Source organism: Ursus maritimus, unplaced genomic scaffold (genome assembly GCF_017311325.1).
Source record: "Ursus maritimus isolate PB19 unplaced genomic scaffold, ASM1731132v1 scaffold_24, whole genome shotgun sequence".
NCBI lineage: Eukaryota > Metazoa > Chordata > Mammalia > Carnivora > Ursidae > Ursus > Ursus maritimus.
Window position 1 is genome coordinate 13,098,639 of NW_024424897.1, and position 71,104 is coordinate 13,169,742.

The 71,104-nt window shown below is 51.0% G+C and overlaps 1 protein-coding gene across 1 annotated transcript; it reads left to right on the forward strand.

Annotated features, from left to right (window-relative positions):
* Positions 1-16,898: 16,898 nt before the first annotated feature.
* On the forward strand, positions 16,899-28,766 carry CACNG5 (calcium voltage-gated channel auxiliary subunit gamma 5). Its single transcript, XM_008693645.2, has 6 exons — positions 16,899-17,044; positions 21,056-21,295; positions 22,735-22,821; positions 24,564-24,704; positions 27,868-28,013; positions 28,322-28,766. Exons 1-6 carry the CDS (start codon positions 16,921-16,923, stop codon positions 28,577-28,579), a joined length of 996 nt encoding a protein of 331 aa, XP_008691867.2. The 5' UTR covers positions 16,899-16,920; the 3' UTR covers positions 28,580-28,766.
* Positions 28,767-71,104: the final 42,338 nt, after the last annotated feature.

The following is a 71,104-nucleotide window of genomic DNA, read 5'->3' on the forward strand; positions in this document are numbered from 1 at the left end:
GGCCCCAAGGTGGGGGCCCCCACTTGGCCCTCTGTGTCCTTGGCTGCCATGCGCTGCCCCCTCTCTGAAACCTTCTATGGGACATTGCTCCAGATTTCCAGGCAGCCCCCCGTGCCTGTCCCTCATCCTACTCCCACAGGAAACTTCCAGAAGCTTGAGGGGGGAGCACTTGCCGAATGCCAGGACCTGTGCCCAGCCCCACATACCATATTGTGTTTCATCCTCTTAGCACCTGTATCAGGAAGTATCATCTTACATTCCTAGTTGAGAAGACGGAGGGCCTAAGAGGTTAACCAAACTGTCCAGACGAGAGTGTACAGTGCACCACACAAGTTGGGGGGCTGGAGGCTCACAGCCAGAGCTTGGCTGATGACCGTGCCAGGTGCAGGCTGGGCCCTGGGTGTGAGTCACTTCATGCACTCCTCACTATGTCCCTAAAATAGGCACTGTGACTGCCTCTGTTAAGAACAAGTCTCTGCAAATTCAGACTAAAGTGTTACTGGCTGATAATGCTATTTGCACCAGTTGGATTTCAGCTCAGCTTTGAAGGTATTTGAGCCCAAGGCAGGTAGGAATTTTTCTCTGCAAGAGAGATGGGGTTGGGGCTATGGTAGAGGCCCCGCTTCCCTCCTTAAACCTCCCTTACCGCCCCACCCAGCTGGTGACCTATGTTCAGACCCTGCTGCGAGCAAAAAGGAGCCTGCGACATCCAAATCAAATAAGTAGGTGGCCCTTGTGCATTGATTGAGAACTCGTTGTCAACCCAAGTGCCAGCAGGCGATGGCTGGCCATTAAGGGAGCACGGCTGGGTTCACCCGGCTTCAGGATCAATTCATATCAGAACCACAGCCAACATTTGTTTTCCGTTGTGCTTCTGTGGAGGAAATAAAGCATGGGAGGCACAATATAGAGCCATCATTCTGCACTATTGATTTCTTCCACTCCCTCCCCCTTCCCTCCGGATCGGAGCGTCTGTCTCCCTCCTGACGAATGTGTTGTTGTGGGAAGGATGAGGAACACTCATCACGTGAGGGGCCCGGAGTCACCACACGGGGCAGGGGGAGCTGTGAAGGGGAGAGAAGTCAGCCAGGGGAAGGAGGCAGAAACAGCCCACCGTGCCTGGTTCCTGCCCTGCGGAGGGCCAGATCCAGCACGGGTCAGCTCAGGGCCCCGGAAGCCCAAGTCCTGGGGGTTGCCCTTCCTAAGCTCTGTCCTGGGTCTACCTGGGAAAGCACCCAAAAGCCTCTTTGTGGGGAGCATGGGGTGAACACAGGCAGAGGACTGTACCCCAGAGGATGCAACTTCACGTCCTCCCTGGGCGGGACACCTCTCTCAGCCGTGGTTTTCTTGCCCGCAGAATGATTCCTGCCGCCTGTAACACCATCTTCCCAGACTTGACAGGAGGGTCGAGGGAGGTCACAAACATGTTTGAAAGTATTTGGTAAAACATCATTGACGCGGAGCGTCAAGGTCAATGCGGTAGATCAACAAACCCTTCTGTGCAGGGTGGTTTCTCCCTGTTTGCCTGATGACTGACCCCAGGTCCCTGTGTGTATAACCTTCGTGGTCAGACCACACGGTGTAGAGCGCTGTGAGGGTGTAGAACTCAATAACCGAGAAAGAAGATGAGGTAGAGGAATTAAAACCCCTTCTTGCTCCAGGAGGTGGGTCCCAGGGCAGCTCCCTGCCCGTCTGGCTGGGAGCCGAGCTCAATCAATCATCCATAAGCCAGTGGAGGTGAGAAAGCAAGTCAGTAGTCATCCCGCCTCCAGCTCCATGAGCTGCTCGGCTCCTGAGAGCAGGCTGCGAGCAAACACCGTCCACAGGTCTGCGTGACTCCCCAGCACGCCCTTGCTGGTGTGAGCTGCTTGCTTCATTCCCTCCTTGGATGCCCCTTCCTTCCCCGTGGCAGCCGCATGCCCACGCTCTCAGCCAGGGACTGAAATTGACAGGGGGAGGGGGCCCGAGGACCCCATTAATGGCCTGCGGAGTTCCATGTGACTCGGGCATCGCAGACGGAGGTCAGTTGTCCATTAAGCTATGGAACTGAACACTCCACTTAGCAGTGTATATGGGACACAGTTAAATAATGAAAATAAAAATAGAACGTTGCAGGAGCCTGGGGCAGCCTGGCTTATGCCCCAGGAAGAAGCAGAGAAGGCCATTCCAGGGAGAGGGGAGGGAATTCACTGTCAGCCTCCCTCTGCCATGAAACTGCTGTGGTTTAAAATATGTATTTTTCTTTATATATAGGTCATCTTTTGTTAATTTTTATCTTACAGTTCACATATATACGGATACGAGCATGCGCCCCAAGTAGAGAAAATCACATTGGGAAACTCAGAAAAGTAGAGAGAGGCAGTCTTCCCTCCTCTCCCCTACTCCCTATTTTTGAGATCTCTGGTACTACCCCAGGAAAGAAAGGCAATGAAAACGGCACCCTTGGGCTCCAGGCTGCACCACCACCATCAGCCAGCAGGGGGCAAGGCAGACACCTGCCTTCTTACCTAGTCTGGCATTGCCTCAGCTTCAGGAAGACAACTAATTAAAAAAAGGGGGGGAAAAGATCATTATGTCACTTTAAAACTGTGGTGCATTTTTATTAAACAAAATCGGAGGAAATAAATAGTAAAGTAGGAAGAATAAACAAATTCACCCGTAATCTTACTATCAAAGCACCACTCTTAATTAAATTTTTCTATTCATCATCCCAGGATCTTGATTTACAAATCAGCAAACAAATTATCGATATTTTGCATCCCACTTTTTTTTTTCATTTAACATTGTCTTACCAGCATTTCCTTCGATGACAACATTGTCATTGAGGACAGGAACTGCCCAGGAACTGTCCACTGAGTGGATAAAGCTGTAGTTCATATAACCCTTCCCTTTCAGAAGGGCATTGTGGTGGTTCTGAGCATTTCGCGCCCACAAACAATAGTGAATAGACACCTTTGTGTATTTTTGTCCTTATATCTATTTCCGTATCAGCAATTCCCCAAAGTTGAACTTTGGGGACTAAGAGTAACGAATGTACATAAGGCTGGATGCATGTTGCCAAGTGACTTTCCAAAAGGGATACCCCACTTTACGGAGAGTTACTGTTTCAGAGGTGAGGTTGTTGTTTCTGAATTGGGCTTTTTCTTTTGAGATCATTGTCGATTCACATGCAATTTTAAGAAATCACACAGAGAGATGCCATGTGCCCTTTACCCGGTTCCCCCAGTGGTAACATCCGCAACATTCCAGGACAAAGCAGCATAACCAGAATCTTGATGTGAATTCAGTTGAGATGCAGCCCATCTCCACACCCATGGGGACCCCTCCTGTTGACACTGGCCTCCCCCCCCCCACTCTGGTCTCTGATCCCAGCAACCACTAATCTGTTCTCCATTTCTTCATTTTTGTCATGTCAAGAATCTTACATAAAGGGAATCATGAGGCAAAGTGTGAAAGATAGTTATTGTCAAAAAACAGATGAAACAAGATTACAAATAGAAGAACCAGAGAAAACACATTTTTGAATTGGCTGGTCTCCAGGCCAGCACTGTCCAACAGAAATAGAACGCGAGCCATGTGATGTCATTTAAAATTTTCTACAGCCATATTAAAAGAATATAAAGATATAGTAAAATTAATGTATTTTATGTAGCTCAACATGCCATTTCAACATGTAATCGATGTTCTAAAAACCACCAATGAGATTTTTTACATTCTTTCTCTGTAGTAAGTCTTAGAAACCTCGTGTGTATTTTGTGCTGACAGCATGTCTCATTTTGGACTGGCCACATTTCAAAGCATTCCAGAGGCACATGTGGCTAGTGGCTGCCATATTGGATAGCTCTGTTTTAGTCCAAATTGAACTGAAAACAAACCATGAGTGTGGGGTCTGTACATCTCCAGGCTCGTGAGGGTCCCCATGTTGGCTCATGGCTCTCAACCTTGGCCACACCTTGGAATCATCTGGAATTTTTTTTAGTCTTGATGCCTCACCCCACCCCCACCCAACCAGAGAGTCAGATATAATTGGTCTTGAAACAACCCAGCATTGGGATTTCGTTTAACACTAACAGGGAGCAGGGATTGAGCGTGACTGGTATAAGGGCTTGAGGTTGTGTCCTGTCTGATCCTGTCTGGCTGTGGGATTCTGAGAGAGGCCCTGGGGGTGCCGTTCTCTTTTCTCGCCTCAGTTCCTGACCTGACTTCTTAGAGAACAGGCGCTTTCCTCTGAAGCAGTTCCTGAAGGTTTCTGTGCCTCCCAGCCTGCCGAGTCCCACCCCGGTCTCTGCCTTTTTCAGGTGGAGACAGTTATCAAGGCCACTTTTCAAGGGAGATGCACACAAGCTTCCTCCCCCATTGCGCCCGCCCCACCGGCGCCATCTTGTTACCCCGAGTATTTTCCTCACTGGGATCAGCCTCCTTGGTGGCCAGTCTTGCTTCCTTTCTGGATCAAGGAATAAAGACGGACACTGGCTGAGAGCCCATGACCTACTTTATGTCACGGAATCCTTTATGTCACAGGCACTCTGTAAAGAAACGATCATCCCTGTATTATTGATGAGACTCGGAGAGGCTCAGTGAGTTGCCTGAGGCTCCAGGGCCCCCACTGCGCTTCTGGGCTGGCCTTGACCAAATGGGCCAATGGCATTATGACCTGAGCAGCCAGAACCAGGCTGAGGTCCATGCTCATCCTGCCTGGCACCTCTTTTTCCAGACCAGGGCGCCTCCATGCCTGATGGCTCTCGGGCCTGTGAGGTATGCTGCTGGCTGAAAATGAGGGAGAGCAGCAGCCCTTGCCTCCCCCACCTTGTCGCCAACCGTCCCAGGCCCGGTGAAAGGTGAGACCCGCCTACTTCTTTGCCCTCCGTTCCTCCCCAGGCTTTCACTTTGTCATCAAGTCAGGAAATAGTAGGATCTGCGTAAAAACTCTGTTGGCACTCTGACATCATCTCTTGAGACATCTGCTGGGACACAGACTCCCAGGGACCCTCCAGGGATGACTGGCCCACCTCCTGGGACTGGGAGAGCCCATGGACTTCCACTCCACATCCCACAAGGCCATGGGCCTCCTGACTCTCAGGGAGGGCCGTGCTCCCAACCAGGCCATCAGACGACCTCAGGTTGGCCTAGACATTGTTTAACCTCAAGCCACAGGGAGGGGAGCAGAAAGCATCACGGTGAGCACTAACTCGTCAGAGAGGCACATCACCCCTTCTATGCTCGCTCTCCTCACCCGTCTTGTTCCAGCCTATCACCCTGATGTGGTCGGTGTATCATCTTGCTTTCTACACTAACCTTCAGGAGTGCTGGAAATCCGGGCTTGGGGCTGTCGTTCCTGGGCCCACAGCAACCTGGCTGGCTCTCTATCTGACGTAGGACTTGGGACTCAGTGGGGCAGGGCTGGGCCATGCGGACAGGGGCAGGAGATGGGCCGGTGGAGCGAGGGGAGGCATGACTGTGCACGCCACATACCATTAGAATCCTGAGTGACGGTAGAATATGCTGGAGGCTGGGAAATGGTGCTTTGTAACCTGGCCCGGCCACATGGATTGTCATGCGAGAGTCCTCGAGCAGCAGCATGCCCCTCGGGGGGAGGCATGCCCTCTGCCAGGCTCCCAGCTGGCCTCTGGGCCCCAGTGCGGTCCAGGCAGCTTCTCCAAAGCCAGACCGGTTTTCTTCCCCAGGCTGCCCCCACCCCTCCTTTCTCCCTTCTCTCAGAAGGAAGAATCCGCAGCAGAAGAAATATCTCCCCCGAAACATAAATATTCTAAGCAGGGAGGGGGGCTGGACGTGACCAAGAATAGCTCCCAAGTGTCCAGCAGGAAACACTCAGTTGTTTTTTCTGCTCTTCCTCCTCTCTCTCTCCCCCTCCTCCGTAATCACTGTTTATAGCACTACTTTTTATAAGGAATATCTCTGGCTTATCCATCCACCTCAGTGACGCAAAGATCAAGGACCAAAGGACTTGAAACCTTCAGCCCTTTTATCTCTGGCAAGAGGCTGATCGTGTTGAGAAAAATCAGAGCAAAGTTTGCTCCTGACGGTCAGTCAGGAGTCTCCACTCTGCGGAAGCGAGTTTCCAAGGTGGTGAGCTAAGGCCTCTGTGGAAACCTAACCAGGGCACCCCTACGAGAAGCCGTCCGAGAGGCGAACAAGAGGCGGTCCGGCAGAGCAGATGCTAAGGCCAGGTGGCTCAGCTCAAGTCCCAGCTCCCCCGCCCTCTGGCAGGGGGACCCCTGGCAAAATGGCTTAACCACCAACCTCCCAACTATAAAGTGGGGAGAAGGACCAGGGTTAAGATGAGCTGTGTGTACTGACTTACCGTTCTTATCTAAACTAGATGCATTTAAACTAGCTCATTGAATCCTCATTACCCTCTGAAGAAGTTCCTACTAGCATTATCCTTGTTTTAATAACCGTGCCTCTCGCAAGGGGTGGGTGCAAGGATGACGTGACTTAATCTGTGTAAATTGCGTAGAGCCCTGTCTGGGTTGGTCTGCAGGAATCCGGGAGGCAGAAGCGTGCACAGGTGAGAGAAGCAAGCAGACCCCAAATCAGGATGCTGAGGACAGGAGAAAACTCCGGACCCAGCTCCTTCTGCAAGCTTTTGCAGACTGGATCTGATAGATGGCCAGTGTCACCAAAATTAGATCAAGCCGGAACATTTTCCCTGTCTACACATATTAAGACACGGGGTACGGCGTTGTTTTTCATTTCTGGCTGGCTTTTATTGCACCCGATAGCGGTGGGGGCAGCGATGTCCAGCGGGGCCGGTGCTGCCGGCGGTGTGAATGGGAGGAGGTGGCCACACGAGTGGGCTTCTAATTGTCCGCAGTTGAGACTTCGTGCCACGGAACGATGTAGTTTGCAACCCTCGCCGCCGCTCTGTTTAGGTGGAATCTGAAAGAAGAAGGAAGTGTGCAGCCCTCTCTTTTCTAAAGAGGCTTTGGGTTTCCTGCAAAGTAAGAATTCATTCCTGCTGGGGTGGACCTTCGGGGGGGTGGCTCCTTTCACGAGGGGCGGGTGTGGGGGCTGGCCAGGACATCTGCTGGTGGGCTGTTGTGTCCTCTGCTGCCAGGGTCCCTCATGTGCCACCCAGTGAGGGTGTGACTGGCCAGGGAGGAAGGGCAGGTGTGCCCGTGGTTCGTGGCTAGTGGCAGTGCTGGGAGCTCCACGGCACCCACACCTTTACTCGAGACCCCACCTCTGTGCTGTTGAAGAGAGTAGCATTCTTTACATTTGTGGGCTGAACGGAGAGGAGGCTGGTCTCCATCACTGGCTGGGGGAGAAATGCCCAGAGCATGGGCGTGGGGCCGGACCCACCAAAGTTTGAATCTCATCTCTGTCACTGAACGAGCTGAGTGACCACGATGTCTTCAACCTCAGATTCTTCTACGGAAAGAAAGCATAGCGATGCGACTTGGCAAGGTGGGTCTCAGGACGAGATTACGGATGCTCAGGGGCTACATGGGCCCCTCGAGTGGCAAACTGTCATCACCCTCTTCATTGTTGTGGTCATTGTCTGTCCTGTTCTGACGCTCACGTTCCACGGCCTTCAGTGCATGTTTGCGCCTGGCGTGCACGTGCGGGTCCGTGAACTAAAAATAATCGTCTCCAGTACCTGCAAAGCTCTTAAATCAGCCATGGTGGTGAGTGCCCGACACACCTCTCCCTTTATTGAGATCCTCCATTCTAAGTGCCCTAATAGGTATCAATTCACTAGTCCCCCCCCCCCATGAGGACACGTGACCTAATCCCATTCTACAGGCGAGGAAGCCATTCAAGTAGGTCTTTATGGGACTCATTCAATGAAATCCTCAGCCCACCAGAGTGGGTATCCCTCCAGCCAGGAACCGAATCTGAAACTTGGATTCATTGAGCCACAGAAGGGATGGATGGCTAGAAAAGGGGGATGGAGGAAATGGAGCTCTTGTCCCACCCAGGTCCCCGCGGGGGGTGGGGAACTCAGCAAATGGGCAGAGGTGGGGAGCCGCCAAGAGGGAGTGGTGACGCCATGACTTAGAGGAGAGTCAGAGCCCACCCATTTGCCCCCCACCCCGGCACCTCTGCTGGGCCCCTTGCTGACGCAGGCACGACGTCCCCTCCCAGCTGCTCAGTCTGGCCCTTCTTCTCTTCAGGCTGCACTGAAGGTAGGACCTCAGCCTTCACACTTCTCACATGGGGAGGCCATTGTCATGTTCTCAGTTCTGCCCCATCAGGTGGTAGCTCAACATGGGGGAGCCTGCCTGCAAAGAGGGAGAGGAAGGGGCAATGATCTCTTTCTCTTCCTCCTCAGAACATTGTCTTCAATGGGAGTTGCTTGTTTTTAACCCAAAGGCCCTGCACAAGTTCCTGTGGGATGTAATTGCGAGGCAGCCCTCCTCCCCTTTTTTACACTGATTCGGGGGCTGGTTCTTCCCTTGGCTCCAGATGAATGCTGAGGCACCCTGTGTGGCTCTTCTGGTCTCTCAGGAATGCACAGTTCCCCAGCCAGTAACTGGACTGTCCAGTCCCGAATGACAGCAAAACCTTCCCACTTTAGGCAAAATGACAACAACTGACCACCCTCTGCTCAGCTGTGTTGTGGTGGGAAGCCTTTCAAAGCCCTGCAGCGGGGTACAGCTGGCCTCTTTTCTTCTTTGCTGCACCCCTCCCTCATGCTGCAGGCTTGGAGGGGGGATAGGAAGAGGAGGCAGGAGGGGTAGAATTCTTACCTGACAGGTATAGTCATGACATGGCATAGACTCTCTGGGTTTGGGAGTGTTCAAGGCTGGGTCTTTTTACCACTGTCCTTTCCTTGGGTTCTTCAGAGAGACACACACACCCTACCATCCCCAGTGCCTTCTAATTTGTACTTCCCTTCATGTGGATTTTGTATGCTTTCATGGTTCCTTCCTCAGACTCTTGGGAATCCAGTGGTTTCCCCCCTGCCACCAGCTTCTCCCTGCTGAAGCTCCTTCCCCCTTCCTGGCAGCCATCTCGGATGGCCGCCATCTTGGGTGGGACCCTAGTCACTTCCATGCTAGTGCTGTGCTCCCAGGTTTGGCCCACTGGTCTATGGAAATGCTTCTACATCCCTTGCCCCAACAAATTTGGGCAGTACAAACCAACAACAGCAGTGGTGAACTCTCCTTCCCTCCTACCACCACAGCAAGTAGCCAACATCTCTCTCCTTTTAGATTTTCTAGGTCAGAGTCACACACCAGTCCACTGGACTCCCAGCATATGTTGAATCCTTTCACTAAACTTCAAGTTTAGGGCAGGGATTTCCCATCCTCCTGCCCTCTGTGGGATAAGGTGTGTTTAACAATGAGGGGCACTTCTGTAACCCTTTCACACATTCTTCTTCACAAATTTCTCACTATCTTCAGTTCAGTTAACGGTTTCACCATCAGTGTGGGTGAGCACTTGAAGAGTCATGAATTTACCCAAGAGTATCATACCATACACAATTTCCTGGATTTTTTGCATTTATCACTTAATAATTAATCTTGGAGAGCTCTCCATATGGAACACACAGAGCTTTCTCATCCTTAATAGCTACCGAGCTTTCATTCTATTATATGGCTGAATCCTAGTTTATTTAAACTAATGCTAGTTTATTTAATCCTCCCCCATTGGTCATGTAAGTTGCTTGCTGTTCATGTGGAGCTGCAGAGATATCCTTCCACATACATCTTTGTACAGTGTTGTGAATATATCTGTACATTCCAGGCAGAATTAGTAAGTCATGCAGTAATTGCATTTTTAATTTTCATAGGTGTCCTCGAATAGATCTGCATATTCACTTTCAACAAGTGTATATGAGAGTGCCTGTGTCTTGCAGCCTTGCTAGCCCTGGTCGTTCGTTCGTTCATTCATTCATTCATTCATTCATTCATTCTCCCTTTCTCTTTGTCTCTGTCTTGGTGGGGGTTTGCCAGTTATGCTAGGGCATTTTTTTTTTTTTTTAGAGGCTTGGGCTTGTTTTCTTTTCATTCATTTCTGCTGTCTTACTGTTTTCTTCCTCCTATTTGGAGAGGGGATTTATTTGCATTTTTTCCTATCTTGAGATAGATAATTAAATAATTTACTTTCAGTTATTCTCTTTTTCTAATACATGCTCTTTAGGCTATAATTTTCCTTCTAGCCTAACTTTGCTTTACACAAGTTTTGATAAGTCATGTTTTCATCATCATTCAGTTCAACAAAGAGAAAATCTTAAAATTAGAGTGAGAAAAAAGGCACATTAGCTTCAGAGTAATTCTACATACATTTTAAACCCACAAGATAGTATTATTTTTCCTTTTTACACTCACTATTTTATTTAGATTTACCTACATAATTTTCATTTTTTCTTCTTTCCTTTATTTCTGTGCTTCAGTACAAGATCATTCTGCCTGAAGAATCTCTTGAGTATTTTTTAAAAGATTTATTTATTTATTTGAGAGAGAGAGAACGCATGAGCAGACGGAGGGGGAGAGGGAGAGAGAGAGGGGAGGCAGACTCCCCACTGAGCAGCCAGACATGGGGCTCAATCCCAGGACCCTGCGATCACAATCTGAGCCAAAACCAAGAGTCAGACACTTAACCAACTGAGCCACCCAGGTGCCGCAAGTATTTATTTATTTATTTTTTAAGATTTTATTTATTTATTTGACAGAGATAGAGACAGCCAGCGAGAGAGGGAACACAAGCAGGGGGAGTGGGAGAGGAAGAAGCAGGCTCACAGCAGAGGAGCCTGATGTGGGGCTCGATCCCATAACGCCGGGATCACACCCTGAGCTGAAGGCAGATGCTTAACCGCTGTGCCACCCAGGAGCCCCTAACCGCTGTGCCACCCAGGAGCCCCCCAAGTATTTATTTTGATGCAACTTTGCTGATGACAGGTTTCCTTGGTTTTCACTTTTCTGAAAATATTTTTTTTTTATTTCGTCTTCAATGTTAAAGGATATTTTTGCTGGGTATGAAATTCTAGGTTGATGATTGCTTTCTTAAAGCACTTTTAAAAGTGTCATCATGTTATATCGTGACTTTCATCATTCTTTTTTCCGATGTCTTTTTTGTTTTGTCATAGTTTTGCCTCTTGATGTGTCTTATAATTTTTGATTGAATGCTACACATTTTAGTGGAAAATTCTGGAAGTTCTTAATGGTGTTATCTTCCCCCAAATAGGATTTACTTTTTTTTTTTTTTTGGCAGTCTGTTAGATCAGAGAATATTGCCTGCATCCAGTCATGAATTGAGCTGATTTGAAATAGGTTTCAATCTTGTGGAAGCTGATCTCTTGTTCACCATCTCGTGGAAGCAGATCTCTTGTTCACCTGCAGCGTAAGCCTTCCCAGGTCCTCTGTTTGAAAGATTGGGCTACTTATCAGACCTGCCTTTCTTGATGAGGCCTGAACACTGATTACCAACTTTGTATCATCATGAGTCTGCTCTAAGATCCTCATAGCCTTTTTCCCAGCTTCTGAGACCCACACTCTGTATGAACTGACACGTGCTTCAAGTGGAAAAGTTGCGCAACATATTGGGCTTATGTCAAATGCATTTCCTTTATCTTCAGGTCTTGACCTCTACAATCTTGGTTTCTTTGATTCCTCTACAATGTGTTCAAAGAGATATGTTTCATTTTATAAAGCTGTTCTAGTTATTTTTACAGGACGGTTGGTCTAATACAAGCTAGTTGATCATAACCAGAAATGGAAGTCTAAAATATCTTTTTAGTTTCATTTAATGATTTGTTTTAGTTTATTTTTTCATCGACATCAATCTGTTTTAATTGTTGTAGCTACATAGTAAGCATAGATATCTGGTAGGTTCCACTCATCTATCTTTATTTTTAAAGGCATTTTTCAGGGGTACTTGGATGGCTCAGTCAGCTAAGCATCCAACTCTTGATTTTGGCTCAGGTCATGACCTCAGGGTTTTGAGATCAAGCCCTGCATCAGGCTCTGCACTGGGCATGGAGCCTCCGCAGTGGGCATGGAGCCTTTTAAGATTTCTCTCTCTCTCTCTCTTCCGCTCTCTCTCTCCCTACTCCCTCCCTCCCTCTCTCCTTCTCTAAACAAAACAAAATGAAAGAACAAAACCAAAAACAAAAAACCTTAAAAGGATTTCTCAGGTGCTTCTCAAATGTTGCTTTTTATTATTCTAATCCCAGACTCATATATCATTTTTCTAAAGAGAACTGCTTGCATTGAATTCATAGATTAATTTAGAGAGAGTTGACATTTTTATGACATTGCCTCCCTACCTAAAAACATAATATTTTATTTATGAGTCTTATTTTATGCTTATTGATAATTTGAAGGTTTTCTTTATATAGCACTAACACATACCTTGTTAAGTTTATTTCCCTATATTTACCATTTTGTTGCTACATAGACAGCATTATTTTTTCCAACGGTATTATAGCTATTGGTTTTTATATGTTATTTATGTGTCTACCAGTTTATTTCAACAATTGTACTATTTCTTTTTTTTTATTATGATATGTTAGTCACCATACAGTACATCATTAGTTTTTGCTGTAGTGTTCCATGATTCCAACAATTGTATTATTTCTAATGGTTTTTTCAGCTGATCTTGATGGCGGCATCGATGTGCCTACCATCTTCCACTGGTGATGATAACAGTGCACCTCAAAAAGTCTCAAATCTCTGATATGGGACATTTTGCTTTATATAGGAGCCTCTAACATTTCCTGGGGCATCACCAATAGTAGAGAAGACGTCGTCTTGAAAATCATTTTGATGCAGTAAGGATATCAATCGGGGCTGAGTAGAGCCCAGGTTCCAAATCTTCCTTTATTCTTGGCAGAAATAGGGGAGGAATTCTTAACCAGGGGCAGTTTGGAATTCTCTGTGTCCATATAGGGGGACCTTTGTCATACTTCAGGTAACACGCATAAAAATACCATTGTGACCTTTCAAAGAAAGCCTGACAATACTTCTAAAAGTATAAAATGTTTCATATCCTTTAACCCAGAAATTCCACTTGCAGGAATACATCCTGAGAAAATACTTGCAAATGGCCACAGGTACTTAGCTATAAGGATGTTTGCGTATCGTTCGCAGTAAGGAAATGTTTGAAACAACCTAGTTGTTCCACAGTAGGGAAATGGTTGTGTCAGTGTTGGTATATCCAAACCAGATGCTCTATATTCTGCAGCTACAAAAAATAGTGCAGAAATTATTGATGATATTAGGTAAAATGAAATCAGGCTCTCCTCTGGTACATGCAGTACGCTCACATTTGTAATGCGTAGAAACAGTATAATTTACGTAGAATAATTCTGCAAAGAAAATACTATTGGCGACACAATTGCTGTCATCCTAGCTTGGTTAGTACTGCCTGGTTAAACCCCCTCCCGCCTGACTCGGTGTCTGTGGCCATGCCTTAGGAGAAACATTGTGGAGACTCCGTAGGGCATGTCATTGGACCTTCAGCAGAGTCTTGGTCAGCAGTCCCCCCAGCTGGACTTCTTTCTCTGGCAAAAGCAGCAGTGCTCAGTCCACGCCCGTATTGCTTGTTGGATTCCTATGGAAACTGGTCCATGAGTAACCTTGTGCTACTGGACGCTGACCTCTGTTGTGGGAGGTTTGGGCACACAGTGTCACAGACTTGTGCCAGAGCTCTGCGTCCTCGGCTCTACAGCCTGGACTCCTGGCAGACAGACCGACTCCGGCTTTTGCTCTTAGCCTCAGGGCCGGGAGTGCTTGGAAGGCAGAGAGCATATTCCTTGGGTCTTGCTTTTGTCCAAGGACAGCGAATTCTCGCCTGGCAATGTCCACTTCCTCCAGAGGACGCCTGCGTTGTGGCAGAAAGAGTTTGTTGGGGCCAGCGTGGAAAACAGACCACGCGTCAGCCCCCGGCCGGCTGCTTCGTGGTCACTTGGAAGGAGAGATGGGTCCCAAACTGGGGGAGCAGGAGAGTGATGGCGCCTAGAGGTCCCAAGTCTTCAGGTGATACACTTCTTCTGATGCTGAGCCTCTAATGGGCTTAACACTTAGGTATTCAATACACGTTCGCTGATGTTGTATTATTATCTATATCTACGGAAACACCACTGTGCCCACCGGGAAGACACCTTTCACATGAGCTTGCGGAGCCTTCTAGCTCCTCGCACGTAAAGAACCTAAAATCTCTCCAATCCAAATGCCTTAGATGATAGGGAGGTAAGAGAGGTCGGCATTTGGCAGAGAGAGAGATGAAGGCGATTCTGCAAGGCAGCAATTGCCATGAAAAATGGGAAATTAGAGAACTGGATGGAGATGAGAAAGTCTGGGGCATTTTGCTCCTTGAAGGGACGACGTCCCCTATTAATTCTGCCTTGTTGTTCACTGCTCTGTGGGCATCAAGCGGTGGTACTTTCTGACCGTAGCATTGTACGGAGAGGGCCCGAGGTGGCCCAGCCTTATTCGATTACACTTGTATAAATCCTCACAACAATCCTTATGAAGCTTTCCCTGTTTTACAGATGAAGATACCGAGGTTCAGAGTGGTCATGCGACTTGCCCAGGATGTGACATGGGAGAACTGGCATTCCAGCTCACATTTACCTGATCCCAAAGCCCATGTGCCACTCACTCCCCAACATAGCTGTAAATTCTAGGATTAAACGATGACCCTCAAGCCACCTGGGATCTATGTCATACTTAGGCAGGGAGAAGAAGGTGCTAATTAAATGAGTAAGAGTTATTTTGGTAACTTCTGCTGTAGAACAAATTAGCTCAGAACCCAATGGCATAAAACAGCTACCAGGGGCACGTGGGTGGCTCAGCTGGTTAAGCATCCGGCTCTTGATCTCAGCTCGGATCTTGGTCTCAGGGTCGTGAGTTCAGTCCCCTGAAAAATAAAATGAACAAACTAAAAAACAACTACCATATTTTGCTCCTGATTTTGTGGGTCAGGAATTTGGGAAGTGCTCAGCTGGGCTGTTCTTGTTTGGAGTTTGTCCAGTGGATGCAGTCAGACCATTGGCTGGGGCTGCCATGACCGGAAAGTTCCACCGGGCTGGGTGTGTCCCGGCTGGCCCAATCCCGTGGCTGGGAGCTCAGCTGGGCTGTCAGTCAGAACTCCTATTTATGGTCTCCAAGGCGGTGGTTCTCACCCAGGGGTGATTTTGCCACCCAGGGGTATTTGTGTCTATTACAACAGGGGTGCTCACCATCTTGTGGGGCACGTCACAGCTCCCCACAACAAGCATGTGTCCAGCCCAAAACGCCAATAGGGCCAAGGTTGAGAAATCCTGTCCAAAGCCTGTTGATCTCAGGCGAGTCAGACTTCTTGCCTGGGGACTGGCTTCCCCCTGCAGGGGCTCCCCAGAGAACCAGGCGGAAACTGCATCCCCTCCTGGGACCCAGCCTCAGAAGTCACATGACGTCACTTCCCTAGACTCTGTTGGTCAAAGTCATTACAAACCTGCCTAGACTCAAGGAGGGGTGAGCTGTGTGGATCCCACCTCTCAACGGGAGGAGTGTCAGAGAATTTGTGGTCACTTTTTAACACCATAGAATGTGATGGGGATCAGCACGAGGGGAAGCAGGCAGGGCACAGGGCCACTGGGGGCTGTGCTCTGGTCACCAGCTCATTCTTGCTGGGTGTTGGCCAAGCTGACACTGAGTCACTTAGACCAGCTCACAGGAGCAGCTGCTATAACGCTCGGAAGCCCTGTCAAGAACCCCCACACTCCAAACCGTTCATCATGTGCTAGGGTTTTCTCTGGGTTAGTGGGAAACTGAGATCAGGATATCTGCGTTGGACTGTCCTTCCACTTCTTTTCTCCTCCCCAGTGAAACCCTGCCCACCGTGCCACACACACTCCCAGTTCCCCAGCTGGGCTCTCACTCGTGCCCGGAAGCTTACCTGTCTCTGAGCACCTAAGCACTTCATTATTGGCTTGGGCAGAGAAATCTGCCATTAGTGATTTAATCTCCGCAAGACATTTCTCCCTAATTGCTAGTCACAGATGATAATTAGCCACTGTTAATTCCTGATCGTTAACAAGCTGATTCTTAGAGGTAATGGCAACAGGGCAATCATCTTAAAAGGCTCGAAGCTGGGGGCGCCTGGGTGGCTCGGTCGTTGGGCGTCTGCCTTCGGCTCAGGGCATGATCCTAGGGTCCTGGGATCAAGCCCCACGTCAGGCTCCCTGCTCTGCTGGGAAGCCTGCTTCTTCCTCTCCCACTCCCCCTGCTTGTGTTCCCTCTCTCGCTGGCTGTGTCTCTCTCTGTCACATAAATAAGTTAAACCTTTAAAAATAATAAATAAAAGGCTCGAAGCTGCCATGCTTCCGGGCCCCAAGCTCCAAGAGATGACACTGCATTTTGGCATCTCTAGCCCAGAAATCAACTGGGGCCCTTCCGTTTTTGTTTACAAGGGCAGCTATTGGACAGTTGATGACTCTATTCTTTCGTTTTCTTCTCTGGATATACGGTGGGGTTTTTTAGAAGCTTTGTCGATCACAGAACAGTATAAAGAAAATCAAATACACATAACCTTATGACCTGGAAGTTTCCACCATCACCGTTTTGGTTTATGTCTTCCCAGTCTATGAATTTTTTTCATAGTTGAGCTCCTGGCAAACATGGGGTTTTACCTCCAGCTTTATTCACTTACTATTCCAGCGTAAACGTCTTGTCTGGTGGTAGCAACTTATTTAAAAAAGGTCTGCCTCCCCTATGAGAAGAATCAACTGGATGTTATAGCCGAGGGAGAGGATTCGTGAGAAGAAGAAGCAACCGTGGGGAAGCAGAGACCTGATTGTGTGGGAACTGGGAATTCATTCCCGGCCAGAGCGTCTTCAGGGAACTGCTGTCCCTGCCCCCCTCCCAAGACACTGGCTGGAAGAATTTGTGCGCACGCGCACGGTCACGCGGGAGAACGGCTGGGAACTAAGATGTTAACGGTGCTGTTGCTTTCTGAGTGGGCAAGTGCATGAATTTTCCTCCTCTGCCTTATGATTTCCCGTATAGCACAGAGGAAAGAGCACTGGATCAGCATTCAGAAGATTTCCAGTCCACGTTCTTGTCCCTCCACGGAACTGGGCGCGCAATCTCAGGTAAGTCTCTCCTCTGGACCCTGGTTTTCTTAAATGTGCTTTGAGGGAAGCGTTAGTCTTCCCGCCCTGAAAGGTGGTTTTGGGAATCGGAAATACGGGGTTAGAGTTCGCCTCTCAGTATGAGAGTATATGCCGGCCGACTCCCCCAAGGTAAACCCAGTAGGGTCAGGAGACAGATGTTATGTAACACTTGGCTATTTCCAAAGACAGTCTTCGAAATACGGTGTCGCATGCATTTCTAGATTCCCCAGTGACCCGCTCTGGGTGTGCCTCTTCACTCCAAGTTTCTTGAACCTGTTTATTCCTTCAGCAGGGACAGGATGCAGCCAGAGCTTGGACTTGGGAATTAGACCTAACTTTACATCATTTACCGGCCACAGGTGTCTCCCACCTGTAGGCTACGTAACATGTCTGAGCCTCAGTTTCCCCATCCATGAAATGGGGGCATATGCCACCTACTACTTACGGGGTTGTCGTGAGGTCCCGATGAGGTGCTGTGCACCAAGGGCTTTTCAGTACCCAGCCCATGATATTTATCTGTACCTAAATACGATTTCATAACAGAAGCACAAATACAACCGTGTAGTGAGTAAGAGGACCATTTCTCGCTCTGTGCGGCATTCCCGGATTTGTTATGCGCTCTGAAAGAGGACTTTTCCCTTTGCCCAAGCTCGCCCCAGGCTTCATGGTCTGCTCCTGCGGGTGTGGCTGGTGGGTCGACTTCAGCCTCTTCCTTCCTCTCCTGCGTGTGTGGCCTCAGATCCGATCTCCTCTCCACCTTCACCTTCCCAGATCTCTCACATCTGAATCTTTTTTTGTCTCTCTGCCAAGCTTACTATTAAAATTGGCCTTTCAGCCCCAGTGAGGTGCTAACTGTTTCAGAAGCCCCGACCTGTGCCCCTGCAAGGACAGGGGAGGGCTGGTTACCCCCACTGCGACGGGGGAGGGCTGGTTACCCCCACTGCCGGTGTGATGCTAATTCCTCACAAAGCACTGCATCCCCACTGTGTTTAATCCCCCAGCAATGTCATGGAGTGGCCCGGTGAGAACTTAGTATTCTTCATGGGGGGGGGGGGGGGCAGCATCGTTCCCAAAGTGGGTGCCACAGAAACAGATGCCATTTTGTGGACACAGAAGTTTGGAAAACACCGCAATGAACGAAACTGCACACGCTTTTCAGGCCTGTAAAGTATTCGTGTGCAACGTGATTCTTCAAGACCTGGATGGAGTGCTTCCCACGCTTTTTTCCCACCAGAGTCCTTTTTACTAGAATAGTGCTCCATGGAACCCACTTTGGAAAGACACTCATAGAGGTGGCACAGGAAGGGTCTCGGGAAGGAGGCAGGGTGAAGTTCAAAGACAGGCACCACTATTTGCTAGCTGAGCGATCTCAGGCAAGTTTCTTAACCTCTCTGATCCTCAGTTTGCTCACCTACAAAATGGGGACGGTAACAGGCCTGTAAGGATTACAATAGAGAGTCAAGTGCTTCGCAGAATGCCTAACAATGAAGAACATTCAATAGACTTTGGCTTTAATTGTTATTTTCTTCGAGAAAAAAAAAACGGCCCTCCGAAAGATTACTGTTTCAACATGACACGGCTAGTTAGTGACCGGACTGCGTGCGTCCAGGCGTCCCCCCTCTCACTTCAAGGCTCTTCACAGCATATAGGGCTGTTCTCATTGGGGATCGAATCCTTTTGTTCTCCTCTCCTTCCCTTACCCCCCCCCCCAACCACCCGTGGGCTGCTAATTCCCTTCCCTCTGGCAGATTCGTGGTTTTGCAAACCTCAAAAGTGAGTGCAAACTGCTATGAAAGTCTTAGTGATTCCCTTGTCACTCCCCATCCCAGCAGTCCCTGCAGCCACTGCCCTGGGGCTCCTGCAGGCAGCCTGCCCCGCCACCCTCCCCTCCCCCTGGGGCCCCCGGCTTCTGCCTGTGCTGATGCCGCCCCGCCCTGGGGTCCCAGGCATGCTGCTGCTGTTCCGTCCTTTTCCAGCCCGTGAACTGTGCAAGCAAGAGCGCCTCTGCTCCCCCTGCCTCTTCCGTAGCCACGAGCACAGGGCTCCCAGAGCAGGTGCCTTGCTAGGTGCGTGGAACCCAATCGGCAAGCCGTCCTGCTCCACCTCCTGCCCCACTGCGGGCAGAGCTACTTGGCTTGTTGGTGGGGCCGGCTGTTTGGGATTTTATTTTTCCCTCCTTTGTCAGAGCTGATTCAGGAAGGATGGTGCTCGGCCGCCTTGTGGACAGGAGGCCTTTGCTCCCAGGCTGTCACCCACACCCCCAGGAAACCAGCACGGGGCTCATTCCATAGCTGAGTCAAGTCTCCCACGGTCAGCTGATGGGGCAGGGCCCGTGCGATGGAACTAGGGTCAGTTCATCCCCCCTGTCGCAAAGAGCACCCATTCTTCTCCCCTTCTTCCTTCGCCCCACTCCTACAGCGAGCTCAGACTTTACAGATGAATTAAGCCTCCTGAACTGAGTGTGGCTTCTGTCCCCTTTCGGCAGGCTCAGCCGGGATGTACCGTGTCTCAGCTGGGATAGGACGCTGTGCTCTAGGTAGGGTCCTGAGGTGACCCCACCTCCCCATCACAGGCACTGTGGCACTTGACTCTCCCCTGAGCATTAACATTTCAAAACATCTGCCTTTGTATGACTGCAAAAGGACCCATGAGGGATGCTGATGGCCTCAGGGCTTTGCGGGCATGACTTGCCCTGCCTGCCCCCCTTCTAGAAATGGCCCTGCCTGCCCCCTACAGCACCCTAGGTGACCCTCTTCTAGGTTTTCCTCACATCTTGGCCTTCCCCATCAGCCCTTACTACATTGTAGCGTGTTTGCTTGCTTGCTTGGCTCAGAGCCTCTGACTTCAGTAGATCCGCGACTCCCCTGGATCTTGTTAAAATGAAGATTCTGGTTTAGAAAGTTGGAAGGTCGTGGGATTCTGCCTTTCTGACAGGTTCTGGGGTGAGGCCGGTGCTGCTGGTCCGTGGATCACACTCAGAGGAGCGGAGATCGATCGTCCCCCACTTGGGCCGCACGTTAGCACCGCGGAGAGCACCTGCAGGATGTCACTGTACCCATAGGATCCCGCAGAGGGGCACCTGGGCATGAGGGATTTTTAGATGCTCCCCCAATGTTTCTATGGTGACCAGTGTCCAGAAGCCCTGAGCTGGGCTGTGGGCTCTGTAGAGGCTGGCCTCTGTCTGCCCTACTGCCCATCTTGCGCAGTGTGAGCCTGGGGCCTGGCTGTGAGGTCTCAGTAGTTGTGCTCATGGCTCACCTTGTGTAGACGTCCGGCTTCTGGCTGGTTCAGAGCTGGCTTCTGCCGGTACCGCGTGCTGAACCGGCAAGGTCACATGGTTTTAAGAGGCCCGTTGGGTTTGGACTGTGGTGTGGCTTATTGACTTGGGCTGACCCAGAACTACAATTGATTAGAGTCCCTGAGGAAGACACCTTCCCAAGATGCCTTCTCTGCCCCTCTGCCTGTTCTTAGGGCCGCTGTTCCTTCCCCCCTGGGTCCTGCTGCTCTCTGCCAGGGTGCACTTGGACCTCGGAGCCCTTCTTAACACAGAGAAGTCCACCCCAGCACAGTGCCTGCCTCCAGTTCTCCTCAAGCTCTCGGGGAGACCTCAAGCTGCATTTTAATTGTGTTGGGGGTGCCTTTGTTCTTCGAACGAGAACTCTCCGAGGGCAAGGAGAGTGCTGTGTTCGTCTTGTCTTCCATGGACACAGGGCGTTCTGCAGATGAATGGGTGAACGGCGTTATCCCGCAAGGGGGGCTCCCGGAGAGGAAAGGGGGACCCTTGTGGTAGCCCATCCAGAAAGCTGTGAATTCCTCATGGGGCGAGGAAGCACCCGCATAGTGGCCGGGCGTCCAGGAGCTGGCCTGGGGGTCTTCCTTCATCCGGTGGGCCGGGTGGGGTTGATTTAGTTATCTCCCCGGGGGCCCCACACGTGGGCCTCCTCGGAGCTGCGGCTACTACAACCAGCCCACCCTCTCCCCCACCTCCAGAGCCCACTTCCTTGGCCGCAGGCTGCCCAGCGACCTCTGGGAGGATGAGTGGCTGCGGGAGGAAGGCCCTAACCCTGCTGAGCAGCGTCTTCGCTGTCTGTGGCCTGGGCCTCCTGGGCATCGCCGTCAGCACCGACTACTGGCTCTACCTGGAGGAGGGCGTGGTCCTGCCCCAGAACCAGAGCATGGAGATCAAGATGTCCCTGCACTCGGGCCTGTGGCGTGTCTGCTTCCTCGCAGGTAAGGGCACCCCAGATTGGGCCAGCCCTGCCCCAGACAGAGAAGCAGCCCTTGCCCCCAGAAAACCTGCCCGAGAGGCCCCCTGTTGAGAAGAAATGGCCCCAAGGGAAGGGGGCAGTTCACCAGGGACAGTTCTCGTGGATTCTGGGTGGGGCTCCCCGCAGCAGCCAGGGCCCATTCCAAACTCAAGCCCTGAGTCACAGTGTCCATCAGGGCAGGTCCTGTCGTCCCCTGGGGCTTGTGTCCCCCCACCTGAGAGATGGATGTAGCCACGCCTTCCCCATCCTTCCCCCACACTCTGCCTCCCAGGCTGACTGAGGCTGGCCTCCCACGGGTCTGGAACTGCCCTTGCGTGCCGTAGCTCGTGGAGTGATCGTTCCCAGTGCCTCCCCACCACACTCTAAGGCAGGACTTCTTATTTCCACTTTACAAATAAACAAATGAAGATCCAGGGAGGCAAAGTAAGTCTCCTTGACTCAACGTCCCAGGTCCACTCGTTTACAGAATGAGAAAGCCTTGGCAGTTGCCCTGTTCCAATTCCGTGAAACGGGAAAGAGAGAATCCAGGTGCAGGTCTTTCCAAATCTGCAGGATGGTGCAGGCTTTGATCCCACCTATCTGGGCCTCCCTCCGGTTTGCGAGGACTTCTCTGGAATCCTTGAGTTGCTATTCCAAGCGCTTTGTTTTTATCCCTTTATCGTGGCCCAGAGCCAGCCTGTACAATAAGAACATCTCCATGCCCTTCGAGACTGGTCGCAAGCCTGAGCTGGCCGGAATCCCCGCAGGGCGATTACTGAGCCTTTCCCGAAGGGCCCAGTCACCTACATGTGCTGCTCAGAGGGGGCATGTGGTTCTCCCAGCTTTATAGTAGGACTTTGGAGAATGAGGGTGGTGATTGGCGCCCAGCAGTATTCAGCAGGGAGGACACCTGAACGCCTGGCCTCCTGGTGTCTCGTTGGTCTACTTCGGAAATGGCATCTGACACCGACCTCCCCTCCTACGGCCCTAAACTATGTGGCATCAGTCTCTACTTAAATCTGAAGCAGAATTTGAAGTCACTAGGATCTGGCTTCCAAAATGATCGACAAGGCTTTGGGGGTTCTGTTCCACGATACCCGCGCTGGGGAAGCTAAGCCAGCCATGCGCCATCATCTGCCCCAGGGCAACAAGATGGCCACCAGCTGTGTTACTCAACCTCCAGTGCGGGGGTCCATCTTCACAGTGGTGCTTCTCCAGGAAAGATGTGATGTCAGGAGGCACCCCCACCCCTACTGCGGGTCACTAGCCAGGGTTGGGACGCCTAGGTTTAGATCCAGCCCAGGTGTAAATATACAGTGGGCCGAAGACCCCAGAACATTTGGGGGTGCCATTTGAATGTATTAACTTCAAATCCAATGTTCGAGAATCACCTGCAAACGTAAATGATTCCTGTCTTCGCAGGTGAGGAGCGGGGACGCTGCTTCACCATAGAATATGTGATGCCCGTGAACAGCCAGCTGACCTCAGAGTCCACTGTCAATGTTCTCAGTAGGTGCCTCAGACTTTCCGACCGGGGTCCCTGGCTAGACAGAGCAGAGCGGGCAGAGGGAAGAGGCAGGGTGACCAGCTTGCTTCTCAAGGGTTAATGCCCTTCAGCTCAGCTGGTGGAGCCGTCCTCAGCTCCCCAGAGCGCGCTCCACAGATTTTCCTTCCAGTGGCGATCGCAGCTTGCTGGAGTCTCCGAGTGCTGTGGCCCGGGGAAGTGAGAGGGCATTCTGCCTCGTGTCTTAGTCCGTGTGGGCTGCCATAGCAAAATACCCCAGACCAGGGAGTTCATGACCAACAGAAATGTATTTCTCTCTTGGCTGGAAGGCCAAGATCAAGGTGCCGGCAGGATCACGTTGTGGGGAGGGCCCTCTCCCTGCTCACAGATGACGCCCTCTTCTGTGTTCTCATGCAGAGGAAGGGGCGAGGGAGCTCCGTGGGGTCTCTTTTGTAAAGGCGTCGAGCTCACTCCTGAGGGCTCCACCCTACGCATCCAAACCATAGCACTCGGGGAACTGATGCAAACTCTTTGTCCCCAAGAAGATTGACCGCATGGCCTTTGCCTCACCGGGGTCGATTCTGACCCCCCGTGTGGGCTTGCAGTACAGTTTGGATACTAATCACCCCAACGTAGCACAAAGGCACAGGCTAAGGCCTCAGTCCCCCAACCAGACTGCCCTCACTTCCCACACCAGCTGGGAGTTCCGGAGACCCCAAGGCCACCGGCATTTCTGACCAGCTGGCTACAGGTAAGGAGTTCCTGTGACCCTCTCAGGTTCAAACAATTCCTGGAACAAGACCTAGAACTCAGGAAAGCACTGTACTTACTATCACCGTTAAAGGGTTCAGATCAAGACCAGCCAGATGAGGAGGCGCACAGGGGAGAGCTGGGGGGGCATCGAATGTCGAGTCTCCGTGTCTTCTCCCCATGAACTCAGGACGCGTCGCCATCCCAACTCGTGGATGTGTTCACTAACCAGGAGACTCAACCACGCTTTGGTGCCGAGTTTTTATTGGGTTTCATTACAGAGGCGTGATGGAGTGAGCTGTCCACCATGTGACTGAACACAATCTCCAGACCCCCGCCCCTTCCCAGGGTCAGGCCTGGATCACGTGGCTCAAAACCCCAACCTTCTAATCACATGGGTGGTCTTTCCAGGCCTCCCGTCCTGAGTCAGCTGACTGGAAGCATCTCAGGTGTAGTCAAGAGCCCTCCATGAATATCAAAGACTCTCTTCTCACTTGGGAAGTTCCAGGGATGCAGAGGTTATCTCTCAGGAACCAAGGACAAAGACAAGATACATTTATTATGCAGGCCATTCCCCAAGTAATTATAAGTTGAAGACAACAGAGGCCAGGAACTGTCTCCTGCTCGCCTCAGAGATAAATGCCTTTGCCCATGGAGAGGGTGCATGCCCCCAGGAGAGGAAGTGAGAGGAGTGACCAAGGCCCTTCCATGGCTGCCATACTGGACGCCCAGGAGGGAGCAGTTCATGCTGGAAGAGAAGACAGAAGCATGTTGGCCCTTGAAGTCAGACCTCCCAGCCCTGCCTCAGGGACACAAGCCCTGCCAGTGCTGGGAGATCCTGCAGCCACCCAAGGAGGGGGTAGAGCCCAGAGAGCTCATGCAGGCCAGGGGACTTCGGGGACCCGTTGGCAGACGCTGCCAGGAACACTCCACTTGGGAGGGGGGCAGTAGGTAAGGCCATGGGAGGCTGACAGTGTCCTCTTGTCCCCTCAATTAGAAATGATTCGCTCGGCCACGCCGTTCCCCCTGGTCAGCCTCTTCTTCATGTTCATTGGGTTTATCCTGAGCAACATTGGACACATCCGTCCACACAGGACAATACTCGCCTTTGTCTCCGGCATCTTTTTCATTCTCTCAGGTAAGTTGTACTGTCTGCTTTCGCGCCCTCTCAGCTCTCAACATGTGACTCCTCCACGCTCTGCTCTGTCTGGGAAGTGTGGTCACAGCTGTGGGTCCAGCCCTGGCGCCGGAGCAGCGAGTCAGAGCCCCAGGCGGAACTGAGTCAGAGCGAGGGAGGCTCTGATGGCCTCGATTCCACCCAGGACCCCTGGAGAGGAGAGACCTGACAGGCTCTCCGGGGGTAGAGCTGGGATTTCAACCCGGGACTCTCTCCTCATCCCCAACCCCCCACCCCCCACTCTTCCACCAATAATGAGCATTCTTATTTTTGAAGGGGCTGTTTCTTCCTGATTTTGCATGAAAGGTAAATACAGTCTGCCTTTGGAATCGTGGCCCCTTCACTCTCAGCCCTCGGCTATCGTCAGGAGATTCCTAGTGTCCCCTTCACTTTCCAGTCACACCCATACCTTGCTCCCTTAAACATGGATCTGTCTTCCTGGAGGTTGTCTGTCTGCCATTCATTCATTCATTCATTCATTCATTCATGATATCTACCAGGACTTATTCTGGGTGCCGGTGTCACTGCCCACAAAAAGGTCAGCAGAGTGGGAGGTGTAAACAAGCAAATATGAACATAGCAGGACACGCAAGGACTGCTATGGGGGCCGAAGGCAGTGATGAAACTCAGACCAGGGTTGGTCAGGGAAGACTACCAGAAGGGGAGCTGAAGGATGCGTAGGAATTAGGTAAAGGAGTGAGGTTGGGGGTGGGGATGGAAAGGGAGCCTGGAGGACAGAGAGAGGATGAAGCATTGGGGAGTTCGTTGCTCAGTGTGGCGGGAGTGTAAGGTGGGATGTGGCGGGAGGGGAGACGGGAAGGCATCTGAGGATACCTTACGGATTTTGGACATTGTGAGAAACCTCAGAAGGATTTTGAGCTGAGGGATGACAATATGACCATATTTGGGGATTTTAGAATGACCTCTGGGGAATGGAAGGATGGAAGCAAGACAGAGCAGAGAGAGCAGGCGAGGGACGATTGCAGTAGCACAGGAGAGGTGATGGTGGCCCATGCTGTAAGGATGTTAGGAGAGAAGAGAGATGAGAGGATTCAGGTGACATTGAGGGATAAACTCAACAGGGCAAGGACTAGGCTTTCAAGGGAAGAGGCAAGGATGGTGCCAAGTTCTTGCTTGGGCAGTGGGTGGATGACGCATCTATGGTTGATCTAGAGACCGTAGGAGAAGCAGCAGATTTAGGCCAAGTTCATGAGTTTAGTGTGGGAAATGCTGAGTTTGAGGTGTCCGTGTAGCATCTAGGGGGAGGTGTCCCAAAGGCTGCTAGAGGTCAGAGGCTCACGGTAGGGCCCTGGACCCAAAATAGAGATTAGGAGCTACCCGCTTAAGGAGTAGGAGAGAGAACCATGGGTAGGGATGAGGTTAGTTACGGGGAGTGTGCAGAGTGAGAAGGCAAGAGAATATGTGAAATAAAGATAGTCTCTTTCTCCCCTTAAGGGGACCTGTGCATTTTCACGAGGGACCTTTGCTTTTGGAGATAGTACTTCAGACAGAAGAGTGACCCCCAGGGCATGTATTTTCGGTGCCCCGGAGCCCTGGACTCATTGACAAGGGAGGGCTTAGGGAGGAGATGCTCAGATGGAAGATGGTAGGTGGATGGCTTGAATGATGGATGGATGGATGGATGGATGGATGGATGGATGGATGGATGGATAGATGGGAGGGGAGGGGAAGGGAGGGGAGGGGAGTAAAAATAGCTCTTGGGCACCAGGTATTCTGGTTGCCACCTGATTCCCAAGCCAGTTTAGTTCCTTTTCTCAACATTTTCTTATTAGTATAGCTCGCCCCTCCCTTCCTCCCTCCCTTCCTTCCTTTCTCACTTCCATCTTTCCTTCCTTCCTTCCTTCCTTCCTTCCTTCCTTCCTTCCTTCCTTCCTCCCTCTATTTCTTCCTTCTTCCCTCCCTCCCTTCCTTCCTTCTTCTTTCTTTCCATCTTTCTCCTTCCATCCTTTCTTCCCTTCATCTGTCCATCTTTTTTTCAACTGACCCAACCCTCTTCCATCTACCCTTCCATCCATCACTCCAACAAATATTTATTGAGCACCTGCAGCGTCCTTGGCCTGCCTTCTGCATAGTGATATATCCACCTAGTCCGAGAGATGCAGACTCAGGGGTTAAACGTTTCCTTTATCTTTCTATGAATTTCACAAGAGTCAAGGCCTCATGGTAGCTTCCAGGCACCTGAGCTTTTTCAGCAGTGGGCAACAGGGTCGGAAATCTCAGAATGAATGGGGCCATGCGATGTTGTTTTAATGATAACAATAGAGAAGCTTCCCTTGGGCCAGCCACGATTCCAGCATGAGTTAAGCAGCAAGGAAGGCTCGAATCACAGCTCTTTTCCTTTAACGTTCCTCCTTCAAGATGCCCTAGTTTAATCATGTGAGTGGAATTAAGCCTGAACAGCTCAAAACAGAGTAATTAATTATGTCCCAACTCAATGACAGTAACTGAGCCGGTGCCTGAGGCAGTCACTTGAACGGCTGAGCAGGAGTTGGGGCCCCACTGGCCTCTTGATATATCGCTTGCCAGAACCTGGACGAACTCGCTCTACCCCTCCCGCTCAGGATCTCAGTATGCCACGGCCCTGGCAGGGGCGCTGCGAAGACCATGGGCCGCTTAATCTCCACAAGCATGTTAGGGAGATAGGGACCGGAGGCCCTGGCTGCCTCCGCCAAGGGAGCCTGCCTTGGTCCTCAGTTTAGCAAAAGCCACTTGCTCGCTCAGTGGTTTGCACCCTTAGCTCACATTACGACAGTGCCAGGGCGCCTGCCCAGGCCAAGTGACCCCGAATGTCTGGGGACGGGGCTCAGGCAAGTATGTCTGACAGGTGATCCTCATGGGTGGGCAGGGGGGGGTGACAGCCACGGGGTTCCATGGCTCAGAAGGTGGCCGGACAGGGAGCTCTCTTCCCCGCAATGATCTGCTTTCTAGGAGGTAATGGTCTAAACGAGGGCTTTAGGAGAAGAGCTCCTGCTCTCCTTCGGGCCCAAAGTGAGAGCGCTGTTACCACAAGGCGGGTGGCTTTCTTCCCAAACCCCAAGGGGAGGTGGGTGCCCATCCGCAAACCCCCAGGGCCTCTTCACGGAGCACCCCCGCCTTGCCGCAGGCCTCTCTCTGGTCGTGGGCCTGGTTCTCTACATCTCCAGCATCAACGATGAGCTGCTCAACAGGACCAAGGACGCGGAGACCTATTTCAACTACAAGTACGGATGGTCCTTTGCCTTCGCTGCCATCTCTTTCCTTTTGACGGAGGTAAATCTCCTCCCCCAGCCCCCAGCCCCCCATCCCCGCAGGCTGGGTGGGGGCGGGGCATGCCCAGGCTGAGCGGGGAGCCGGGAGACCCTCGACAGGCACCCCGGCCCCAGCCACTCTGCTGCCCTTCGTCCTCCCCAGACTGTGTCACTCTCGCCCCTTCCCCACCCGCTCCTCCAGGACCTCCCCGCTCTGTCCCCGCGTCCACTTCCCTCTGCTCCCGCGGCTCTGTGCAGACCCCAGCCCCAGCGGGGGAGCCGGCGCCCAGCAGTGAGCGCCCCTCTGCTCCCCCCCCTCACCCCCCGCAGAGCGCTGGGGTGATGTCCGTATACCTGTTCATGAAGCGGTACACTGCCGAGGACCTGTACCGGCCCCACCCCGGCTTCTACCGGCCGCGCCTGAGCAATTGCTCCGACTACTCTGGCCAGTTCCTACATCCGGACGCCTGGGTCCGGGGCCGCAGCCCCTCCGACATCTCCAGTGACGCCTCCCTGCAGATGAACAGCAATTACCCGGCCTTGCTCAAGTGCCCCGACTACGACCAGATGTCCTCTTCCCCCTGCTGAGCCTCGCCGCCTTCCTCCACCGACCGTGGACAGCCAGATAGCCCTTCCCGTGCTCCCCTGATGGCCTGCGAGCCCCAGCCCCTTGGCTGACAGGCCCAGGCTGCCCCCACGCTTCGTTGTTGTCCCGTGAGCCACGTTGTCTCCACAGCTTCCCCAGAGTAGCTGTAGCTGCCCCAGGGTGGGTGTCCGGAGCCTGGAGCCAGCGGGCACGCTGATTGGCTGAGAGCACGGGCGTAGCCCCGCCTCGTGAGTGCCAATCATTCCCGCAGCTCACCCCTCTCCCGGGAGAGGTGGCTGGCTGTTCAGCGGTGTATGTGTCCCTAGGCGCCCAACTTCACGGCCCCAGGCCCAGGCCCAGGCCCAGACCGGCTCTGAGAGGCCAAGTTCCTTACGCAGCCCCAGCTGGACTTGTGTGCCTAGCGACCAGCCTGGCCCTCCTGTTCGTGATCTAGGCCATCAGGCCCAAAAGGTGACTGTCCTACGCAGGTCTGGAGGGTTCAGCGTTGCCAAGCAGTGCTCCTCGTGACATCCTTTATCGTTTTTGGGTACCCACATCAGTCCGCACTGCACACCTTTCTGTGCTCTGCCCCTCCCCCTCTTCCCCGCAGGCTGTGACTCTTGCCTCCTCTCCTCCCACCAGGACTCAGCTGCCCTGGCCTTGGTCCCTAAGGGGCGGAGAGTGGGTCTGAGCCCAATCTGACAGTCACAAGAGGTGTTAATGGCTGATGCTGTCTTAATATGTGCAGCCCCGGAACATATTTCACAGGGGTCTCTCATGCCTTAACCCAAGAAGTGGCTCTGACAAGGAGAATTTCAGACTGGCTGGTCCAAGGTAGTATTATCAGGCACTGTTTCAGGCCCTGGGGGTACTGTCCCTGCTCACGTGGGCAGTATTTCCGGTCCAAGGCCCTAAAATCTTATTGCATAGATACATGTCGATACCACCTGAGTAGAAAGCAGTTTTCAAAGAGGTTGCCTGGGATTTGGAGCTGGATTTGCTGACATTTGGTGCATTTTGAGTAGAAACAAGCCAGCCTTGGAATGATCCAGCTGCTCTCCTGAGGATGCCCATGAATATATGGGGGTTGTCATTTCATCCTAATACAGGGCAGTATCTGCTTCCTGGACTGGGGACATATGTAGGCAGCCAGATGCTTCCAGAAGATGAGGCGAGGTGATGCCCATTGTCCTAGTAGCGAACCAGAGCTGGGAGCTACCAAGCATCTTCCATGAAGTCCATGGGGGGCAGAGGTGGGGGGATTGGTGGAAGGCCCCCTGCAGGTGGGACCCCGCAGTTCTCCAGACACCCTCTCAGTGTGTGCATCTCCGGTTTTGAGATCGTGGGTAGCAAAACAATGCCGGGCTCTCCATTGTGTGTTTTTGCCACGCCAGCTTTTCTCTCTTGCTCTCTTTAAGATAGCGTTCAGTTCCAGGTTCGTAGAGCCACTGTGGGCAATACATGGGCTCTGGAAGGCTGCACAGAAGACCACACATCCGTGTGCACGGACTTGGAAAGGACGGTCTCTTAGTCTTCTAGAGCTGCCATAACAAAATGCTCAAACAACAGACATTTCTTTTCTCACGGTTCCAGAGACCAGAAGTCAGAGTTAAGATGGCAGCAGATTCGCTCTCCGAGACCTCTCCTTGGCTTGCAGATGGTGTCCATCTTCTTGACGTGTCCTCACACGGTCTTTTCTGTGCTTGTGTGCCCGCCCCTGGTGTCCCCATTCTCTCTCACCAGGACACCAGGCAGATTGGATGAGATCCCATCCTGAGAGCCTCATTCATCCCCTGTTTAAAGGCCCTGTCTCCATATATGGTCACATTCTGAGGTTCTGGAGGTGAGGCCTCAACACAGGACTTGGGGGTGGGGGGGAGGTGTGCACACAATTCAGCAGATACAAGCAGGTCACTTCGCAGCTGCATTATTCCACTTCCTTCACAGCACAGTAGAGGGGAAGATTAAAGAGCCGATTGTGGTCCCAGTTCAGCCACCCTCTGAGCATGGATCCTTGGCCAACCCCATATGCTCTGATGGCCTTGGCCCAAAGTATCCCCAAGCCGCCCCCTCCCCCACACCCGCCCCCAACTCTAGTGATTCAGCCTTGTGTAGAAAGTTCCAGATTGCCTCAAATGTGACTTTTCAATCCTTGCCTTGAAACCGATAGGGACCGTAAACCCAACCCAACCTCCCAGGCCAGTGGCACCTTGAAATGACTGCCGTACTCAGGTTACTGTTTACAGAATAAGACGGAAACCACGTTCTCCTCCGCAGCAAGGGAATTGGTTCGGGTACGTGCAGACCAGTAGGCAGCTTCTCCAAACTGGCTGGTGGTTTAGATGTGCTCTTCTCCCGTTTGGGTCAATGTAATTACCCTCCTCAAATGCACTTTTCTGTCCCTTACGCTCCCTTTCTCTGTCACCGTGCCAGGCTTGTGTGTGTGCACATGGAAAAAATAGAACCCACTTCTAAACACGAGTTGATCGTTGCGTGTGACATCATTAGGACAAGCCTTTATTGGCCTGGTCGCTGGGCTGCTAAGTGAAGCACCTCGTGCTTGGGAAGGTGCAGTTTATGCTTATCTCAGGGACAGGTTCTGGGTCATTGTCTTCCCTCATGCGGGACGGCGGGACAGATCAATCCTTGCACAACTATTACAGCTCCCTTTCCGTCTATACATTAATCTCAGAACTGGGGGGCCTATTTGCAGCCTCTCTCCACAATCAAAGGTTTTAATCAAATATTAAAGCACAAAAACTCAGAAATTATAATTAAGGTCCTTTCCCAAGGCACTTGCTGATCCCTCGTTTCCTCAAGCACTTGAAGAAAACACATTGAGATGTTTTTCTCACCTTCAAAAACTTGGAGAGGGAGGGTAATAAGCTGAAGTCTGATAAATTACGGAGTAAAAGCACTCGGGGTTACCAGTGTTGGGCAGGAATAATTCCACTGCTGGTTCCCTCCCATGTGGGACTCCCCAGACTCCTCCTTGCCCCAAGGGTGACTCAGTGATACCCCCTACCCCACCAGATAGCCTTCAAAGGAATGGTCTGTTATCAGGGCTGTGGACAGAGTTGATGGGGAGGCACTGGGGACAAACCCTTAAGTGCCTCCAGCTTTTCAGTGATGGGTCAGGGGAGCCCCCTCGATGTTTGGGTAACTTTCCTGTCTCCCCAAATAAAAGTGGTGTGTTAAGCTTCTCCCAAGAAATGGAACCAAAAGGATATACATAGGGAGATTTATTTTAAAGAATTAGCTCCCATGGTGGTGGAAGCGTGGCAAATCCGAAGTCAGATGGAGGGGAGGCTGCAGACTCAAGGGAGAGTTGCAGCTTGAGTCTGAAGGCCCGTCTGCTGGTGTATGTCCTTCTTGCTCGGGGTAGGTCAGTCTTCGTTCTATTTAGGACTTCGACTGATTGGACAAGGCCCAGCATGTTATAAAGAGTAATCTGCATTACTCAAAGTCCATGGATTTAAATGTCAATCTCATCCAGAGCACACCTTCACAGAATCTGCCAGAATAATATCTGGGCACCATGGCCCAGCCAAGCTGACACATTAAATTAACCATCACAAGTGGATAAAGGGCAGAGGAGAACAGGGGAAATGATACTCCATCTTAAGAATTTCAGCGTGGGGGTGGGGGTGGAGGGAGTCGGCCCAGCCAGGCCCAGCCAGGCCCCAGGCTCTGGTCCTTTGCAGTCTGCCCCTTCAGCTGAGCCCATCTTCCCGACGAGTGCACGGAGCTCGTTTGCAGTTCCCGCGGTCTTGACTGGTGTCCCACGCTCAGTGAATACATGCTCACATGTTGATACAACCCTTGAGAGGTTTACTAGCCTCTGGAACACATACACTCCATTTGGTGAGTGGATACGGGTAAAAGGGTAGATTGCACTGAACGTGCCAGACATGCCAGGACCCAGCGTGCACTGCAAGTGTGAGCTCAGCCATGACAGCAAGGCTCGGTGTCTGCCGTGTGCAGACCTGACACTTCCCACAGGGGTGGGGGGTGGTGAGCCAGAGCTGGGCCATAGCCCCTCAGGACCCAGGACGGGCGCTGGGGCCCCAGGCCCTTCCTCTTGGTGAAACTACAGTTTCTGGATCCCTCCCTACAACTGCACTGGGATCCCAGACCTCCGTTCTGTGACCTTGGACAGGTCACACCCTCCCAGGGCCTGCGTTGGCTTTCTCGTGCATACTAAAGCCTAATCTCCCTGTCCACTTCTGAGCCAGAGTTTTCTGCTTGGGGAGGCAGCCTGGCCTTGGGTATTTGCACAGAGCGAGCCCTCTGCTCTGCTGGGTTCAGGGAGGCAGTGGACCGGAGTTCTGTTGGATAAAATCATCTTCAGGCTCTGTCTCCAGCTCAAAAGATTCTGAGTTTTACAGGCAAAACTCAACCGAGCTCAAACCCAGCCTCTGCCTCCTGCCAGGGGCACCCAGATGACACCCCAAAGAATGCAGAATTTATATAAGAGAGCAGATATTTGGGGGACCCCAAAGAAGAACAAAATTGTGTATAATGAAGTGAAAATGGCAGGCCCCAGAGTAGCAGGAGGAGGAGGGGATGGAGGTTTCGAAGACAGAACTCAGCTGCCCCCTTCCTTCCTCTCAGCCGTAGGGGACAGGAGGGAGGGGAGCTTCTCAGCTCTGCTCCCCTGGACAGCACTGTGGGAGATGAGGCCCTATTGAGCCAACTCCAGAGGTTCAAGAGCAGGTTCAAGGTCACGAGGCACCACTTTCATGCAAAAGGAAAGGCAAGAAAGACCCTTCCCAGCTGAAAGGTGTCCAAAACGTGACTACAGTGTCTGTCAGGAGATGAAAGTTTCCAGGTGGGAGTTGGGTGAGGGGAGGGAACTGACAGTTCCCTGGAAAAGCTCGTCCTAGAAAGTGTCGGGAGCTCAGCCATGGCCTTGATTGGCGGACAAGGTGGTAGCCGGTTACCCCAGTGGGCTGAGGACTCAGGGATAGGACATGTAGCTTCCTTTGTTGAGTCCCAAGCCAACCTTCCAAGGGCCAAGGGAAGGATCTCAGAACTTCGAGCCTCCAGCTACTCCCTCTGGGCAAACCAGTGGCACATTTTGGGCCTCAGTTTCTTCACCCACAAGATGGTCAGCCTCCTCAGCCGCTCTTCCCTGGGAAGAAGTGAGCCTGAGTGAGAACCCGGATGTACCCCGTGGAGCAGAAGTGCTGGCTCGGGACTGAGCACTGGCTCAGAGTCACCATCTCTATGCCCCCGAGCTGAGCCGACTTGTCATGTCACCCCAGCCCTGCCCCCCTCCAATCCTTCATCCTGTGCTTAGCCTACAAAGGGCTTTCTTCCCACCCCTCTTGCTCTCTCCGCAACAGCAAGAAGCAGTTTCAGGGGGCATATCTGATACCCCCATTGCTCACTGACTTTGGCCGTGAGATCCCCCTTTTCAAAGCTGGTGGAGATTGGATTCTGGCTTATGCAGTGCAACAGATAGGACATTTCAAGAACAAGTAACAATTTTTATTCAAACTGCTTTAAACAATAGAAGTATTTCTTATCTTCATATCAGGTAAGGCCCGGAGTGGGTGGAGGTTCAAGGATTGGCTAATTCAGGGGCTCAATGATGCCATCAAGAACCCAAGTTCTTTCCATCTCTTGATTGTGCTGTCCTTGGAGTTGACTTCATCCTCAGGTTGGTATCAGGATGGTGGCAGCAATCCCAAGGGTCACATCAAGATGCAACAACATCAGAAAGAAGAGAAGGACTATCTTTTCTTCTGTGGCTTTCTTAGGAACAAAGACCCCTAAGTCCCCACCTCTGGGGTCACATGCCCATTCCTAAACCACCATCTGGCAAGGGGAGGCCCCCCGCTGCAGTCATCTACTGATACATCACAAATTACCCCAAAGCTCAGTAGCTTAATCATGCAATCATACTATTTCTGACAGTTTGGGGGGGTTGAGTGGGCTCAGCAAGATGGTTCTCACTCAACATCTCTCAGGGGGTTGGAGTCTGTGACGATCATCTCCCAGGTATCTTTGCTCACTTGTCCGGCAATTATGTCCACTTGGGACCTCCACCAGGGCTGTCAGCTGGGACACCTACATACAGTCTCTTCACCAGGCCTGGTCTTCCTCAGAGCAGGAGAGCTGGGGGCTAAGAGGGAACATCCCAAGAGACAGGCAGTCTTGCCTTTCTTTGAAGAAGCCTCAGATGTCGCCTGGTGTCCCTTCCATCATAATCACCAGACCACCTGGATCTAAGGGCAAGGAACAGAGATCCTGCCAGTCTGAGATGCGAGGAGTGTCAAAGTCCCATTGTGAAGAGAGGGACATGAGCGAGGGATCTGTTGGGGAAACCATCTTTGGAAAACACTGTCTGCTACACCATGATTGGCTCTGACCATTTGTTCTCCCAGTACAGAGACTCTGATTTTGTTCTGAGCTGGGCACTGAGAGTCTGTTTCTCCGACAGTTTCCAGGTATGGTCAAGACTGTGCCATGCTCTAGGCTCTCGGGACTGACTTCCAGGCACTGAACATGTTAAAACTCCCTAGGTAGTTCTAGCGTGAGAACAGGGTTGATAACCACCGGGTTGGACCTACCAGGATTTGCCTTTCAAACTAAGGATAAAGCCCTTCTCTTGAGTCTGGTCGGGGAGTACTGCTTCCCAAACGAAATACAGGAAAAGAAGGGGAAATGGTCCTGGGTGGGCAACCAAGGATGCTAAAGGCCCAGGCATCCTCCCTGCTCCCTCCCAACCCACAGAGGCCCTGCTTCTTTAGACAAAGCTGTGCTGTGGGCAAGATATCAAGTCCATTGGCTCATGCCCAGCCTCTCTGCCCCTGGGCCCCTTCTTTGTTGAGCTGGTATTCATTGGGATGCAGGAAGGGCATGCCCTTGAGAAAGAGGACAGCAACAGTCAGCATTCTGGAGCCGGTGTGCTCTCCACCCCACTCTCAGGGCCAAGGGATAGACTGCTGGCCCTGAGTAGGCCTGATAGATGTTCAGAAATAACCTTATGGTCTCAGGGCTCCGACGCAGAGTTTAAACCAATCTTCATCACTGGCCTTTGAATAATTCATTTCACACTGAGCAATCATAAAGAGAACAAGGCCTGAGGGCTTTGGAGGTTTCTAATCAGGCAATGAAGAGACCATGTATCACAGTCTTCTCAGCAGAGTGGACTTGGGTCAATTTTTATATTAAATCCGCCCACACCCGCGCATCCACGTCCTACCCCATTTCAGATACAATGGAATCTGTGTGAAAATACCACCAAGTCTATTTTTTAAAAGACAACAACTACGTATTTAAAATGTAAGTCCTCCTCAGATGATTTTTCTTAACAAAATGACAGACTAAATTAAACAAAGCCCACAGAGGCTCCAGGTGGGTACCACATATTAAATCCAAAGCTGTTCTCGGTGCCCTAAATAATCCAGGCTGGATGGTGTCCCACAGGGTCTGTCACAGGTTTGGGGAGAGTGGATTCACCATCTTGAATTAAGACACAGTTTCTTGGGAATATCGGTCTAAGACACTATGACTCCAGCCGAGGGTCAGCACCAGATGTCCTCCTCAATACGCACATAAAGGATCCGGAGTCCCTGGCACGTCGTAGGTGTTTTTGACAGCGTTACTTCATTGAGCCCTCTCGATCCTGTACGTAGAAGGACACCGAGACTTAGAGAGGGTTAGGGGCGGGCTCACAACCACACCGATCGTAATATCTGCAGAGCTCTGCAAGTCGTGTCTGCCGTTCCTAATGCCCAGCATGGCCGAAGCACCCACTTCCATAATTAGAGAAAAGTCTAGCTTCCCATTCAAAGCTTGACGAGAAGCAATGGTCTCAATAAGTGGGAAAGTATGGCGAGGTGTTGTTCCCCTGAAAGCTCTCTGTTTGTTAATCCCATCTCTACGCACAATGCCCATCTGTGCAGGAAACACTCACGGCTTCTTCCTTTACCCACACACCACTGACGACACCAGATGTGTGCGGGTTTCTCCGCGCCAGGCAATTCTTCCTCACACCAAGCTGGGTGTCCCACAATTCGGTTCAACTCTGACATTAGCCAGAGTTAGCACAGACCCCACAGGTTAAGGGCTTGGTCCTTTGAGACTGCCCCCCCACTTCCGGCGCCAATGACAAGAAGAAGGTCCCCAGGTTACCTGCAGCTTCTGTCCAACTCGGCCACAAATCGGAGGTTCTTATGACTTCCCTCCTCGGATTGGACCACTTGCTAGAGCAGCTCACAGAAGTCAGGCAAACGTGTACACGTACCAGTTTATTCTATAATAAAGGTTATGATAAGGATACAGAAGAGCAGCCAGATGAAGGGGTACACAGGGCGAGGTCTGAAAGTGTCCTGAATGCGGAGCTTCTGTCCCTGCGGAATTGGGGTATGACACCGTCTGGGCACGTGAGCGTGTTCACCAACCCGGAGGCTCTCCAAATCTCTTCCTTGGGGATTTTTATGGAGTCTTCATCGTGGACGCGTGATCAGTCATTAGCCCAATTTCCAGCCCCTCTCCCCTTCCTGCAGGATGGGGGGTAAGGCTGAGAGTTCCAGGCTTCTGATCATGCCCTGGCCTTTCTGGTGAGCAGCCGTCATCTTAAAGCTCTCCAGGAGCCCACCCAGCGCGGCCTCATGAGAACAAAAGACTCTCCTATCACCACTGAAATTCCGCGGGATTTAGGAGCTCCATGCCAGGAGCTAGAGCAGAGACCAACACGAGCATTTTCTATTATTTTTGTGTCGGATGCACAACTCCAGATTTTCCTGCACGCTGGCCCCTCACTGCACTCTCCCTGCTTGCCAGCTCCTGGAGGAAGGCTCACGGCGCGTGCTTGGTCTGACTTATGAGAGCACCACCAGGGTCATCCGGCACACCCCACGACCTGATCCACACACTGCTGGGGAGTCAGGCTCAGATCGTGGGCATGAGCTCCGGGCGGGCTCCGGCCTCCGGGTCCCAGTTTCCGGGCTGAATCCCAGGACACGGTGAAGCACATAGCCGGTGTAAGTGCATGGGAGGGGAGACCTCGACAGTCTGAAGCCCACCAGCTGGAGAGGAGGAGGGAATATTTCCGTTTGCTCAACAAAATGTTTCCTGAAACACCATATGTGTGAGCTCCCATGCTGCTGGCTGCGTGAGGTGCAAAGAAAAAAGTGTAGCACAAATGAATTACTTCAACACACTTACATGGGACAAATGTCACCTTGTTTTTCTCAATCACAGTAAGTCTGACTTTGAGCCCCCACTCAACTGGGTGGCGGGAAATTCAATGTCTCCCGGGGTTGCCCAGGGATCCAATGGGGAAGGCATGACAGAGGCTATCGGATGGCTGGAAATCCACAGCCCGGCCCAGGACAGGTGCTGGGGTCCTTCCAGAGGCAGGACATCCACCCCTGGTGTCCAGTGTCCTCAGAAACACCACTCCACCACCCGTCTTGGGCCCTGTGAGAGACTCTGGTCTCAATCACTCTAGAAGCCCACCTGTTACACTTCCTGGCTCGTTTCCTCCCCGGGGTGGGGGCCGTCCCCAGGGTTGGTGTTCTCCCTGACCTCTCCCAAGGACTTCCTTCCAACCTGTCCCTTTGGAAAGATACTCCGTATTCTCCCTCAGTGGACCCTTAGAAACAGAGGTGGCTTCTCTTACCTGGATTAGGGGAGAAAGAAAGAGATGAGATGATCAAAGCATTCTTAATAATTTACCCTGTTAGCCTATCAAGAATTCAATCAGTACTAATGTTATTTCGGCTATTGTTACCATTTATTTAGTAACCACTATATGCCAGTTTCTATCCTAGGCAATTTATCCTACATGATTTCATTTTATGTATTTATTCCAAACCCTAGAACGGAGTTGGGTTAACCGCACTCTCCGGTTCCCGGTGCCCAGCCATCACTGGCCCACAAAGCCTTGCTCTCGGTTTTCCACTCATGCTGCGTTTTCTTCCTTTCCTCTCCCATCCCCAAGAGCAACCACTCAAATGTGTTTCCTATTGTATCTTTTTGTTTATATGTGCTCCGCAGATGTGTATTGTTGATTTTTGCATGTAATTTGAGCTTGAATAAATGGTTCTGCGTTACGTATGTCGTTCTCTTTCTCACTTTTTCAATGACACTGCTTTTATGATGCTTCTGTTTTTCTCCACGGACATGTAGTCCATTGCTTCTCATCACTGCCTTTTGCCTAAATCCCAGTGACCATCCCAGTGACAGACGCTGGGCAAATGAGATGAAGAGACCAGAGTCAAGAGCTCGTCATCCAGATCTGATCCCAATTCCTCCAGTCTTCACTGGGGTCAAGTTGCCTCCAACTTCCCACCACTTTCATGCTGAAGTACAGCCATCAGTCCCTCGTTACAGACCCCTGTGACCATGTCCTTGGACTACCAAGGAGTGGAATGTATGCATCACAGAATATGTGTGCCCTTAATTCGCCCAAACACTGCCTACTTGCTTTTCAGAATGGAGACTACAGTTACAGTCCCACAGGCAGAGCACGAATGCCCCTATGTCCCCATCCCCACTAAAACAGCCCCGAATTCTTCAACCTCGGCACCATTGACCTTTTGGCCTGCATAATATTTGTTGTGGGGGCTGTTCTGTGCATTGTAGGCTATTTAGTGCCATTCCTGGCCTCTACCCATTAGACACCAGCAGGACCCTCATCCTCCACTGAGGCAACCAAAAATGTCTCCAGATATTGTTCTCTGCAGGGGTTTGGGAGGGTGTCCCTAGCTAAGAACCACTTATGTTGATCTAGCTTTCTCTCTTTTTTTTTTAAGATTTTATTTATTTATTCGACAGGATAGAGACAGCCAGCGAGAGAGGGAACACAAGCAAGGGGAGTGGGAGAGGAAGAAGCAGGCTCCTAGCGGAGGAGCCTGATGTGGGGCTCGATCCCATAACGCCGGGATCACGCCCTGAGCCGAAGGCAGACACTTAACCGCTATGCCACCCAGGCACCCCGTAGCTTTGTCTTTTTTTGTCAGTGTAATGGGTTCCATGGACCACTCCATGAAGAGAACGTTATGATACCTATCTTACAGCAAAGCCAATTCAGAGAAGGTAAGTGATTTGCCCTCAGCCACACATCCAAGAAGAAGGGGACTCTCTAAGCCTTCCCAGAGCTCACGGTTTAGCATGGAAGACATATAATCCAATCGGAAATCTTGTGTTGATGGATGGACCAACCACGTGATTTGGGAACCTGAAGGAAGGGGAGTTCATTCTGCCGAGGGAAGCAGGGAGGGAGAGAAGAGACGGCAGGAAGTGGAGGTGTCCTTGAGCTGGTCCCCAAAGGATGGGAACTGGAGGCTGGATTTGTCTGACGCCAAACCTCAGGGTCCCACCACATGGCAATGAGGTTCCCTTCTGTGGGTGAGAATATATGTTCACCTTAGAAAGTTCAAGGAAATACAGACAAATGAGATCAGGGAAAGAAACCACGCATATCCTCACCACCCAAACAAATCCACTACTTTAAAAACATTGCTGACTATGAAAAATGTCAACCTTATTCAAAAGCAGAAAACCTAGCCCAGTGTGCGTTCCTGCGCCCATCACTCAGTTTCAACCAGGATGAACACATATTCAAGCCCTGATGGTTTAGAAGCAAACCCCAAACATCCCATCATTTCTTCTGTAAATATTTCTCTGTTATCTGCAAAAACTACGATTCTTTTAAAATCACAACGCCAATCATAACACACTTCAAGAATTCCTCACGTTTGCCATCTGAAATTAGGAGGCACAAATTTGATGGCCATTGGCAGTTATGGTCCAGATCCAGGACTTCATTGGGGGTTGCAAAGTTCTGGTGCTCTAATGTCGCTCTTTCTTCATGGACGAGCTGGAATAGAGCTCCAGAGAAGCTCGCCCGCACCTGCTCTCTGGTTTCTGTACCGTGGTGATGGCTCTGTTCTGTAGCCACACGTGCCCCGCTGAATGGATGTGCCCAGTCTCCAGTGAATGCACGTTTGGGTTGATTCAGCCAGAAACATCCACTAGGGGTAACATTTTGCCAGCCCTGAGTCAGAAGCCACTCTTGGATGTTATCTTCATGCTCAACATAGATCTCCAAGTTGTGAATATCAGGGCAATGACTTTTTTCTGGCCCCTGTGCTTTCCCCCTCTCCAAGCCCATTAACCACCATGAGCTCTCCTCTAAGAAGTCCGCCCTGGGGCACCTGGGTGGCTCAGTCAGTTAAGCATCTGCCTTGGGCTCAGGTCAGGATCTCGCTCAGGTCATGATCTCAGCCCTCACTGGGCTCCCTGCTCAGGGTGGGAGTCTGCTTCTCCCTCTCTCTTTCTGCCCCTCCCTCTTGCTCACGCTCTCTGTCTCAAATGAACAAATTTTTAAAAAAAAATCTTAAGAAGTCTGCCCTGAATAAATGGCTCAGGAGTGGCCACTTCCGCGTCAGCTTTCAGAGAGACCCAGGGCGAGGCTGGAAGGCATTCCCGGGGAGGCTGGGTGGGTTTACGGTTCACCTGTCCCAGGGCGACATTGCCAGGAGCTCCTGCCCCGAGGTGGAGAGGGGACTTTCCTGGAGGCCCCTCCAGCTCTGAGTCATCAGCTCCCAAGCCCCAAACCCAACGGGAAAAATGCAAACGGATTCTGGAGAATAGGGAGCTAAAGCCACCTCTGTGTGGGAGAGGATGTTATAATATCAGGCTGTCGTGAAATTAACGTTATTAAACAAATGCACAAAAATAGCAGCCATAATTATTCCTACACAGGAGCTCAATCCGGAGCTTTCCATGCATTTCTGCACCCCCCCCCAAACACAGGGCTGTCTCTAGTCCTGCTCCTCTGGTTCTTCCTCCTTCCCTCTCTCCAAGATGTTGCAGAGGAAAGAGCCCCCCCTCCCGCAAGCTTCCAGAACCTCTTTGTTTCCTTGGGAAAGAAGAAATGGTGGGAATAAGATTTCTTCAGCGCCTGCTCTGTGCCCTTTACACATGAAACTCCTCTTAATCCTCAGAACAATCTGACGAAGGAATTCCCATCAGACAGATTCGCAGACCGAGTCCGAGAGAGGTCATGTCACTTACGTAATGGCCACTGGCTTGTAGATATGAAAGCCCGGGATTGACCCACCCCAGAACCTTTGCCCTTTGCCTCACTGCTCCACTCTTCCTCTGACCAATATCTCACCGACCTCCTCCTCCACCTCTCTATGGACACCTGCCATCGAAGCACCTGCCGGGAGCACCATGGCTTTTAGAGTTGGCTTTGTCCTAAGTGAGTTCTGCATGGCCCTACTTGTGGCCTATCCACTGTACCAGGTCAGCCCCAAGGCCAGGCTTGGGCCAGGGTCCCTTGAAGGAGAGCAGAGCAGGAGGGCTGGGGCCCTAGCAGAGGCTGCCTTCCTGGCAAGTTGGCGTGAGGACACCAGGTCATGGCAGGGAGGCCAGAGGCTCAGAAAGTGGGGCCCAAGCCCAGCTCTGGTCACTAGGCCAGCTTGTCTGGCGAGGGTGGCCGCAGCATCAGGGGAGCGGGTGCACGGCAGCACGCAGGGCGGGTCCTCACAGCAGCAGCCTGGTCCTTGGTCAGACAGATCGCTTCACCTCTTGGAGCCTTCATTGAAGGCACCAACGCCTGTCTCTACATTACACCTTATAAACATCTCACGTTACACAAAGGATATCTAGAGAAGATGGGCACATGGCCACTGAGTGCCTTCCCAAGAGCCATGCTCTGCTCTGGAGCTGGGGGGCAAGACAGCAGTGGTCAAAGGGATCTTGTCCCTTTGTTCTCAAGAAGCTCACAGGTGAGCAGATGATGATGATGATGGTGATGATGACGACGATGATGATGACGATGACGATGGTGCTGACAGTGACAACTATTGGGCCCGGATCCGCCTTCGGGGAAGGACTTGTCATCCCTGAATTCAGCAGGACTGCGGGTAGACCCTCGGCTGATGGCCTCAGCTGATGACCTCCAACGACCGCTCCATTTGGGAATGGCTCCCCCGGGCCAACTCAGCTGGTCTGCCTCCAACACTTCCTGGGGGCGGAGGCTGGGCTGCAGCTGGGCTGCTTCTCTGCCCGATCCTGCCCCAGATGGAGGACAACCGCCCTCGCGCCCGCTCTTTCTCATGGTCTGCATCCGAGGAACCTGCCACAGGGTATCTCTGCTTAGGTAATTGCTGATAAAATCGCCCAGGGCTGCTTGCAGGTGAGCCTAGCTGACAGGCCACTGTCAGAACTCGCCATGGAGGAATCTCGTGGATTCCTCTGCCCGGTGGACCCATCCCCCTTCTGGCCAAGGAGCGGGCAAGGGACTTGAGCTGGGCCAGTTATGGGTCTTCACGCTGGATGAGCTAAAGTGGGGAGCTCCCCTGCCACCCCATTTCAATACAGGCAGCTCACTTCTGCGTTGATTGCACACCCTGGGCAGACGCCTCCCCGTGCAAGCATCTCGGGCAGCCCACTCTTGATGTTCCCAACGTCATGCTGGCTCTCCCCCGCAGAGTGGGCTCCGGAGCTGGACAACTCAAACGGTTGATGCCCCTGGCCGCACACAGGAAGCCTCCGCCTCAAGCCACTTTAACCTGGTTGTGCTGTGCCCTTAGGAGTCGCACTAAAGAACCCGCGGGTCGCAGCTTCACAGCTGAGAGTAGCTCTAAGTCCCCACTGATGGGTCACCTCTCCTGCAGGCGAACTAGGTTCCCATCTTTAAGTGCTATGATCCTGGGACATTCTGTCTTCCTGGTCACTGCTGTCTGCGGACCCTCTAGATGGCAATGTCTCTTTTAAATGTGATTTCCCAAATGGATTCAAAACTCCAGCACCAGGTGCTGGACACCATCACTTTCCTCGACGTGGGCATTATGCATTTGTCTGTTTGTGCATTCAGGAAATGGCAAAAACCTGTAACCTCAGGCCCTTTTCCAGGCCAGCTGTCCTTAAGCCAGTCTTTACCAGCCTGCACCGGGAAAATTGGGTTTTGGAGTCCAAAGTCGGTATCTTACATGTACCTCCTCCCTTTACCAAAGGACGCACGTGACCGGTCAATGTAGAATTTGCATATGCAAAGAAGCGCTTTTTTTCCCCCAAATTTTGACTGCTTCTGCAGCTTTGTAAAGGAAAAAAAAAAAAGCTGACAACTCTGCCCTCTTCTGGCCAATGTATTATTTTCCTCTTTAACAGATGTCTTTGGTATGGAATGGAACAAGTTCAGTCCCTTCATGGCTTTGACCCTGCCTCCCATGCGTTTTCTTTTGAATAACGCACATGTGCTCGCAGAAATGCAGAAGAACCTGTCACGGCATGGCTGGTGACAGCAGTTCCTGGGGCTTGCCCACCCCGAGCCCCCCTCCACCTCCACCACGTGCCACCATCCCGGTTTTATGCAGCTTTCTGCAAAACCTGGCAGTGTGTTGCTGCCCGAGGAGGCTGGAGAGACTTCTGCCCACAAAAGCCTCTGCAAAGACTATGAGTCAACCCTGATGCTTCATATCTTATTTTGAAACAATCTGAAATGTACAGAAACTGGCAAATCCAGAACAAAAAATTTTTTTTTCTAAACTAGAGGTTCCCAAACTTCCATGTAACTGGCACCCTCAGGGTTCTGGTCATGATTTCTGGTGCGCCTGGGGCAAAAGAAATAGCTAGTAATTCCCTTTATTAAGTTAGGTTTCTGTGATCTTGTTCATCACCCTGTTCCGTCGCGGCATGGGCCCTGCTCTACGGGCATGCCCAGTCTCCAGTGGATGGACGTTCGGGTTGATGAATAGGGGCTGTGTTGATAGAGGCTTCAAATGTTGCTGAGTTTCCCCCCAAGAATGCAAAATGTCCCGTGGCACTTCTGAGGGTTCACTGCAGTGTTCGGGCACACCTTGGCACATAGTTGGGGAACCATGGCCCAAGACCAGTAAGTCACTGATTTGATGCCCCATCCCCTTGAATTCTTAGCGTGAATTTCCTGCAAAGGGGGACATTGCCTTACACGGCCGAATGCAATGATCGCCATTGGGATTAATGCTGGTACATCACGACCACCCAGGTGCTACCGTGGGGTCAGTATAAAAGGTCACAGTGAACTAAAGCAGGCAGTGACCAAGAGGGCTAATGGGACTCTTTGTGAAGGTGAAGGGCGAATGAGAACTCCCTCCGTCATGCCGAGCAGGTGCAGGGGAGCTTGGTGTGTTTGCAAGTGGTGAGTTCGCTGAGGCTAGAGCCTGGAGCCTGAGACTGGCAACAAAGGTTGGGACCGGAGACTTAGCCCCTGAACACCAGGCTAAGGATTTTGAACTTCATTTTGGAAACCATGCGGAAAGCCATACCAGACTCACTTTTGACAAGAGCCTCCCAGACCACAGCACAGAGGGGTGAGGAAGAGGAGGAGGGAAGCTGTCCACCGGTCCAGAAGGAGCCAAATGGCTGGGCTTGGCAGGGATAGAGGGGTGACTCCCTGAAAAGCTGGGTCCTGCTGACTTCTCTTCTCACCATTAACTCTGAGGATGAAGCCCAGCCCCCCGCTTTGTCCAATCCCAATAGAAGACGCTCCCCGCACATTCACTTAATGATCTCAAAGCAGACTCATCCAGGTACAAATCTGAGAACCTGCTGGAAATAGCCTCAAGGAGGTCAGCTCTCAGGACAGGGCATAACATCTCAGTTAATTCTGGAAGCTCTGAAGTCAGATGGCTTGCGTTTGTGTCCAAGCTCCACCACGCTCTCCCCTCCTCATGTAACAAGAAGATACTAAGAATCACTCTATGGGCTGTCATGGGGATTAATGAAGACACCTGTTCAGGGTTCTCAGCCAGGATCTGGCACAGAGTAAGAATACAATAAATGTTAGCTATGGTCGTCACATTTCTTGAAAGATCTGTATCTAACAGATGGTGGACCAACTTAGGGTGCAAGTTTGTTTAATCAGTATGTTTTGAAAAAATAGGATGTGGGTGCAGGTGAGGGCTGGGCTCTAGGAACTCAGGATGGAGATGGGGAAGGGGCCAAGTGGGCCTCCAAGCTGCAGAATGGGGAGTTAAGGAGGAGGAAGGCTCCAGAAAGGGGCTGGTGTCCAGAACCCAGCAGAGTGGTCAACAGGTGCTTTGACTCGAGGGGCTGGGCCAGGAGGCAGAGACTAAGGAGAGGCCATGGGTAGACCGGAGGGGGGGGGGCAGACAGGATGGAGGGTGTGAGTGGGGTCTGAGAGGTGGGTGGACGTGCTTTGGGAGGAGAAACGGACAACATCGAGCTTCCGAGCACAGAAGACCCCTCCTGTGGATTCCTAGTGTTCTCAAAGGGGCAGGGAGAGGCCTGGGGCTCAGACTCAGGGGGGTGACTCTTGGGGAGCCTGGGGAGAAGAGGAGACACCCTCCAGTCTGATCTGAGCCCAGCTCCAGGGAGTCTTCTCATGTGCCCCAACGTAGAGAAGACGCCGTGATAGAAAGGGAAGCCGTTCCCACAGCCCTTCTCCATTGCGATCCTTGGCAGACATTCTTTATGAGAGGAGATGTCCTTTGGGAAAGCAGTCCAAAGATGAATAAAATTAGTTTCTTTAGAAGAAGAAGCCCCAAAAGTCTACCACAGTTTAAACACACTTACCTGAACAACAGAAAATTTTTAGGAAAAAAAAAAAGCTGCCACACACACACACACACACACACACACACACACACACACTCCAAATGCCAAGCTTCCAAAGGCAGAGCAGGAGTGTCCCGCCGGGAGGACGCTGCAATCAGGAGGCTGATAATTAAGCTGCAAACATGCACAGACACTTCTTTGGCCAGAGAACATGCCAGATTGCTCTGAAATCCCACCATCTCTCGCCAAGAAGAAAAAAAAAATGTGGAGAATCTAGCAATTACCTCCAAAAGCTTTTACCACTGATGGACTCTGGGAATGAAGAAGAGGGCAGGGAAGGGGCAGCCCCGGATGCCAGGGTTTGAACCCAGGCATCTGAGGCAGTGGGACAGGAGGCTGGGAATAGGGGTGAGTGCCACAGGCTTCCCCATGTTGGGGCTCCCAACCTTGAACCTGGGAAGGCACTGCCCGCTTCCTGCCGTCTTTCTGTCTTCGGGAATGAATCTCTCAGCTGCAGAGATCCTGCTCTTTGCATTCACAAGCCACAACTTTAAGTTTCTTGCCTTAATAGAGGCACATCTGTAATTAACCTGGGGGGGGGCACATTTAGGACGCAAGCGCTCCTCACTCAGGCCCAGCTGGTTGGCATGGAAACACCCAGTGCACAGATGCAGGCTCCGGCAGGATCTGGCATATTCTGGGGCAGAGCATGTCAGCCCTGCTGCTCTGATGCCGTCCTCTTGCTGCCGCAGATGCTCTTGCCTGTGGCCAAAAACCAAACTGCTTCAACTTTCAGATATTGTCCACTAATAAGTTATAAATCAACAAATAATGGGAAAGCTAGACATTGGGGAAGTAAATGCAAGTTGGAACAGCAGAGCCTTGGGGGGCGGGGGTGCTGACCCAGTGGGGTGTGTGATCAGGAAGGGTTTCCTGGAGGAGGTGGCATTAAAACCCAGCCCTGATGAATGAGTGAGAATTCCCCAGGGAAAGGCCTCAGGCGGACGTTTCCAGGCTAGGGGACCAGCATGTGGAAAGGCTGTGCGGTGAGTTTGAGAACCTGAGAGAAGCCAAGGCGGCAAGCAGGAGGCTGGAAGGGCATCAGGGAGGGAGGGTAGGGTTGGGATTGGATCCAGGTTATGATGGTGCGCGTCAGTGGGTATTTTTGGAGGGGGGGGAGAGAAGCATTTTACAGAATCATTTTCCATGAAAACAGTCAAAACTTCGGCCCAGGAGAGGGTGGGAAACTGCTCAGACTTGTGCATTCCTCACCGCGTGCCGGGGGCTGGACCAGCAACTTGATGTAAATTATCTCCCACTTAGTCCTCAGAATGACCCCACGAACGTGACCCTTTCTCCCCACTGCAGACACGGGAAAGTAGATCTTGGAGAACCCAGATCACTTGCCCAAAACCACCCGCCAGCAGGCAAGGAGCCTGACCTTGGAAATCAGGTTCGCCTGACTCTTAGCACCTGTCATCCCTCACGGTCGCCGGTCACCTTGGACTAAGGTCCGCGGGAGGGTCACTCGCTCAGCCATTGAACCATAGATGCTGAGTGCCTACTGCGCGCCAGGGGCTGTGCCAGCCTGAGCCCTTGCCCTCGAGGACTTCACCTTCCAGTGGGCAGGGCTGGGGAGGGAACACAGCAAAGCCACCGTAGCACACGCCTAACTCAGGTTCAAGCACAACGTCAGTGATAACACAGCCTCAGCGGGAAGGGAGTGGGGAGGGCTCTCTGAGGAGCGGACACGGGGCTCGAGGCCTGCGTGGCAGGGAACATTCGTACACTCTATTAATCCAAGAGGGATTAAGTTCAGAAAATGGTGGCCTTTCAGAGCAGGAAATCATTGCTTAACCAGACACAGAGGGAGAAGCCCCATCTAGTGGCCTGATCCAGCAACCGCACGGACTGAGCCCGCCAAACGCCCAGAGCTCAAGTGACCTTGACATTCGCAAGTGCGACAGACACAATCCTTTTAAAGCTTCCCTGCAATTCAGAGACAGTACAACGGGTATTCTTAACCCCTCAATAAGGAAACAAACAAATAAATAATAACAAACAAAAAATAAATAAAAATCCCCTAAATACATAAACAAAAATCTCCAAACCTCACATGTATCTGTGTTTGTGTGCACGTGCTCTATTTTTTTGCCACATCTGGGTCCCACCTGTAGCGTTAATATTATTAACACTTTTTTCTATAAACCAACATACTTGTTTACTTAAATACATTTCATTTAAAAGAAAAATCTTTGCCAACCTCATAGAGTAAGTGGAAGTCCAATACGGTGCACAAAAGAAGTAGAAAACGATCCTCAAGATGGACCCGTGGAGGGGGCGCCTGGGGGCTCAACCAGTTAAGCCTCTGACTTCAGCTCAGGTCATGATCTCAGGGTCCTGGGTTCGAGCCCTGCGTTAGGCTCCCTGCTGAGCAAGGAGCCTGCTTCTCTCTCTCCCTCTGCCTGCTGCTCCCCCTGCTTGTGCGAGCTCATGCTCTCTCTTCCGTCAAATAAATAAATAAAATCTAAAAAAATTAAATAACTTAAAAAAAATAAAGTCCTGCTCTTGCTTCACCCAAAGTTCTGGGGTGCACTGCCCAAGGGACTCCAAAAACCCACGGCCGTGTGTCTTTACTCGTCCGAGAATGGAATCTTCATAAGGAGCACTGGAAATGTCCCCTGTGACTATAAATCAACCTTCCGCCCCTGCCCCAGGCTCTGAGAGGCTAACTGACCCGAGCAACATCACGCAGGGTGAGATGAGCCTGAACCAGGCTAGGTCTCCTGGCTGGCGCTCTGGGTGCTGTCTCTGCGCCTGGGCAGGCAGGTGTCATCCACGGGGTGTGACAAACTCCTCCCTGGCTACAACTCTGTTTCATTCATTGGAAGCTGCTTTAAGGCAAATCTGACTGATCTCTACGATTCTTGCCGTGCTTTCTACTACCTTTGTCCATTAGGATTTAACAGTCAGGGGGAAAATAAAAGACATTATTCTCTCAATACCATTTTTTTTTTGCATTTTTAAAAGTTTCGTTTATTAACTAATAGGCTCTATTTTTTAGAGCAATTCTAGGTTTACAAATAAATATAAATTTCAAAGTAAAGTTTGCAAAAATGTTGTCCTTTGCAACAGTTCCTGGAAATCCACTTCACAGCCTCATTCCGGACTCGTCTATGGAAATAGGTATTTTTCGACTCTGTGGGTACCAACACGCCCGCGTCAGGTGACCCTCGCCAGTCACTTGCCAGTTCCCATTCCTGGCTCATACGCTAACTTTCCAGAAGCAAAGGATCTGCTTATAGAAATCTGATTGGGACTGAGAACAGGAGGAGAAGAGCCAGCCGAAGCTGAGGTTCCAAGGGCTGAAGGAAGCGGGTTGTACACCCAGCGCGTGGCTTTCCTGAGCATGGGGACACCGCAAGACCGAGAGGGATTCTTTCCCAGCTTTCCTGTGTCCTCTGCACGGGAGACAGTGAACTCGGCGCTTTCCACCCTGGATAGCAAGATTTCCACATCTCCCTGCCTCCAACTGCTCTCCGGTCCGCCAAACTCCACTATGAAAATGGAGAATGTAAAAGGACCAGGACTTTGACTTTCTGCTGGGAGAGGAGAGCAGAGGAGGCCTGGGGAGAACTCACTTTCCTGCAGCTTTTGGACGCAGGCTTCCTCGATGTGGAAGGTGCTGGCCTTGTTTGCCCAGAGCAAGTGCGTGGTTGGGACATGCTGACTGAGAGGGTACGAAACCCACAGAAAGTTACTGTGAATTCCACAAGGCTTTGGGATAAATCTGTGGCTAATTCATCACGACGATATCTATATCTGTACAATTTCCGGACCCTCGCGGGTACAGGAGGGGGTCTACTGTGCCAAACCACAGGGAGGCAGCTTAACCAGTGTGGGAGCGGGGAGCCTGGTTTCTCATCTCAGCTCTGCCCGATCCTTGCCTGGTCCGTGCCTGGACCCCCTCCCCTTGGGCCCCTCTCTGCTTCCTTGTCACCTCTCCCTTCCCCGCTTACCTGGAGGAACTCCAACCCTGGGGAACCGATACACTTCACACTCACAGCCAGGAACCTCCATGGGGTGCTGGGGCCACCTCTGCTGGAAACACTCCTGAGTCTCCTGTCTCCGGCCCCCTCGGTTACTATTTCAGGCTTTTCTCTTCCTGCCCTGAATCCTAACACTTCCCCACCCTCACCCTTAGTGCTCAGTGCGTGCTGTGTCTTCCCGCCTCTCTGCTACATCTATGCCCTTACACACTGCCATCCCTCCTGTCACTGTGGGTGGCCTGTCCGTGTCCCTCCTCCTGCACCCTAGATCCTGGTCCCCACTCACGGCCACAGTTCCAGCCACTCTCCCTCTCTCCAGCTCTCGCAGCTTCAAAACAGAACAAAACTAGACACAAACCTTTCCCTGCCCCCAGCCCCCTCCAGCACTGCCCACATGTGTATTTGCTGCCCCCCCTTTCCTTCCCTCTGGTTCCTTCTCTGACCCCTAGTCACTGCCCCGACACCGATGAGCTCCACGTTGCTAACCCAGATGCTCCATCCCCAGGACGGCCGCGGGGGGCCCCTCTGCCTCAGATGAGTTGATTCATTCTTCCTCCTCAAGGCATGACTTCCTCTGGCCTCCAGGACACCCCCTTTCCTGGCCACTCAGTCTCCAGCTCCTTGGCTGATTCCTTCTCATCTCCGGAACTCCAAACACCAAAGCGTCCCAGGGCTCAGTTCTCAGACCTTTCCTCCTTATACTTGCTCCTCGGGGCCCCTGCGCCCCCCAAGTCTCATGGATGTATACACCGCATCCGTATACACGCTGTCATCTCTGAACATGTGTGCCCCCCCAGGAAGGCCCTCCCTCCTGAGCGCCAGGCCCCCACTGCCCGCAGACTCCTCCCACAGGGGAGCTAGTGGACATCCCTCATTTAACCTTCTGGACCTGAACTTCCCACGTTCTGCAAAGCGACTCCCCTTTCGTCTCCCCCAGCTTGGTCATGTCAAGGCCGTCCTTCCATCACTCAGACCAAAATTTTGGTGTCGTTTTCAGTTCTGCTCTCTCTCCTCCCATCCATCCTCATCCTCCCCGAATCCAATCCTCCAGCTTTACGGATCCTCCGAATCCGTGTCCACCGATAGACGGATGGATGCACAAGGTGTGGTCTATCCCTGCAACAGAATGTCAGGCAGCCTTGGAAAAAAGGAAGGCCATCGGACACCTGCCACCATGTGGATGGGCCTTGAGGACCTTATGCGAAGTTCTAATTTTGCAAGATGAGAGGTATTCTGTGAATGGATGGTGGTGATGGTCCCCCAACAATGTACTTAGTGCCACTGAATTGTACACTTGAAAATGGGTAAGATGCTGAGTTTCATGTTATGTGTATTTTACCACAGTTAACAATTAAAAGAAGAAAAAAAGAAAAACCCAGAATCTGACGACTTCTTGCCCATTTGACTGCCGCCACCCTGGTCCGAGCCGCCGTCTTCCTTTGCCTGAGTTATTGCTGTGGCCTCCTGCTTCAGCCTGGTCCCCTTTCAGGCTGGTCTCCACCCTGTGGCCAGAGGATCTCAGTGCACCGGGTCATGTTGTCCCTCTGCTCTGAGCCCTCCATGGCTCCCAACTCACTCTGGGTCATGGTGGCCTTATGACATCAGGGCTCCGCTCCCCAGGTGGTCCCCAGGCATACAAGCCCAGTATGTGAGTGGGACACAGAGGCAAAGAGAAGGTAAAAGCCAGTCCTATGTCTGCACCTGCACCTCCATGACCTCCTTCCTGTTATGCCTCCCAGCCAGGCTAGCTCTCAACATTGCTGCCCCAGGGCCTTTGCTCCAACTGCTTCCATCCCCTGAAAGTTTCTTCCCACCAATACTTGCCTGGCATGCTCCCTCTTCTCTCTTCCTCAAGTCTTTGCTTACTGGCCCACTGAGGATTGCAGCCCCAGCCTAGACCCTTGGTATCTCCCCTCTTAGTCTAATTTCCTCCATCTTTTCGCACACTACACACTTCGCTCTCTAAATTTCTATCCATTGAACTATGTTCAATAGCTCACAAGGGTGGGGATTTTTGCCTACTGATGTATCCCCAGTGCCTAGACCAGCACCTGGCAGATATTAGGCACTCGAGAAGATCTTTAGTGAATGAATGGCGTGTGAGTGAAATCATGGGCGATTTCCCTCATGCCACTGTGCTTCTGTTAGGCAATCTAGAACAGTGCTTTGCAAACCTTAGCCTGCTCCAGAATCGCCCAGAAAGCTGATTGAACAGACTGAGGGACCCTCGCGCCCTCCAGAACTTCTGATTCAGGAAATCTGGGGCAGAGGTGAGATTCCGAATTTTTAAGAAGCTCACAGGTGTTGCCAACCCAGGTTGCTGGTCCGATGTTTCATGACCTCTCCCAGCTGGCTGGGGTGAGGGGTCAAAGGGCAGCCAGAGAGGGGAGTGTGCTTGGAAGAGCATTCTGCAAGGCATTGTAACCTCAGGCTCCACTGGGCACATGCACCGCACCCCAGGGCTGGAGGGGACCCTGGAGCAGGAAGAAGGAGACCGTAGCAGAGGCCGGTACAGGGCTGGGGTGAGAGCCCCCTGCTCCTCGCACCCCTGCCGCTGCCTCTGCTCCCACTGGAGGGAGCCTGCGCCCCGCTGAATGCTGCTCGCTGCGCCGGGACCGGGAGGGGGATCACAGCCGCTGTCCCTGAGCCCCTGCTCCTGGGCCAGGAGGGAGCAGGGCAAGTGCCCTTTGTACACAGTCTGACAACAGTTAGAGCCTGAAACCTACCTCCAAAATGGGCAACCCATCCTCTGCCAGCCACACTTCACCCCCAAAACCCAACTGTTTTCCCTTTAAGAAAAGTCACATACTTTCTGTACAGACCCTGAGTCACCCACGGGAACCCCAGACCCTGAATCTCACATGCGAACTCTCTCTCCTCCTTCCTAATCTCTCCTGCTTTCCCTGTGCTGCTGCCTCTGCCCTCCCACCTCATACACACACACACACACACACCCCTCCCCCTCGCACAAACAAAGAGCATACACACCTCACCCCTCCACACAGACGTCTGTGCACAAGCAAGGATGGACTGGCATCTCACACACCCAACCCCTCCCCCGCAGCACATATGCACCCATGTCCGCAGCTCAGGCCACAGACCCCGGGGGAGGGCGGGGGTGTCTCTCCCAATCCCCTCACCCCACCAGCCACCTCCGACCTGCCCCTTTCCAGAAAGACACACGCACACACGCACCACATCCACGCCTGCCAAGTCTCCTCTGGGAGTCGCTCTACTTTGCTCTCCTGTTTTGAAGACATGCCTTGTGGAGCCAACTTCCTTACGCCCAGAAACCCAGCATAGTCCCCCCACCCCAGCCCTCAGGCCCAGCCCTGGGAGGAAGATCTCTTCAGGACCCGCTCCGGGAACAGAAGGAACAGCGAGGAGGCTGCATTCAGGACTAAAAAATCCCTTCTGCAAATGCTTCCCAGTCCGCATTCTGCTGGTGAGTGAAAGAACCTGCTGTGTGCCAGGCCCCGTACCGGACCCCGGGCAGCCGGAAAGAAGCTACAAGCCCGGCCTCCGTGAGCTCACAGTCCGATGAGGGGGAACAGCTCTGGGTGTCAGGTGCTCTCACACCAGGAGTGGGGACCGCGGGGACCTAGAAGGGGGTGGTCAGAGCTCCACGGGTGGGTCCCAGAGGAGGAGATGCTCAGGGGACCTTCGAGAATGAGCAGGCATTTGGCCAGGCGGGCAAGGAGGCTAAGACATCCATGCAGCAGAGAAAGGACAGAGAAGCCTAAGCTGCTCCGGCCCCCTGGGAAATACCCCGTGTCCCCAATATCTTTCATATAGGCTTTCTCCAAAGGTGTTTGCCAGAGTAAGTTTTGTTACTCTGGTCTCCCCTCAAAGTACCTTCCTCTTAACTTTGCTGTGAACCTAAAACTTCTCCAAAAAAAATGGAGTCCTTGGGAACTCCGCTGGAAACAAACCCAAACATCTACTGAACAGGGCATCCAGTAGCGAACGAGCTAGGGCCTCGAGGGCCTTGGGGCTCTCACGCGTCCCCTGCAGTGCCCGACGTGCAATGGGACGACTGAGTGGGATTGTACAGACTCCTCCGTGGGTGTGGAGAGAGCATGTCATCTGGGGGGGAAAGGGGAGTGTGTTTACGTGGCTGCCTTGGGTCAAGGTGACAGAGCACAGAAAAGCCACTCCCAGCTGAAGCCAGGCCTGTTCTTCTTCCCTTCTTCCATAGTCCCAGAGCCCTTGATATTTGGCCAGACACATGACTGCCTTGAATCGAGTCTACATATCCTAGCCTTGTTTTACAGCAAGGTGAAACCCAGGTGACCAAGCTCCACCCAAAAGGGTGTAAGCAGAAGTGGCGTAAGTAATGTTCAGGAACTGTCCTTGAATGGAGAACATGTATTTCCTCTTCCCTCTCCTTCTTTGTCCTAACTGGAGGGTAGACGTGATGCCTGGAACCCCAGCAGCCATCTTGGACCCCAAGAAAACTACGGAAATGGAAGCCACTTCTGGAGGAACAAGATAGAAGGAGCCTGGTTCCCTGATACCGTGGGAGCCACTCAAGCCACACAAGCCACTCCAGACTGCTTGAACATGAGAGGGAAATAGAATCCTGTTTTGTTAAACTACTATGATTTTGGCTTTTTTTATAGCTTAATCTAATCCTATGATCTAGCCATGGGCCTTTCTATCTCTAGTGATAGTCCCAATCCAGTCCCTCCTTTCTGTCCCCACCAGTGTGACCGCCTTGCCACACAAATCTAATGCCTTCCACTGGCTCTCCATTACCCATAGGACATAGTGGTTGTCTACTTATGGCGTTGGCTTGGAGGAAACCAGTTTAATTCCTCCCCCCTTCCTGGTGCCCTGCTATCATGAAAGAGATATTGGTGAAGATGGCAGGCCCAGGCAAAGAGGCTGGAGGCGAGGGCCGCTCACCAGTCCGAGGGGAGTGATGATGAAAGACAAGCCCTGGTGTGGTCAGGGAGAAAGGGGGGCCATGTGGGTGACCCACGCAGCCTCCAGATGAACAGGTAACACGGTGGCCAGAGAGCCCAGCCAGTCACCGGGGAATTGGCTGAGACCTGCTGCTTACTTGGGTTTCAGGAAATAATGGTTCCTTAATTGGGATGAAACTAACAGCTTGTTAGATTACTAAGAAAGGAAATCACATGACTCATTCAGTCCCCCATATCTTTTACTGTGGCATCTTAATTGGGTATTTGTGTGTCTGGAATCAATACTTAGAAAACTGCAGCCACAACCCCAAGGGAATGAATCTTCTGTTCTAATCCCTCATTCAGGGTATTGGTTTCTTGGCTGGCCTAATGACAGGGGCACCGTGGACCATTGGGCGTCCTTTGGTTTCTTGGTGGTTGCTGGCATGGCAATGAACTGTGTTTCCAGGGGGCACTTGGCCAATCAGTGTAGGGCAGAGACCCAATTTTACCTGCTGTCCTAGAAGCCAGGGTGGAACCAATAAACATCTGGTTGTTGTGTACTGTTCTTCACAAGCAAAGATACTATTGTAGAGGGAGAAGAAGCTTGTGTCACCAGCTCGTACCAGCTGCTCTTAGGGAGGGAGGAGCTACCCTTGATTAGGAAAACCCTGGAATTAACCACTTTGGGGTAGAAGGGGGAGCTGCAGAGGAGGGATAGATGGAGACAAAGGCTAAAGACAAGCAGAAATCGGGTGGTGGGTGTAGACGGAGGAGAGGGTTGAGCAATCACATACGCAAAGGTGGCAGGGTGATAGAGCCCAAGTTCGTGGAAATGACCAAGGAACTGTTTAAAAGAGCAAAGTCAACTTCAAGCTTCCTCTTGTCATACCCTCCATTCACAGTAAATGTCTATGTCACCCAATGAGCGGTAGTTTATTAAGGATTCCTGGGAAAAGGAGTTCCCCACTGGGGTCAAGACCAGGGTGGAGCTACAGAAAATCTTATGAGATGACAAGTGGAGACCAGGAGCCAGAAAGAACTTGCAAGCACTCTGGGGAGATGGGAGGGAGATTCAAGCAGATCTCATATTGACTTTAAGAATCAGTGTGAGCCCAGCTGATATCTGGCGGTCAGTGGGACGAGGTATCTCCCGGGAGAAACGGTGCTCTCAATTATTTCTGTAGGAGTAGGATGGGGTGAGCCAGGCTGGCACGGGACAAGATGCATACACATGGGATGGGCTAAGCGACGAAGACTGACCCACCTGGGCCCCTTTGGGACCTCATATCCAAGTTTGGGAAGACGTTGGATTAGAGGTGTGGATTAGAGGTGCTTCCTCTGGCTTTGGGGAAGGGGGAAGTGAACTGGGCCATTCGAGCCCAGAACTCGTGACCTCAACCTGACATCTGTGCCTAACTCTGTATAAGACAATTCCTGCCTTCCGAGAGACTCGAATCCAAGACAGGTTCGGATCTTAGAAAATACTTTCCAGTAGAAATGGCCCTTAGGTCCCCTGTTCAGCCCACACACTGGGGTTAACTTTCAATGTGCCTGGGGCTAATAGGACTCGAGATCCTAACCACCATTTAAAATATCTTTTTCCATAAAAGAAAACACAAGGGCTTGTTTTAATTTAAAAACAAAACAAACAAACAAACCAAGATATATAGCTTCTCCAAGCCCATTATGAATGTGGACATCTCTAGACCTTCATTGCTAGCTCACATAGGAGGAACAGCTGTGGGGAACTCACATGGAGAAGAAATTTTGACGGGGGGAGTCAGATGAGAGCAGAGGAAAGGCAGGTTAAATATGTGAATCTGTTATGAGATTGTTACCTAAATGCTGAACACTACTTACCTAGTTATGGCTCCAGAGAATCGTAAAGATGAAAAGGTGGCACCTTGAATCCCCTGTACACATCCTTACCAACTGGTCACTCAACCTCTGCTTGAATACCTCCAGGGATAGGACACTCACTACCACCCAAGGGAGTTGCTTTCTGCTTTAGAGAGTTCTGCACTGCTGGAAAATAATGTAAATATACCACCTTTCCCAATTTCATTCTGCCATTGGAGCTGGAATTCTCCAGCCTCTGGGGATGAGGGATGGGTGGAGAGTGTTCACGTGTAGGGTAGAGAACCCAAAGCGAAGGTGGTTTTCAGAAACATGGATGTCGGGGTCCCTCTCTGCCTCCTAAAACATGGCGACGTCCATTGACGCTGCGGCTACTTGTCAAAGCTGGGGTTGTCGTAACAACACCACCACAGACAGGGTGGCTTAAACAACAAACGTTTTTTTTCCTTATAGTTCTGGAAGCTAGGAAGTCTGAGATTGGGATGCCAACAAGGTCAGGTCCTGGTGTGAGTTCTCTTCTTGCTTTCCTCACACAGTGGAGGGAGAGAGAGACTTCGGTTCTCTTCGTCCCCTTGTAAGGGCACCAAGTCCATCACAGGGCTCCATGCAATGACCTCATCCAAACCTAATCACTTCTCAAAGACCCCACTTCCAAATACCATCACGCTGGGGATTAAGACTTCAACAGATGAATGGGGCGGGGGGACACAAACATGCAGTTCATAACATTGCTGTTAGTTGAACAATTACTGTATTCTAAGCAGTTTAGCATATAATAATTCCTCAATTATTATTATATTATTATATGCTAAATAGGCCCAGTTATTACCCACATTTTACAGATGAGGAAATTCAGGCTGGCAAGGTTTAGTAATTTGCCCAAAGTGTGCACAGTTAGTAAGTGGCAGAGCTGTCAGGGTCCAAAGTCCATGCTGATGAACCCCTACACACAGCCCTACCTGGAGTGCGTGAGAGGCCTGTATTCCCTGCACCCCCAGACCAGCCTCTTCCTTGCTACCTTGCAGGAGACACAGTGTGTCCTGCATGCACGGGCTACGAGAGAACCAGGCAGAACAGGGTCCTCCTGGGGCATTTCTCTCTGTCTTCTGGGAGCTGCTGCAAGCTGTCCAGGGTGAGGCAGAGTCTGCGTTCTGCATGGTCCTGCCTCGACGAGCGGCTCTCTCAGAAGGTGCAGGGCTGAGAGGCAGGCGCACCTGGCCATCCAGCAGCAGCTGCTCCAAGCACCTTCTCCCTGGAGGAGAAACCATCGATTTTTTTTTTTTAATAAACAGAAAACCCAAAGCAAACCAACATCTTCAGGGGCATTCTGTTCTGTTCTCAGAGATTTGAAGCTCTCCACCTCCTTTCCTCTCTCCTTTTTCCTCTCTGTCTGTCTGTTTCTCTCTCACACACACACCCCCAACCACACACACACACACACACACACACACACACACACGCCCCAGCCTCCTCCACCCCTGGCCGACCCCTCTGAAGTTTGTTTGTGAAGCTCGGCCTAGCAAGGCTGTCTTCTGGAATATCTAGACTCAGTATCAGTGGCAACATCAAAGAAATGTATTCTTTTCATATGCTTGTCTGCTTGTGTCTAAACCAAAAATAATGATTTTCTCCTAAATGAAGAGGTCTTTGCTTTTTTTTCCCCTCCCCTACAAAGGGGTGCCGCCAGCAGTTTGCTTGTACTGGCTCAGACCATGCCCCACGACAACTCAGCAGATCCGTTGGCTCCTTTGCTCGTCCCAGAACAAACCCTGCTTCGAATTCATGGGAATTTGCGTCTGAATGATTTGCTGGAGCCATGTGGCTATCCCACCACGGGCGATGAGAGTGAAGCTTATCAGTGGGGTCAGGGGGAGAGGCTGACGCTGGGAGAGCTCCATCCCTCCTCCCACAAGTATTCCCTGAGTATCTTCTATGTGCTTGGCCCTCTGAGCGAGTGAGATTGTAATCAGGTGACATGCACGTGCCTCTCCCCTGAGAGCAGAGACAGGGTCACAGTGCATGACACAAAGGAACTATTTGTCAGATAAATGAGTCTTCACTCTTACTACGTGGTAGATTGCATTAGACATCACAATTCTCCGCAGCGTCATTCATCAGAAACTAAAGTCACGAGGGGTACCTGGGGGGGGGGGGGAGTCGGTTAAGCATCTGACTCTTGATTTCAGCTCAGGTCATGATCTCAGGGTTGTGAGATCGAGCCGGGCAGCAGGCTCCGAGCTCAGCCTGGAGTGTGCCTGAGCTGCTCTCTCTCTCTCTCTCTCTTCCTCTACCCCTCCTGCTCATGCTTTCTCTCTCAAATAAATAAATCAATCTTGAAAGGAAGGAAGGAAGGAAGGAAGGAAGGAAGGAAGGAAGGAAGGAAGGAAAGAAGAGAGGGAGGGAGGGAGGGAGGAATTGAACTCATTGCTTTTCCCCACCCCATGGATCTTGTTTTACTTTAACCAATGGAATACAATGAAAGTGACATGTGATTTCCAAGCTTAAACTTAGAGGCTTGGCATCTTCCACTCCTTCCACTTTTCTGCTCTTGGAACCCTGAGCTGTCCTATGAAGGAGTCCAGACTGGCCTGCAAGATGCTGAGCACCAGGTATCGGCCGCATCAGCTCAGACAACAGCCCTGAGGCTGCTAGAGGCAGCAGCACCTGGCTGACCGCAGCCGAGAGTGGACACATCTGTAAGCCCAGCCAGCGTCGGACCCAGACCCAGCCAAGATCAGCTGAGACTGACCCAGCTCACCTAAGAACTGTTTAGATAAGCCTGGTCCTAAATGCTGACTCACAACATTGGGCCCGAAAGAAATCATTATTATATGTTTTTTATGGAGTACTTTGAAAAATGCATAATACTACTGTGAACATTCTGAATTCTTTGCTTCATGCACGTGTGAATAAACTGCTTTTCTCAAAAATGGGATCACATTCCATACCCTGAATAGTATCCTATTTTTTAACTTAATGAACTATGAACAATAAAATACTATTTTGTGATATTATTTTTTGTTAGCTGTATATACTGTATTGCAGTGTTATAATTTATTGAAACCATCCCCTATGGATGGACAGTCCCCTTGCTTTTACATTTTGCTGTCTTAACATTGTGATGCGTATACTCACAGAAATACCTTGACATATGTCTCTGATCATTTCCTCAGGACAAATTATTTTAAAATGGAAATGCTGAATTAAAGAGAAGCTCCATTTTCAAGGCTTTGGGTCATAATGTCACACTGCTTTACAAAAGTATTTCTCAAACTTTCTAGTCTCAGGGTCCATATTCTTAAAAATTATTAAGGATCCCAAAGAGCTTTTGTTTATGTGGGTTTCTATCAATACTAACCATTTTAGAAATTAAAACAAAGAGGATCTCAAAATATCAATTCACTTGGGGCGCCTCGGGTGGCTCAGTCAGTTAAGCATCTGCCTTGAGCTCAGGTTATGATCCCAGGGTCCTGGGATCGAGTCCCATGTCAGGCTCCCTGCTCAGCAGGGAGTCTGCTTCTCCCTCTGCCCCTCCCCCCTGCTCGTGCTCACTCTCTCTCAAATAAATAAATACAATCTTTTTTAAAAATATCACTTCACTTAAAACAACCATATACTCATTAAATGTTAACATAAATAATATATTCAATGAAAAATAACTATTTTACAAAATGAAAAATGTTTACTGAGAAAAGTGGCATTGTTTTACATTTTTGCAAATCTCATTAATATTTGACTTAATAAAAGATGCTGAATTCTCATACCTGCTTCTGCATCAATATGTTGCAATATCACAGAACATGGAGCTTTTGGAAAACACAATGGTATACCAGTGAGAAAGTGAGCATGAAAAGTGAGAAAAAATCTAGTATTGACCTCCTGCACATCCTTAAAGGGTCTCAGAAAGCCCTGGGGATCTGTGAAACATTACCTTTAAAGAAAGGAAAGAAATTATCTTTTTCCATGTGTTAAGTAAAAAACAGGGTCTCTTTGTTGCTTTATTTTATTTTATTTTTTTAAAGATTTTATTTATTTATTTGACAGAGACAGCCAGCGAGAGAGGGAACACAAGCAGGGGGAGTGGAAGAGGGAGAAGCAGGCTCCTAGCAGAGGAGCCTGATGCGGGGCTCGATCCCAGAACTCTGGGATCACGCCCCGAGCCGAAGGCAGACGCTTAACGACTGCACCACCCAGGCGCCCCTCTTTGTTGCTTTAAAAAAAAAAAAAACACTTTTGATGAGATATAAATCGCATACTATTAAGTTTACCCATTTGCAGTATATAAATCATGATAGTTGTAAACCACTAAGTTTCAGGGTTGTTTGTTACACAGCCAAACTCACTGATATAAATTATATATGAATATTGACAGTGAAAGAGAAGCATTGAATAATATATGAAATAAAGAGCTGCTGTGCACTCAAGACAGCTTAATCAATAAGGGGCATTATTATTGTTATTGTTACTATTTGTAACAGTCAAAAATTTATCGAGTTCCTGCTATAAGTGTTCATTTTTCTCTATCTCATTCAGCTTGCTCAATAACCAACCTGTGAAGAAGGCTTTATTAGCTCAGTTTCTCTCCCCACAGATTTTAAGAAATTCCTGTCCGCCACACAGGTGTTGGAAAGGATGCAAAAGAATTAGATGACACCATCTCTGTTTGCAAAGATTTGGCAAGAGATACAAATGTGAAATGTCTAAAGAGCACCACTCATTCTTTTAAGAAAAAAAGATTTTATTTATTTGAGAGAAAGAGACAGAGAGAGAGCCCACATGTGCAAGAGCAGGGGTAAGGGCAGAGGGAGAGGGAGAAGCAGACTCCCCGCTGAGCAGGGAGCCTGACACGGGACTCGATCCCAGGACCCTGAGGTCATGACCTGAGCAGAAGGCAGGTGCTTAACTGACTGAGCCACCCAGGCGCCCCCACCACTCATTCATTCTTAAGCATTTGTTGCACAAGGCTCTGTGCTAGACTCTCACCAAGACAGAAACTAGGCATGGATTCTCCCATCCGCAGCCAGCCTGCTCCCACTTTAACGGGTCTGTCTGGTCGTGGTCTGCATGCATCAATGTTGACTCTCACAACACAGACTGAGTCGAAGAAAATAAAGATCTGCAAGGACTGTGGGGTGACTGTAGGCAATTTCACATGGGAGGAGGAGTACTGGCCACAGTCGAGTCCTGAGAGGAGAGATGGTGTTTTTTAGGGAGCACAGAAAAGCAGAGGTGAGGAGCGTGGGTTCTAGAGAGAAGGAGACTGAGGGGTGCATCTGGGGGGCTCAGTCAGTCAAGCGTCTGACTCTGGTTTCAGCTCAGATCATGATCTCAGGGTTGTGCCCACATTGGGCTTAGCACTCCGCCTGGAGACTGCGTGAGATTCTTTCCCTCTGCTCCTTCCCCTGCTTATGCTCTCTTGCTCTGTCTCAAAAACATACCTACCTACCTACCTACCTACATACATACATACATACATACATAAACAAACAAAATCTTAAAAAAAAAAAAAAGAGAGAGAGACTGGGGGTTAATGCTAGGGCAGAGAGAGATCAGGCAGCCAGCTAAGGTGGGGATGGTTGGATAATCCAAGATCTAAGCATTTCAAGGGACTAATCCAGAGACAGCAAATATGAGGCATACCTGCTGCCACTTCCTTGTTCTGAATGGCAGACATTAGTAATCGACCACCTCCCGCCAAGCCTGAATCTTTTCCAAGCTGGTGCTCCACACAGCCACAACTAAGCAATCAGTTTGCATACATGATGAACCCTATTTGCCATTGCTAGAATAGTCATTCTTTCTCCTGAGGACAAAAGACAAAAGTACTCAGCTGGCTGTGGGTAAGGTGAATCATATAGTACAAAAGAGAACCAGCTCTTGAGACGGATCTCCTGATGTTGCGTCCTGGTTTCTTTCTACACTAGCTGTGGGAACTAGGACAAGTTATCTGATCTCTCTGTTCCTCAGTTTCCATGTCTGTAAAATAGGATGAATAGTGTTGCCAAGAGGCTTGAACGAGATGAAACAGTCAAATCACTTAGAGCAGTGCCCAACACATCACTATTTTATTCTAATGGTCATATTCCTGATTTCTTCCTCTTTCTCCTTCATAACAGTCAGACGACCTCCAAGTGGATCAAGATGAGAAAACAGACTTAGTAGTGGTGGGGAAAGCATGGGAATGTGACGAGTTTTGTGCTTTAGACAAGGACAGAGCCCATGACTCCAAGGAGCCTCTGGGAAGGAAACTCAGTACAAACCACGCCCACCCAGGGAAGGAAGCCCCCCCAAGGACACACCCAGCAAAGAGGTGGGGCATCTTAGCTCTACACCCAGGGGCGGGACCTGGATGTGCTCTTTCCTTTAGGATTTTCAGAAGTTCTCATGATTACTCAAGTCTACTGACTATTCATTCTGCTTGGTTCATTTGATGTCCTCATGTTGGAAGAACAACTTGGCAACAAACATAGAGGGGATGGAAAACCCAGTCTGAAGACTACAGATGCGATGATTCCAAACTCCATAATGGGAAGTTAGAGAGGACCAAGAGGCAGGAGTGCAAGCTCCTCATTGTACGAAGAAGTCTTTCACATCTGTAAGAAAATAGTCTGCAAGCCAGTAGAAAACTAGGCAAAAGCTTAACCAGGAAGTTCACTGGAGGAATACTAATATCTCTTCAATAAATAAAACTGTTCTCATAATATGAGAAAAACTACCTTGAGATGCTGTTGCTTACCCATGAGATGGGCAAAGAAATAAAATTTTGATTTTACAATGTTGGAGAGTGCAAGAGGAAACAGGTGCTCTGGCATATTGATGATGGGGAGGGAAGCAGTAGAACCTTGTATAGACCAACTTGGCAATGTCTATCAAAATTACAAGCACATTGCCCATTATCAGCAATACCAGAAGTGCACATGTGTGAAGTGACATATATACACAATTATATGGCATTATTTGTATTGGTTAAAGATTAGAAACAACTAATCAACAGGGACTTGTTAAATAAATAATGATGTATCTATGTAATGGAATAATATGCAGCATAAAAATGAATTAAGAGAGATCTTATATACAGAAATGGAGTTGTCTCCAAGATATATTGATAAGTATCTTTTAAGATTTATTTACTTATTTTAAAGGAGGGGGAGGGACAGAGGGAGGGAGAGAGAAACTCTAAGCAGATTCTGTGCTGAGCACGGAGCTCAACACAGGGCTCCATCTCATAACCCTGAGATCATGACCTGAGCCGAAATCAAGAGTCGGATGCTTAGCTGACTGCACCACCCAGGTGCCCCATACTGATAAGTTTTTTAAAAGCAAGATATACAATATCATTTCGAGTATGCTGTTATTTTTCTCTTAAAAAAAAAGGTGGAGAAAATATATTTGCTTGCTCTTAGAGGCTGTCTCTGAAGGATGTCAGCAAGTTGAGCAATATTCAATGACCCGCTAACAACCATTGATGTGGGCATCACTGTCCCGACTTGTAGATAGGGAAGCTGAGACCCAAGGGGCTGAAGTGACATGGCCAGGGTCACACAGCTTGTGTGCCGCTGAGCTAGGATTCGAACTCAGGGCTGTCAAATTCCAAAGCCTTTGCCTTCAGCCACTCTGCTCAGCACCATAGCTCTGAGGCCTGTTTGTGTAAGAAAGGAGGTTTCCAAGAGAAGGATGCATGTTCTCTGGTCTTGTGCGGAACTGAATGCATTTGGCAGAAAACTAAGTCACATTGGCCCTGGCCCTCGTGAGATGAGAAGGTCAAAATCACGGCCTTAGACATTTTCTCCAAATTGCTGATTTGAAAAGGTGAGAGCTCTCAAAACACAGCTCTCCAAGCTTTTGAAAATGACCAGGAAGTATGAGCTAATGGGGAATGAGACTTGGATAACAGGTCTGCAAACCAATACTGTGGTCTGCATCTCTATTTTAAGACTTTGTCTTCGACCACCAGGTCCCATCTGGAGTGGGGAATCTCTGAGTCAGACGGTGCATCTGTTACAGTTCTTGGGTGCAAACTCCAGGACCCACTCTAGCTGGTCTCAGGGAACAAGAAATTAATTAAGACTGTATGCAAATCACAAATACTGCAGGTCGGGGAATCAGACTTGGAAGCAGCAGCACATTAGTGACATCCAGTAGAGATAATCCCACCAACACAGACACCTCAGTTCACACCAGAAGTGTGCCCTGTGTGGGCATCACCACCAGGACCTGTACCACTGCTGCCCCTGAGACCTCGGTCTCCACCACTGAATGACAAGCTTCAAGTGGTATCTCTCTGTCACCTAAGACTGCTCTGCCCATGGGAGACTTGAGCAAGTAGGTCTGATTGAGGAGTCCAGGTCACATGACACCACCATAGCTGCAAGGGAGGCTGGGAAAGTGAGTTCTGGCTTCTCCCTGTGGGTGGGGAGAGGGGGATTCATCATGCGGGCAGCTCTCCAAAGGTAGAAAGGACCATCTTCAACACGACAAGCAGAAGGAATCCTAAACACCACACTTAGCATGACACTCTCAATCAACAGATGAGGTCATGAGACCCAGAGAGGGACAGGGATTGACACAGAAACTGATCGCAAAGATCATGGATCTTCACCTTGGCTGACTTCTTGGCTAGTGTCTACTGGTTATTCACGATGTCTCTCATTCATTCTTTAAAAGTGTTTAGTGGAAGCCTATGTTCGGGAGGGCTCTCAAAAGATCAGCCCAAGTAAGAGCAGTGCTAAGTATGACTGGGATGCAGTGTCAAATGTGACCTCAGTCCTGCCTTCAAGAAGCCTACATATGGCAGGGAAGACCCTGGGTATGTGAGCCAGCCAGGGCTCTGTGCTAAGCGGCCTCCTCCCTGCCACCTGACCACATCCTATAATCACTGAACACGCAGCTCAAAGCCCCCTCCTCTGGGGAACCTTCCTTCACCAGCTCAGCCTGCAGCCATCACTCCCACGAGCCTTCCCATCTTCAGCTAGCATTTACCGAGCTCCAGGCATGCTTGTCATGAGAAGCATCTGGAAACACTGACATGCTTAATATATTTACAGGGGCTATGGTGGCCCAGGAAGGGATCAGAAAGGGACCCTACCCCTCAGGGTCTGAAAACTTTCCCCAGAGGAGATGCTGTTTGAGTTGGCACTGGAGAGAGGGAGAAGCATGGTCTAGGCAGGCAAGGTGAGGAAGAGCTTTCCAAGCAGTGGGACCAGCACGAACAAGGTCATGGGCACGGGGAACAGCCTTTAATCAACACCAACCACATGACCCTTAGGCAGAGACTGTCCCGGCTGCAGGCGTGTCTTCCCAGACCCCTGGAGAGCAAGAGCCCCATCATATGCATGCTCTAACCCCAGTCGCTGCCCTGCACACGGGTCTCCCAGACTCCTGCTCGGTATCCACATGGGACATGATTTAAACCTCACAGCGCATGGCATTTTCCTTGCCTTTCCTTTTCATGTAAAACATGTCACCACGTTTCCGTAACCCCAATTGCTCTCTGGTGAAAATAAATAGATAAATAATTTTTCACAAAACTAATTAGCAGAGAGGAAGATGCTAATGTGTTTTGCCAACTGTATCTCTCCCCAGCTCAGTCCCAGCTGGCCTGTTTGGAGCCGGTGCCGTCAGAGATGGCAGGTAGCTCCAAGCCCAAAGAGGGGACTTCTCTCCATCTGCTGGCCAAGTAGACTCCGTTTTCAGGATGAGTGAGTCCTTGTGTTGGTGGAAAGGACCGTGGGGGGACAGACCCAGGTTGTGAGCCAGACAGACCTGGGTTGGATTTCGGCATCTGTTTACTAGCCATAGGATTTTCTTAGCCTTAGTGTTCCCATCTGCAAAATGGGGCTGCTGAAGACGCCAATCTCTGAGGGTTGTCGTGAGGATGTAGCAAGGTGATGCTTGGAAAGCCCCAGGGGGCCGGGTACTGTAATCTTATAGCCAAGGACCCTGAAACTCACAGAGCTCACATGATCAGGGAGCTGGACTACATCTCCAGGTCTGCCTGGTCCGATCTCTGTGATCTCAGGTCATGCCACCCTCTTGCTTGGCAGAAACCGGAATATCCTCTGAAACAGCTCTGGGTCCAAGTCCTAGGATAGGAGGCAGCAGAGGGAAAGCCAAACGCCCTCCCTCCGGGGCAGACTGGAACTTCCTGCCATGAACCAGCTTTGAACGCAGTCACGATTTTCCATCCAACACCGGGAAATGAGGCCCACCTTTGGAATCAGGAGCTCTGGGGAAACCGGGGGCATGGGTGACGCAGGTAGGGAGAGTAGGGGTGGGCTGGTACCCAGTGAGCCGCCAGCAGAGGGCTGCCTCTCTGCTCTCCCAGTCTGGTGTGTCAGTAGCTGGCTGGATGAGAGGATGCCAGCATGGAAGCAGGTTCTTAGAGATCTCCTTTGAAAACAGGCATGTGCACATTCCTCACTTCAGTAATCGCTAGGGGAGACTGAGGCAGGAAGGCCCAGACACCTGTTCACGCTGATAGCAACAAACGTGCAGCAGCACTGTCTGAACACGGACACACAACTCTAGGAGGCTGGTCCTCAGCAAGTCCCACGTTCAGATGAGGACACCAAGGCCCAGAGAGGTGAAGGGCCTTGCCCAGGGTCACACAGCTGGTGAGCAGCAGAGCCAGGGAAACCCATGTCCGTCTGACTGCAAAGCCGGCTTCCTCAGCAGCAGACAGCCTTCCCAAGGATTACCCCTTGATCACCAGAAAAGCCAGCAAAAGACCCAGTGATCACACATCTGGGAAGGCAAGGATGACGTGTGTATGAGGTTATTCATGGCAGTGCTCTTTGGAACAGCAAAATGATCTAGATGTCCATCCCAAAGCTGGTACACCCATACTGTGGAATTACGTGCACAATTTTAAATAACTGGGAAGCTCTCTGTGTGTTTAAATGGAAGGATTTCTTTTTTTTTTTTTTTTAAGATTTTATTTATTTATTTGACAGAGATAGAGACAGCCAGCGAGAGAGGGAACACAAGCAGGGGGAGCAGGAGAGGAAGAAGCAGGCTCATAGTGGAGGAGCCTGACGTGGGGCTCGATCCCATAACGCCGGGATCACTCCCTGAGCCGAAGGCAGACGCTTAACCGCTGTGCCACCCAGGCGCCCCTAAATGGAAGGATTTCTACGGGGCCCCTGGGTGCACAGTCTGTTAAGCATCTTTGTTTCAGCTCAGGTCATGATCTCGGGGTGGTGAGATCAAACCCCACTTCGGTCTCCAAGCTCAGCGAGAAGTCTGCTCAAGTTTCTCTCTCCCTCTCCCTCTGCCCCTCCCTGCACTCATGCACTCTCTCTCTCTCTCTTTCTCAAATAAATAAATAGATAAATAAATCTTTAAATGGAAGGATTTCTAGGATTTATTGTTCAATGAAAAAAAAGCAAAGTGCAGAACAGTGCGTCGATATACTAATTTAGTTTACAAAGAGGGAAAACTCTCATCCCGGTTTGCATTTGTTTGCACAAGCCAAAGCAAACTCTGGAAGGGTGAGCGAGAAACTCAAGTGGTTTCCTGGGGCGGCCGAGGAACAGGACGAAGTCTGTAGGGAGGATGGGAACGCAGAGGGAAAAATGTTCCTTTTTTACCATTCTGTAGCTCTCTCCCTTTCTCCTTAGATTCTTATTTTGGAATCATTACAGACTCACAAGAAGTTGCAAAGGCAGCGCCGAGACGGCCCGCGCACCTGCAGGCACTTCCCCAAATGATAACACCGTACGTCCAGTCCGGGCAGTATCCGGAGCAACGAACGGCACTTCTCTTTCCTCTGACGGTCTCCTGATTTTTTAAAATTGTGGTAAAATACACGTAACGTAAAGCTTACCGTCTTAACCATTGTTAGGAATACAGTTCAGCGGCATTCCACACAGTCACGCTGCTATGCACCTAGCACTACCACTCCTCCCCAGAACTCTTTCTGTCTCTTAAAACTGAAACTCTGGGAGCATATGGGCAGCACAGTCGGTTGAGTGTCTGATTCTTGATTTCGGCTCAAGTCCTGATCTCAGCCCCTCATCGGGCTCTGTGCTCAGCACAGAGTCTGCTTGAGATTCTCTCTCCATCTCCCTCCCCCTCCTCATGCTCTCTCTCTTTCTTTCTCTCTCCCTAAAATAAATACACAAATAAAATCTTTTTTTTGAAAAATGAAACTCTGCCCCCTTGAAACACGAGCACCCCATTCCATCACTGTCTGAAACCACTGTTCTACTTTCTCTCTATGAATTTGACATATACATGGGATCATTCACTTCGTGCTTTTGCGACTGCTTTGTCTCACGGAGCATAATGTCCTCAAGTGTCGTCGTGGTTGTAGCCTGTGTCAGACTCCCCATCCTTTTCAAAGCTGAGTCATATTCCTTCGTACACACTTTGTCCGTCTGTCCACTGATGGACACTGGATGGCTTCCACCTTTGGACTTTTGTGACTCATGCTGCTATGAACGTGGACGTACAAATACTCTTTGAGTCCTTGTCTCTGGTCCTTTTGGGTGTATCTCCCGATGTGGAATTGGCAGATCACGTTTAAGATGCGGAGGAAGGGCCATCCTGTTTTCCGCAGCCGCTGCACTGTTTTACCTTCCCGCCAGCCGTGCCCCAGGTTTCCAGGTTTCCCCACACCTTCGCCAACCTAGCAGCCATCCTAGTGGGTGCGAGGCTCCTGTGACTTCTTCAGTTTTGCACAGACAAAGGCTATTCCTGGTGCATCGTTGAGTTGACCCAGGGAAAGCACAGAACCAAGGACGTTCCTGAGAGGCTCGGCCACCGAGGTCCTTGTGAGGCTCGACGGGAGGGGCTGATGTGAGGACACCACTGAGGGCGACACACCAATCCACAGGGACAGAGGAGGACTCTGGTGGGGAGGAGGGGTGGAGAGGGTTTGTGTTCTTAAGGGGAGGAGGGGCCACCTCTCCTGGACCGTGGGAACTAGTGGGGGAGGGGGGGTGCTGCAGCTTTGGCTGCTGATCCCCAGCACTATTTAGCCACTACTGCCCTGCATTAGGAAAGGACACTCATTATGGCATCACCCAACTAGCCAGGCGAAACCGAGAAAGGGCGGGCTGAGCAGAAGGCGATGTTTTATTAAATCTTCTCTCTCTCCTCTTTGCCACTTACTGATCCTACTTCCTAAGCAGCCCAGGAATCCACCTGTTCCTCTCCATTCTTTCGCCACCACCTTAGCCCAAGCCCCCTGCATCTCCCCTAGAGCCTCCCTGACTCCACCCTCACCCCTGCCCTTCCCAAGTCCATGCATTACCCCACATGTACCCGCTACTCATTGAATTAAAAGACATAAATGGCTCCCATTGTTCTCAGCATAAAACTCGAAACCCTCAACCCGAGATACAAGTACCCCCACAATTTGGCCAGCCTTCCAGAACCTTCTCACCCAGCACCTAGAGCTCCTACGTATCCAATGAAATGTCCTCGCCCCTCTTTCTCTTGATCTCCAGCTCTGGCTGTTCTGATCTTTGCCCAGTTCATCCGGAGACCCACGCTCTGCCTTGGCTATTCTCTCTCCAGCCCACCAATCCTGTCCGGCTAAGCCACGCCCATTCTCCCTAGATGTCAGCTTAAATGTCCCCTCCCAAGGATGCCCCCGGGCCCTCCCAGCCGCCCATCCCGGCTGCCCACTGTGTTGCACCACAATGCTCAGGGCGGCTGCCTGTCACTGCGCGTGGAACACCCGTCTGCCCCGCTCGGTGCTCACAGAGGTGAGTCCGCCTTCCGCATTAGCACGCAGCCTGTCATCTCTCCCTGCGTATCTGCGGAGTGGGTGCTGGTGCGGGGAGATAACCGGAAACATCCCCATCCTCCAGAGAATAGAGCACAGCCCCTTGGCTCTGCTCCCCTGTCTCGGAAAGCACGTGCCGATCCACAATAAATAACATTTGGAAAACAATGCAACATGCCCGGATGCAAGTCGTGGAGTTCATCCTACACCAGGGGCACCACCAAGCCCCGCTAATAGAGGGACAGCCCTTCCCCATGCGAGGCTGCCCTGGGGGCCCCCAGACTCAGCTGGCTGCTGAGGGGCTTGCTTCTTGGATAGAATAGGAAGGAGGCTCGGCTCTCTCTCGGCTGGACTGGGAGCTCCTCCCTGCCCTTCGGAAACAGCAAAGAGGAGAAGGGGAGCACCCTTCTCGGCATGTGGGTGAGGCCTGCCCAGCTGGAGTTTGCAGGA

Bases quoted from the DNA above. Each gene is read 5' to 3' on its own strand.
- CACNG5 (XM_008693645.2), top strand. From the start codon at position 16,921: ATGAATTTTCCTCCTCTGCCTTATGATTTCCCGTATAGCACAGAGGAA. The intron at 21,296-22,734 runs GTAAGGGCACCC...CTGTCTTCGCAG, and splicing joins GCGTGTCTGCTTCCTCGCAG to GTGAGGAGCGGGGACGCTGC. The intron at 28,014-28,321 runs GTAAATCTCCTC...CACCCCCCGCAG, and splicing joins TCTCTTTCCTTTTGACGGAG to AGCGCTGGGGTGATGTCCGT.